Source organism: Vigna radiata, chromosome 7 (assembly GCF_000741045.1).
Source record: "Vigna radiata var. radiata cultivar VC1973A chromosome 7, Vradiata_ver6, whole genome shotgun sequence".
NCBI classification, from domain to species: Eukaryota; Viridiplantae; Streptophyta; class Magnoliopsida; order Fabales; family Fabaceae; genus Vigna; species Vigna radiata.
In genome coordinates this window covers 48,220,550-48,277,076 of record NC_028357.1, presented here as the reverse complement: position 1 = coordinate 48,277,076, position 56,527 = coordinate 48,220,550, and the positions used below count along the sequence as shown (strand labels likewise).

Below are 56,527 nucleotides of genomic sequence, written 5' to 3'. Positions count from 1 at the left end.
CTTGCATATAATATAATATAAGGAAAGATGTGGCTAATGACTCAAGTTCCGATCAAGCATTGGCCAAAAGGTAAGCCTCGATGACCTTGAAAAGAGCATCACTCTTGGCCTTGCCAGCTTTGAGCTCATCTTCGTTGGGCGGTGCATCTCCTTTGCTGTGGTAAGATATGCTCAGCTTTATAAGTGATCCTCCGTTGGGGCCATCACTGATTTTAGTGTCGATTGTGATCTTCTCTGCAGTGTCTGGCAAAGCAGCACCTCCAACAATGCTGTAGCTGTATCCCAAGTTTGCCTCGTCTATTGTTTCTATTTTGTGCAACACAAACTTTGTTTCTCCATCTGTTCACGTGTGAAGATATAGTGTTACAATGCAGACAGAGAAAACATGCAGAAAAAAAAGTGAAGATATATATCTTACCCTCAAGGAAAGAGATTTTCTTGATGGTTCCGGGACCACCGTTTCCCTCAACGATTTCGACACTCTTGAAGGAATCAACCGCCTTTGGTACGATGTTGTCGGCGTCTTTCACAAGAGCTTGGTAAAGGGTAGCAGGAGCTATGGGAGAAGTGGTTTGGTCCTCGAAGGTGAAAACAGCCATGATTAATGGATGGTATAAAAGAGATTGAAGAATATGAAAATAGAAGGAGAAGAAGATGTTTTTGGTTTGTGGGTATTTGGCCGAGACTGACGTCTATTTATAAGCACAAACTATGTGTTTCTTTCTATGAATATCAAAGTGTGAAGCTGACACAAGGTTTTGGGGCATCCTCTGTTCTTCGTTTATTACATTCTTTTTTAAAAAATACAATAATAAGACTGTTTGATATATTTCATTTTTTTATATAATAAAAAAATTATAATATTTAATTCTTTTTTAGTGTTTTTTATTACTATAATTATGAATCAATTTTAATTTCTAACAAATAACAATTATTAAAAATCTAACGTATACTTAATTCAGTTATATTCATTATTAATAAAAATTATAAAATTAAAGTTTTGATTATTACGAATATGATTCTTATTGTCTTAAAAACTAAACATGTTAATAAAAACGAATTATTCATATAAAATATTTAGTATAAATATATGAAAGCGTAAACTCCAGTTTCCTATCTAACATTCTAGAATGGCGGCCTCCCAATTCTTAAAATTCTCGGGGTTGCGATTCTTTAATTACTTGCTTTATCAATGCATAATTTATCAATTAATTTGCTTCATTATATAGTATCGTAATTGTAGGATTTTTATTCTTATGCATTATTCTTGTATTTAAATCCCATTTAATAACTTAAAATAAAGATTAAAATCATATAATTAAGCTTCTTTTTTCCAATTAAAAAACAAAACATAAGCTTTAGCGACATTGATATATAAAAATGCACGTCTATATAATTTCATATGCTAATCTTTTCTTAAATCCCCAATAAAGAGAAAATATAGACAATATTGTTCGTCTTATGGTTATAATTGTTTCATAACATTAACATATAATATTTTAAATGAGATCTAGACATTTCTTGTTTGATTGTTTTTTTATAGAAAGGTAACGGTAAAATGGAGATGAACAAATATATTTAAAATATTCTTACCTACTTCTAATTGTCTTTCATCGGAAATATTTTACACCTATTTTTTAATTATTCACATCAATAAAATAAAATGATCATAGTAAATAAATAAAAAACACAAAAGAAACGTTAAAAATTATTTTAAATCAATTAAATCGTATCAAATATAAAATAAACATAAATTAAATAAAATAAATCATACATATTATTGCAACCGGGATCACGACGGGACGACGAACCGAAAAACAAACGGGTTTTGAAAAATATTTTGGGAGTCGCCACCATAGTTTATTATGGAAAAACTATGGAAAAACCTAAAATAAAAGTATGATCTACGAAAACAGATTTTTAGTTTCGGGAATCGGTTACGCGTAAGGAAAGTATTAGCACCCTAGCACGCCTGCCGAAAGGCAGTACCTCTAATTAAATGTATAAAATTAACGTGGTTTTCCAAAATAATTAATTTTCCCTAAAAAAAATGAAATTAAACTAAAATAAAATTATTAGGAAACAAAAAAATATTTTTTGTTTTATGAACCCGACAAGGATTGACCTTAGTCCTACGTACATCCATTGATGGACAATAGGGATCACATAGTTCTTTATGTAGAAAAAGGTTTGTGAATTTGTTAAAAAAATTTAGTTTAACAAAAATGAACCTTTTTTTGGTTTTAAATAGTTTTGTATTTTTCGTGTTAAAAATATGGTATAAAAAGAAAAAAAAAACTGGTCATAGGTCGACGCGTACTTATATTTAAAAAATCATGATTTTAAGAAAACATTATCTGTCTTTGGAAGAAAACTTTAAAGTATAATAAAAGGAGAAGAATAGGAGTGTAGACATACCTCTTTAGCTTTTAGAATTCACTTAGTGTTTCCTGTGATTGTTGCTCACAAAACCTTTATGTGTGAGAACATATTTTTTTTTCTATACTCTCTCCTTCAATCTCTAATATTTCTGAGTGTTTTCCTCTATTTTTCCCCCTTTTCCTTCCACAGACTGTGTATTTATAGGCACATATTGATATTAATGTGATCTTGCCTTAATGGCGAATTAATTGACAATGGACAAAATAGGGAAAAAATGGTCTTGATTGCAATCAAATAAATGACAAAGATTGTAATTATTGTTAGACAATATAATTCAAATTATTACCATATTAAACTAATATTTCAAAAAACATTCTAAAGTGACGTGTCCTGCATTAAGGAAGATTATTTTATTATTTTCTTTTTCCTTTTTTTTCTTTATCCACCATTAATTATTATTCTCTTATTATTTAATTTTGATTATTTACTTTTCCAGACGAAATTGGGTGTTGACACATATACACATAAACGTTTAAATGTAGTAATTTTTTATTTTGTAATATTAAACTTTTAAAACACAACATTTTTTTAATAAAGAAAATTATTAATTTTTTAAATTCGTTAGCACAGATAAACTTATTGTCTGATTTCATAAATATTTCTATATTTATAAATTTAAATAGATGAATTCAATTTTAAAAAATATATATATAATAGATAAATAGAATCTGTTCAAGCTTAATAATAATTACATAGGATACAGGCTCAAGCTAATCAAAGTCTCTACTAATAAGAAATAATATTACTTTGTCGAATCTGGTTATGAGAACCCAAACTCCAATTGCTTCAACTAAACCTGGAAGGGCGTCTATAAAGAATTCTTTAATTTTTTCAAGGCTGCGAATTATATATATATATATATATATATATATATATATATATATATATATATATATATATATATATATATACTACTTTAATATAAACTATAAAATTATCCACTCCCCAAATACTGCAAACAGTCGTTGAAATTGACATGTACATACCAATATTATCTTTGAATTTGAAAGCTACAGACACATCAAATAATAATATTTAAAATTAAATGAAAAGAAATTAATAGTTGAAAAACAAAAATTAATGATACATGTTATCTTTTAACCAATATAATTTTTTTTATCTTTTTAAACTTTATATAAATATAGAGAAAAACAACATAGAATAATTTGGGTTAATCTTGTAAGTCAAAGATGTAATAAATTGAAGTTAAATTAGGTTAGTAAACTTTCCACCCATCAATTATTTGACTATACTTTTCTTGATTAATTGCATTTCTTGACTAAAGACGTTTCTCTTTGGATTCAATGACACTTATAGTCATTAATGGGGAAAGCTAACTCATAGCCTCAGAAATCAACAACAGTAAACATAAAATTCTTTGGACGGTTAGACAAAGTATATTATGCACAGTTTGACTGAAATCCGAAGACCACCAAGATATATGTATGAAAATATTGTGTTTCAATATCTAAATAAACAAGTAGTAGATATGGTGAGTTTGGTGTAAACAAATGTGTCGAATTCTTTTCTTTTGTGCTAAATACACAAGAATATATACAATGAGATTTAAGTTTTACATCAATTATAAATAAAATTAATTTATAAAATATAATATGTAAATATTTCTTTAAAAAATAGTTTTGTAATATTAAGTTACATTTAAAAGTTCACTTCTTATGATATTATAATTTGTAAATAAATATAAATTTTATTTTAGTATTATAAAATTGAGTTGGAGTTAAAATCCAATTGTAAACATTTGATATATATAAGAATCATAATATTTTGATGCCCAATAAATTCTTACTTCATTTTATTACATTTACTACTTTAGCTTTCAATTTCTCTTTTCCTTTATATATATAAAAATTCTTAACATTTTACATTCATTCTTAACATTCTTGTCATATATAAAGATCATCATACCCAATAAATTTTCTACATGCATTTACATTCCTGTTTTACCTTTCAATTTCTCCTTTTCTTTATAAATACAAAACTTTATTCTTTTAATAATTTATATTACCCCTAAAAAGGAATTGTCAGGTGATTGTGATGTCCTATACTTATTATATATATATATATATATATATATATATATATATATATATATATATATATATATATATATATAAAATACTAAAATAAGAACTGAATACTAATAATTTAATGTAAAATTATTCATTCCGATCAATACAGCAAACAGTCGCCATCGTTGAAATTGACTTTGTACAATTTGTTTTCTTTGAATAAGAATGCTTCCCAACGCAATACTTGACAACGCATAAAGATAATGGTAGAAAACTCAAAAAACATATTACCTTTTTGAAACCATCTCGTTATATTTACATTACAGAGAATAATGTTGGTAAAAAAAACGAACGATGGCCCAAAACCTTCTTTGCACGGGCTTTACTCAGAGACAATCTCATTGCAATACATCCAATAATAGATAGAAGAGATACATAAATTAACAAAATGAACTGTCATGTTAAATAAATGTATTATATAATGTTAAAAATACAGAATTATTTTAAATGAAAATTAAATTGAATTATTTTATAATTTAGTTAAAACTAAACCTTTAATAGTGCAATAAAGTTAATTGAAAAATAACTTAAAACTATTTCGTTGATAAAAAAAATATAGTAGCACATAGGAATAGGAATATAGATACAAAGTTAGAACGAATAAGCGTTGAGATGAATTTGGTCAGACTAAAGGTTGATTTAGGACAGACTGGATCATAATTGAAATTTGATCGCGATTTCAATCGAACTTTAGTTGAATTTGATAGAATCAATCATGATCAAAATTGATTGAATTTACCAAGTAAATTTAATCAAAATTTGATCGATTTTGACCGAGTCGACCCTAATTAAAGTTTGTCTAAATTTGACTCAGTCAACTCTAGTTTAAATTTGACTATTAATTAAAATAATCAATTAATTTGTAAAGTTTATAAAATACTTTGATGTCATTATTTGAGATAATAAATTGATTATAATCTTAAATAATTAATTATGTTTAGAAAGATTAGAAAAAAACATCAATTTTTCATTACAAAGTTGTTTAAAATTATCTTATATATATTGTTCTATAATTTACATTTTCTTTGAGAGAACCATCGACTACAAATACAAGCATCATCAAATTTCATCATGCTTTTATGACAAAATTTAGGGTTAAATAGTTATTTTCGAAGAAAAATATTCATACCAGGAACATTTATTTAAATACATACCCTGAGACTTAGCAGTTCAACCCCATGGACCAAGCTATTGCCTTTAAATAGTAATTAAGATTAATAATGATTAATTTAAGTCAAAATAAGATAATTACTAGTTGGACCATGATTAAGTCGATGTTTATGAAGCTTATTCAGAAGTTTATAAATACTAGTACAAGGTAATGAGGTAGATGGTGGAAATATTCTGCATTTATTGTAATCTTTGGCAACTTTCCAACTAGACCAAATGAAGTGAAGGACAAACAGTGATACAAAACAAGTACTTAAAGCATAAGACTTGAAAGACTTATAATCTCGACCACATAATTGAAGAAATACAAGTAATATTAGATTATTATTATTTTGGGTGTTGAGTAGATGATCATAGTTAACACTCATTCACACTTTTTCCTTAATCTTTTAACATTATCTTAGGTCACCGTTAGGATTATCCTTAGTATTTTCGTCTTTAGTTTCAAAACTAAGGAAGTGAGTATATACTTGGTCCCTCAAATCATTTAAATGTATTCCATCAGTTATCACAATAAAATTTTAAATTTACAATAAATACAATTAGGATTAAAAGTGACCTTTTAATGTTATTAGAAACTTTGACCAGGTAGTCATAAGGCAAAGGACTATATGGTATAGTTATATATGAGGTTTTTTTATTATTTTCAATACAATAATTTGTTATTTTATGAATTTTTTAGTTTTTAAAATTAATATTTAAAATATAATACTTTATTTAATAAACAGTATTGTTAAATTTTTAAATTCGTTGGCGTAGATGAATTGATTATCTTATTTATAAGTGAAAACTAAGAAAATAAGTGAAAAAATTGATGAAAATAATAATATTACTTTCTCGAATCTCGTAATGAAAACCCCCAAACTCCAATTACTTCAAGAACGTCTGGAAGGCCGTCTATAAAGAATTCTCTAAATTTTTCATGGCGGCGAGTTTTAAAAATATACTATTTTAATATAAAATATAAAATATGAAATTATCCATTCCCGCAAACAGAGCAAACAATCGCCATTGTTGAAATTGAGGTGTCTGTACAATTTTCATTCTTTGAATTTGAAAGCTCGCAGATGGGAATACCCGACAAACAAATAAAATAATAGTATTTAAAATTAATTAAAAAGAGAGTGATAATGGAAAAATAAAAAAGAATGATGCATGATCATGTTTTAAGAAGATTGTTTATTTAGATAAAAAGAACTTTCATGTTCTTGGTAAACAGATTATGGCTCCACAACGATCTTGTTTCAGTGTGTCAGCTTTAGATTCACATTAACAAACACGGTAACACCAAAGCTTGTCCTTATAAATAGAGGTCACTCCTCTGCCAAATACCCACAAACCAAAAACATCTTCTTCTCCTTTCTATCCTCATTATTCAATCTCTTTTATACTGTCCATTAATCATGGCTGTTTTCACCTTCGAGGACCAAACCACCTCTCCTGTAGCTCCTGCTACCCTTTACCAAGCTCTTGTGAAAGACGCCGACAACATCGTCCCAAAGGCGGTTGATTCCTTCAAGAGTGTTGAAATCGTCGAGGGCAACGGTGGCCCCGGAACCATCAAGAAAATCAGTTTCCTTGAGGGTAAGATATACATCTTCACTTTTTTTCTGCATGTTTTCTCTGTCTGCATTGTAACACTATCTTGACACATGAACAGATGGGGAGACAAAGTTTGTGTTGCACAAAATAGAAACAATAGATGAGGCAAACTTGGGATACAGCTACAGCATTGTTGGAGGTGTTGCTTTGCCAGACACTGCAGAGAAGATCACAATCGACACTAAACTCAGTGATGGCCCCAACGGAGGATCACTTATAAAGCTGAGCATATCTTACCACAGCAAAGGAGATGCACCACCCAATGAAGATGAGCTCAAAGCTGGCAAGGCCAAGAGTGATGCTCTTTTCAAGGTCATCGAGGCTTACCTTTTGGCCAATGCTTGAATTCAACTAAATTGTTACCAACGACTTTCTTATATTATATACAGAGCTTTCCTATATATGGAGTGTGCTTGAGTTAATTTGGCTTATAGTGTAAGAGTGTTTCCTTATTTCCTTTGGACTCAGACTTGTCAGAGCTGACATTTTGTATCTCATTTCATCCATAATTATAATAAAGTAAAGCATAGCTGATATTTTGTTTCTGTTTTATTCTCTGTCATAGCAAATTTGCATGCAATTTAAAGCATAACGTCAGCATCAATTTGCGGTGGCAACTGATGAGGAACGTGCTCCATCTAATAGGCCAAGCATTTGGTTCCTTTGGTAAATGAAATATAATTTCATCTAAAGTATGAGCAACATAGTTGGAAGTAGGTTTGACATGGGACAACACAATCCGTCCAAACGGGATTTATTTCCTTTTTCTCCCCGACCACTTAGGAAAACAAAATTCCGTAAAATAAAATTTTACTTACCAAGTAAGATATTAATATGTGAAATTAATTAATAATTTAAATTTTTTATTACTGATTAATATTTTTATCAGTAAAATAGTTATCAAAACTTTTGTTTTGTCTTGTATCATGTCGAGGTAAAATCTGATAATGAATATGTTAGAAATATTTTTTTTAAAAAATTATCAATAAATCTTAAGGTAATTGATTCTTTTGAAAATTCATTAATAAATTTGTTGATAATTTAATTTTGAAAATCTACATATAAATTCATCCACAATTATATCTTTTTTAAATGTATATAGATAATTAAGTTGGTAAATTCATTGATTAAATGGAAGCTAATTTTCACAAGATGAGAAGGTGATGACAAAAACAATAGTAATAATGCCAATACTAACTAAGGAGGGTGGAAAGGATGAAAAAGTTGACGAGAAAAAAGAATATGAAAAAAAGAAAGAGAAGGAAGATGAAGAGATGAGGATAAAAGGCCAAAAATGATAAACATGTTAATGACAATGACAACAATAATAAACAGGGGAACATGGTGGAAGAGAAAAGGAGGAAAGACAAAAAGAAGAAGAAGAATAGTAGTGAGAAGGAAGAAGAAGACCAAAATTTATTGACAAATTTTAATAATAAAAAAATATATGTTGATAATTATTTATGGATATTTATTGATGAATAATTAATAGATTTTTTTGTTAGTAATTATTAATGGATAATTACTTGCAAATTTATTGAATACGATTGAAAATTATGCATCTTCTAAAGTTTCAATCATCTATGATAAGTAAAAGAATAGATGATGATGACTATACAGTGGACTCTAGCTTTATGATTTTAGTTACCCTTAATCTAAAGATAATTTAAGCTAGTGTTTGTTGTAGAGTATTATGAGGTGTAAATAAATTCTTGCTTTAGAGAGTTCAAGTGTACTTATGATCAAAGAATTTGAAAGTATTTTTTATGTCTTGTATAAATTTTTACACAATGCTATTCTTTAGTTGTCTTTTGACAATAACTATAGTTTTTTCTACATATTTAGAATTTTGAAGTTAGGATGAATCGATTAAAAAACATACAATTTTTTTCATTCAGTGATATTAGAATTTATAAATTGCAAATATCATCAATAATAATAATAATAATAATAATAATAATAATAAATTTTGTATCTATATATAGAGAGGATAAACCTTTTTATGTTTTTTTTCCTTTTCAATTTTATCCTCTTAATTATTTTTTTAAAATCTAAATAATTATTCATAATAAAAAAATTATTTTCAATTTTATTATTTTAGTATTTACTTTTTTAATTCAAATACTTACTCATTATAAAAAAAATTATTTACATTTTTCAATTTTTAGTCACCACTTTTCAAATTTAAATAATTTCCCGTTATATATATATATATATATATATATATATATATAATTCATATTTCTATTTCATCCTTTATAATATGATTCTTATTAATTTTTTGAGAATCGTTATTTTAAAAATTTTATAATAAAACTGCTAACATGTTTATTTATTATTTTTTTAGTTTCTACTGTAGTATTCATACTACTCCTAATATATATTTTTTTTATTTCATCTAGATATTTTCCACTATTGGAATTTCATTCTTAACATTAGATTATTTTATATTTGACATTATAAAAATGATTTAAAAATTATATTTTAGCTTCTTTAAATTATTGATATATATTGTCATAGTTAATATATTTGACTATCTATTATATTCTGTTAGTAAATTATAAATCTAATTTTTAACAAATTTTTCCATTAATAAATTGAGCGGATAAATTTTTGTTTAGTTTGATGAAATTTTTTATATATTAATAAAACACGAGTGGGAAGAAAAATAATGAGGAGAAGGAGAAGATGAAAGAAGAGGAAAAACAGTCTGTGGTCTTTGATATAATAGTTAAAGTCTTTTAACACTAATTAATATCTGATTATAACTGCTAAAAAATGAAATTTATAATTAAAATAATACTTGATATTTATCTAATTTATATAACATAAAATAAATAAATAAAACATAAATATTATAAAGAGTTTCCTTTTGCAGAGTGATCAACAAACTGAGGTAACAATTGAGACGTTAATTCCTTGTAAATAATAGGGAGAATGATATTTTGACAACACTTTTTGATAATTTTTTTGACAACGGAACACGTGTCATCATTTTATTGATTTATTTGAATTTATGTTTAAAAAATATTTAAAACAGACCAATCACAAGTTATAACGTTGTCAAAAAGTTGTTAAAAAAAGTTTTTTCTATTTTGACACCATTTTGACACTGCACACGTGTCAAAATGTGGTTGGACAATTTCAAATTAAAAAAAAGAAACTTTGATTTTTTTCTTCCAAATATATCATTGTTTCAGCTATTTTTAATTTGAAATCGTCCAACCACATTCTGATACGTATGCAGTGTTAAAATGGTATAAAAAAATCATTTTCCTTCCAAATAATAGTGTCATAAAAATATGCTTTTGAAGGTAATGGTGGTATTGACAACTTGGATGTGGGGTCGCAATGGGAGAATAAACGAATATACTACCAACACATATGTCCAATTTAAACTAAAATTCAACTTTCTATATTTAAAAAATATCTTAATAATTTCTTATTCAAAATCAAAACTATTTTAGTATAAATCAATTTAACTTTCCAAAAATTGGAAAACTGTGACTTCAATATAATTCAATAACCTATAATCAATTCAATCTATTTGAATTTCAACCAATCCCATTAAAAATAAATAAAACATAAAGATATAACATAACATTTTAAATTATACTTAAATTTTATCAACTTCACATAACATTAATATCTTAGTTAAAATTGCATAATTCAACTACAATCAGTAACACAACAAAAGGTTTTCACATGTTATTTTAAAATTTTCATATTTTATTGTAAATTAAACATAATTGTAAAAGACGTAAATTTATGTCAATTACAATATAAAATCTTTATATTTTTTTCTAAATAAAATTTTATACTTTTCTTTTTCTCTTCGTTCTTCTTTATCTCGTAAACCTAAAATTACATAAACATAAAACATATGTATAAACTAACATTTAGGGAAGAATGTATAATGGAATTGCAAAAATCAAGATTTTGGTAACAAAATCGAGAAACACCAATTTTTTTCACCAGTGAGAAATGGAGCGCAGATTTTGAAAAACTCAATATTTACTCTTGTTATTATGTTTGTCTTTTGAGTCAAACATAAATAAATGTGATAAGTCAGTCTTTAATGAAATTAAACGAGCATATACTATGTTATAAAAAAGGTTTACTCAACATTTAATTTGAATGAAAAGTGTATTATAGTTATAATTATTTATCAAATTTAGTAATTTGTTAACTTTTCTTTTTCAAAAAAGTTTATTTCTTTTTAAAAATTGAGTTAATAACTTTTTTTTTCAAAATGTTTATTCTTTAAAAAGAGATTGAGTTAAGAGAATTAAAAAAAATATATATATAAATGATTTAGATGAAGTCATTTTTAATAAAAAAATCTACAATTAATTTTTTTTTCTCTAACAAATTTATTATAATTAAAGTTTTGTTAGATTAGGTAAAATATCTTTTAATTTGTAGCTTGGGAAAGAGAGAGAAAATCATTAAGGAACTCTAAAAGAATATCAAAATCCATACACTTTAAACTCCATTTTTCTAATACTTATGGGTAGTTTATTAATTTGAATTAATCTAAATAAATGTAACTCTTTAATTTCTTCAATGCAACCTTATTTTTACATGCAAGAACTAAAAATCTTTATTTGCATTAAAAAAAATTTTTGTATGAATTTTGTTTTTTCTGAACCAATAAAGGACTGATATGCTCAATCCCAAACGCCAAAACCTAACGAAGTGACCAATCAATTTGCAATCATATAGATACAAAATCTGGAGGGATTGGAAAGAATGAATTTGGTATCTATATCTAACCCAACCAATTTATCTTTCGGAATATAAATAAAAACAAACTTCCAAAACAATCATATCAAATTTAACATCAAATATAAAATTATTAATCAAAGTATTTCAAGTCCTAATTCATTACCTAATTAAATATGAATAATTAGTTTTTCTCTATATTTTTTTCTTTAGAAGAATTAAGGCTTAAATTATCATAAAAGAATATCATCAGATGGAAAAAAGCATCTTGCGTTCAAAAGATATTATCACTCACACACGTCATGACAAGTGTGGAACAGGTAACTATCAACTTACACAGTCGTCAGCAAGCAAGCCAGAATTAACCAAATTATAAATTTCAGATAATTTAATAACTTTTTTGTTATAACAAATTATTAATATTAGTAAATAATTAGAAGAAAAGTCAATGACCCTATATATTTTTTAAGAAAATAATAAGGATTATATATAAATAGTAGAAGATGATTTTAACATGTCATGTTATTAAAAAGGTTTAAATAATGTGTAGTTTGTATATAAAGTGAAGAATTTCCATCATACATTTTATAAATATTATAAATCAATTAGTTGTTTTTTTTATGAATGTGCAGATTAATTAAAAATAGATAAATAAATAGAAAGATACCTAATAATAACATCTTAAAATTTTAAAATGATATAATTTTCTTTTTAAGTTTTGAAAATAAAATAAAAAAACTAAAGAGTATTAGTCTCTAATTTTATTTTCTTTTCAATATTCAATTTTGGTAATACTCAATGTATTAATATTTAGTTATCATAAAAAAAAAAACAAATACGTGACACACCAGATTACCAAATAAATGAAAGATACAAATAAATACTATTTCCATCTCACGTTACATGAAGTTAATATGATTCTTTGTATTAAAATAATTAATGACTGAGTTAAAGTGGATGGTAAATGTAGCATTAATAGACATAATGATACTATTTTGAGAGAAATATTTCAATAATACATATACTTATGATTATTCTTAATATATAAAGAAGATAGTGTTTTCATAATTATTTATTGTCATTTGTAATGAGAACATTCTATTTTTTATTCAAAAAGTAATTATTTAATTATTTAATAAAAAATATAAATGTGTAATTTATTTTACTAAAAATAATTGTATAATCTTAAGAATAAAAATAATGATATAATTGATTTTTGTTTCTATAAATTATATTTTTATATAAAAAAATGTACACATGCGATCAGAAAAAGAAAACATGCATGTTCTTTAATTGATAGAGAAAAAATAAAATGGAAAATGGAAAATTGATATATAATAAAGAAGAAAATAATAGTGAAAAAGAAGAATGTTGTTGGGAAGACTTGAGAGTTAAATGATGTTAGAAAGGTTGAGGGTGAAGTGTGCAATCACTTGGAGACACTAAATAATAAAACCCTTTGTTTGCAGTTCACATTCGCACTCTCTTCCCTTCCTCACTTTCAAACTTAACCTAAACCCAAACTTGTCGTTTCTTCTTCAAATCACCATCGTTCCGCCTACCACTGCGTCAATGTCGGCCACTGGTGGCGCCGCCATCGCCGGTGGAAACCGAAACCGCAATCGCCATCTCGGTGAGAACCGTTTCTATAGTCCGCCGCCCTTGCGAAAACACAGAGAGAAGCAGGAACAGCAAAGGTCTTCGTTGTCCAGAACTTCCTCGGAGAACAGGCCCGGTTCCTCTTCCGATTGTTCGATTTCTTCTCGTGCCACATCGGATATGTCCAATTTGGATCGATTGTTGGAGCATATCACGCCCTTTGTTCCCGCCCAATATTTTCCCAAGGTAAAATCAGCGTATATTTCTCCTTTCTAGTTACTCCTTATTAAGGTGGAGGTGTTAAATTTACTTAATTTGAAGTGAAGTAGCAGCATTTGACCGTTTTATTTATTTAGTAAGTGAATGAATGAATAGGTAGGATGTTTGGTTAGTCAATGTAGACATATCATGAATGCCATATAAGTTTTGTAGTTTAGGTTTTGTAATTTATGGCTTGCGCTGAGGTGACCCTAGATTGATTGTTGCAAAACAAATTACTACAGTATGAAATGTTGTTTAGTTTGTTTCCAATGACGCACTGCTTATCTGGGTCTATTTGTTTGTTTGGGAATTAACAGACCAACTCCAGGAAATGGAAAACTAGGGAGGCTGAATTGCATCCTTATTTTGTGCTTGGAGACTTGTGGGAGTCTTTTAAGGAATGGAGTGCATATGGGGCTGGTGTTCCTATAGTGTTGAATGGGAGTGAATCTGTTACACAGTATTATAATGTCTCCTTATCTGCCATTCAGCTGTATATCGATCCTTCAAAACCCTCCACACGACTGAGGTATGTCCGTATAAAACATTTTGACACTAAATTGGATCTTAAATTTTTTACTGGATTCCTTTTTGTTTATAGATGTACCTTTCCATGGTTGGTGATTAATTAACTTCTATTATTAACTTTTGAATGTTCTTAAATCAGTAATTCTTTTAATTGTTGTCTTGTACAATTTACATTTGGTATGACTTGGTGAATTGAAACTGTTCATTTTAGATGCCAATGGAAGATTTTGTAATGCATTTCTATTATGAATGATGAGGAAATGGAGTTCCAATTACCCATTAAAACCTTGACGATATCAATTGGAGTCCTTTGATGCATGGATAAATATTAAAAGAAGGATTGATAGTCTTATTAAGAATCACATTGATATTCTTTCAAGTTTCTAACAACTTGAGGCAGAATTGAATGAGACTGAAGTAAAGTTTCACTTTTGTCTACAAATTGATGAATTAGTTCATGAATTAATGCCCATGTTTGCCCTGCATGAATTTTCTTATTTTAGTGTTTGATTTGTTAGTGCTGTATTTGCTTGTGTCGGGGTGGCTATAGTGAATAAAAATATGAATTCTGGATACATTATGTGACAAGGATATTATACAAATATGTGACAAGTATATTATACAAACAGATATAAGAATGCAGGATATTCTTCAAAATTAGAAGATATAACCTAGATAAACGAACTTGAGCTAAAAAAATACTTCACATAAATGCAAAATATATGTGAAGAGAGGTTGAGCATTTCCAATTAATACATAACTATATTGGAAGATGGTGATCATACTTTCTGACAATAATGCTTATGATTGTAGAAAAATTTACAAAGTCACAGTTGCCTATCTTTCCATTGAACATGTTACAAGATTACTTATTTTCCCCAAACTCAAGTTAGGATGTCAAAAAAGTCATTAGTCCTACTCACTAGAAGTTTGCGACATATTTTACCTACTGTTTACTGTATGAAGTCAAGTTCAGTCCTATTCTAAGAATTGGATTCATATCTCAAGAATATTAGTCGGTAGTTTTTCTTTCTTGAAAACAAAAGATACTTCTTGGATTCATATCTAGGAGGATCATGTCTGTATTCATATTGGACATGATATGGGTAAGACACCTAAGCTTTTCCATTGTTTAGGAGTATCTAGGCTTTGCATATAAGTATATATCAATAGTTTTGGCTTGGCTTCTGATTATTGTGCTATGGAGATGCCTTTGGCTAGGTAGAGAGAATATTCTCTCATTACTGGGTGTTGAAGGAAATATGAGGTGCTATGGAGATGCCATACATGCATAGTGCATGATTGAGTTGTCTAGGCCAAGTTATCAATGTCTGGTGGTTACATCAACTTGTCTACAATTTTATAATGGTTGAGTAAGCTGGTAACATATTTGCCAATCAGGAATGTGTGATCTATCTCTCTAAGAGACCTAAGAATTGAGCATATTACTCTATTGCCCATCACCTTCTGCAGCTCTATAAAACGTACTATTAGTAGTATTTTTACGTGTTATAACTTTGATGCTATTTTCTCCGGCTACTCATAGTAGCCTTCTGGGTGTCTACTACTAGTTGCTTATTTTAATTAATTACATTTAGCAAGTTGTAGACAATATTCAATATGATACGAATTTATCTTACAGTTTTATGCTCATAAACACAATCATTTAAATGGTAGGAATTCAGGTCAAGGAACCAAATCATTTTCCCTTTTTGCATGTGTCAATGATCTACCCTTTCCAGGACCAGTTTATCATTTTAGCTGAATTTAAAGACTTGGCACAGTATGATATGTATCATTGTCATTCTAATTTTCATCATTTTCCAGGAAACCCAGTCAAGAAAGTGATTCTGAATCAGCTAGAGAGACAAGTAGTGACAGCAGCAGTGGCTATTGTCATGAAAGAGGATCTAAGAGTGTTCATGGCAGTAGGAATCATCTTAATGTTTTGGATGCAAGCAATCATGCTTTGGAAAGGGTCTCACAAGGTAAACCTTTCATGGGTTCATCAAGTGATGAGACTGAGAGCTGCAACCCTCCTGGTCAGCTTATATTTGAATTCTTTGAGCATGAGTCACCTTATAATCGTGAGCCATTAGCAACCAAGGCAAGATGTTATCATTTGTTGGACTTACAGATTAGATTGTGTGTTTGTTTGGATAAATTTTTTCGTAGCACTTTTATCTAAATAAAATAAAAGGAAAGATGAAACTAACTTTTCGTGAGCTAAATTAGCTTGTGAATGATTTTGTTTCATTTTTTTCTTATTTTCTTCTGTAAGTGCTTATGGGAAAAAAATTTAACCAAATAGATCATACGTTTTTTTTATCCTAACAAGTATTCATATTGCTTGACTCAGATTTCTGATCTTGAACGACAATTTCCAGAGTTGAAAACATACTGGAGCTGTGATCTTTCCCCTGCAAGTTGGGTTTCATTTGCTTGGTATGTTTTTCTCATCCTCTTGGTCTTCTAATTATTGTGGTTGGACAATGCCTGTTGAAATTACTAATTTAAAATCATTTGTTGCTGTGTATTTTTAAAGGTACCCAATATACAGAATACCTACTGGTCCAACATTACAGAGCCTGAGTGCTTGCTTCCTGACATACCATTCCCTGTCAACAGCTCTGCAAAGTATGTCTTGTTGTCTGTATAATTTCTGTGTATGCTAAATGTTTGTAAATAGGCATCAACTATAACACGTGTAATCTCTGAATCAGGTTCAAATACTGATGGGCTACATAATCATTATTCAAGAGGTAGGGACATATCGAAGCTATCATTACCAATCTTCGGGCTTGCCTCACACAAGTTTAAAATTTCTGTCTGGGATCCTGACGGAGTTTCTGAATGTCAGAAAGCGAACTCTCTGTCGCGGGCTGCTGAAAACTGGCTTAGGCTATTGCGAGTCAATCATCCTGATTACAATTACTTCATGACTCATTATACATATTTGAGATGACCGGAGATTCTCTCAACAGAAGCAGCCCAACTTCCTAATACCAGTTTATGTAATCCCTGCCAGTATATTTGTGTTGTCCATTAAATTAACAGTTATTTTTATATGCTCACAAACGCCTGAATCACTTGTGTTTTCCTAAATAGAACACCAGGGTCACTGCTTCAGTAAGGGGAGAATAGGTATTGAAAACTATATACACCTTTCATATTGAAGGGTCTGCTTCTGATTTCATACGGATGCAAAAAAGAACATTATTAACAAAATTTAAGCTTTTTTTTTATGTCTGTTATTCTGATGATGGCTGAAAGACCCAAGTAATATACCACCTTATACATGTCTATTATAAATGATGCCAACATATTTGTCCCATAATAAACCTCTTTATGGTGTGTGGAATCTGTCATTGAAGTAAAAATCATGACAGGTAAAGATATTGGTAACATTATTTATATTCCATGCATGTACGTGTCTTCTCTAGTCTCCACAGCTTTCAAACTTGCCATATGATAACCTTTGCTAATGATTTCGTATGTTCTGACTACTACCAAATCTTGGGTCACTTGCAAGTAAAAGTAGGACTGAAGTTATCTAAACTACCTTTTAGTCCTAAGCAATTATGTTATATTCAAAAGGAGCATAGAATGAAGATCTTTCAAAATATTTAAGGTGTAAATTCTAATCAATTTTTGTCAATAATTGAAAGTGTATCATTTAAAATGATCTCTTATTGAACTAGCACTGTTGATTTTCTTGCTTTGATGTTCATTGGTAATCAAAGGGTTTTTCTTTCACCTCAAGTTGCGCATTCACAATTCAAAATTTTGGCCTTCAATTTTTTGTCTTTGTTTTCCATAATAGTTGGAGTAAACTTTAACTGCAATGCAGAAAGTTTTATAATTTCTATGTCTTCTTGCATGCACATTTTCTTTAGTTAGTTTCGTACACCTTTTTTTTTCCAATTTGTTGTATATCCTAAACATAAATTATAGTTTATCACGTAATTTTTTTTTTTCTTTTTTACATCAACTTATCATGACCCAAATAGAGGTTTTTATTATGCAGACTATAGTAAAAGTATTTTGAATAACAATTTGAAAATTCAAATTACATTTAATATGCGAATTGATGAAACTTCCTCCATCCAGCAGTTACCTCAAAGGTATATAAGTAGGACTTGGGTATTTTGCAAACATCAAGGTTTCAAAAAGTTGTAAGAAACAACAGTAAACATAAGAATCTTATGAAAGATGTCAACCAGATTATTAGTATAAATTTGTACCAATATATTTTGCATCATAAATATTCTAAATCCAAAGTTTAATATTATTACATGAATCATTTAAGAGTAGTTTTGATATACTTCCCACGCTCGAAATTATTATGGTAAACTGTTGCCGTATATACATGACGCTTTAAAAAATTTAATTGAGTTGCCCGTTTTACTAACTCAAAATGTGAGACTATAGAAATATATCTAAATTCAAGCTAAAAAGAAGAATAATATTACTTTAAAAATTGATTTTACAGACTATAGAATTAAATTATGTTCAAACTCAAAATTTTAAGATATATAACGACGAACACAAGATTTCTACAGTCCTATAATCTTCCCTTAAGTTGTGCAAATGACAAGAAAAACAGAGAAGATTTAAAAAAAATAAAATAAACTATCCTTGTGCACATTGTCTATATAGAAAATGTTCTAGAATAACAATATTTTATGCTTGAAGAGTGCAAGGATTATCTACGAATATAGTTACTTCAGATATTTTGTTGTTGTTGTGGCTCTTATGGGGAATTTTTATAGTTCATAAACTGAAGTTAAGAGAACAATTTATGGACACACAGATAGAAGTAGTTTTATATTATTTTATAATCCAATCACAAATTATCATAAATGTTACATTTGTTGATTTTTAAAATAATTATCTTAAATTTTTTTAATTAATCAATGGTATAATAAAGTTGCATATGGATTTTTTTTTATTTTACGGAATCTATTTAAATTTCCAACATAGTATTATCACAATCTACAAGGTACTTTTAGAAAAGAGTTAATGTTATGTTTTATAAATAACTATGTGGATATCAGTCATCAACAAGCTCTCGTAGCTCAGTTGGTTAGAGCACCCGTTTAGTAAGCGGGAGGTCTTGAGTTCGACTCTCAACGAGAGCAAATAAGCTTCCTGTCTCGAATATTTTTAAAATATGGCTTTTATCCTCTTTTTTTTACGTACACTTTTCTGTTTAATTTTTTTTGGGCTTTGGCCCAATTACGCTACCATTAAATTTAAGATGTAAGATTTGTACAGAATTTATTTATGACTTAACAACGTAAAATCCTCAATATAACAAATAAAATTTGGTTAACTTTACTATGTCCCGTGCTTTATTTTTAAATTTTCACGGGTAAGAAGACTAATATCTTATTTAGATGTTTTGACCAAATTTTTTTCTTTAACGATTTTTACATAAAAATAAAATTATTTTTTCCACAAGTTAAAATCAATCGGTATACGTTATTTTTTGAAAAGAATATGTTCTATATTTTATTAAATTTTTTAACTTATAGAAAAATAAAATTTATGTTTCTATATGTTTCTCGTGTTGAAATCGTTAAAAAAAAACTTGTCCAAAAGAACTCTAAAGCTCTTTTTTTATTATTTTTTTTTTTTGGGTAGAATGACGCATTTATTTAGAGAAAGTATCTGTTTAAGCTTACTTTTTTTTTTTAACTATAAGTATTTTGATGGGAATATGCTTTCGTTTGTGTACTGTGAAACCACGCTTCTTTCATAGTGCAGTTTATTTAGTATATATCGAACAAAAAAGGTTAATTTTCTATATTAGTTATTTTAAAAATATATATTTTAATAGTTATGAAATGAATTAGTATATAAAATGATTTTGTTAATTAAAATTAAAGTAATTATAATACAATTAATACAAAAGTGAAAAGGACCCTAATTAATAAAATGAATTTAATTAGTATTAAAAGGGTATTATTTTGGATATGTTTATTGAATGAGGTGAACTACTAGGAAAAAGGGTATTATTTTTTGGATATGTTTATTTGAATTTTGGCGATGGGTCACTGTCTGCATAATATTTGAGTAATGAAGGGCAGAGTGATGGTAAAGAAAAGGAGATGGAATGGTCTTTGTTAAGGGACCCAAGTGAATGAGATAAAATGTGGTAAGATGAAGAAGTAAAAAAGAGTACTTCATTCATTCATTGCTACATATGTAACAAAAATAAATGTGTAATCATAGTACGTAACCTTCACACATCGTCCAATTATTTTGGCTTTAATTGTAACTTGGTTTTTGACTTTTAGCAATCATATTGTTCCATCACATGATCACCAAACACACACAAATAAACCTATCATGGAGAAAAGGACTCTCTCTATTTTCTTTACCAACATTATATTTTTTTCATTTTTAAGATTCTTTTCTTCTTTTTTTCAAAAGGGCACATAAAAAATTCAATATTTATATGTTGGGTAGAATATATGCAACTACAATATATGATATGTCAGGTGGATTTGCTTGTGCATTGAACATGTTTGAAAGAAAGGCGCAAACAAGATGCTGCGCTGACTCAACCTTGCACAGCTCTGTGGTGTTGCCCACAGTGACAACTTTTCCGCTTCATGGCTTCATCTATACCCCTCATTCCTATGGACAAAAAAAAGAAGCCTTATTTTTGGTTCAGTTTAGATCCAGTGAACAGCAAAATTGCTGATGATGAATAAGAATTTACTTTATATAGCTTCAAGATGATGTTTACTGGCAAACCTACAAAAGTCACCCTGTCTTTCCATCAACATATATGTTTGTCGGTGGATTCTATGCATATTTTAGCTGAGTTAATACAAAGCTCATGTTCAAATAATGCATATTGGAAAGAGTCATGCTTTTTTTTAAGTAGAAGAAACTTTGAGTGTAATTTATGCAGCAAGAATCTTTTTGTTCTGGAATTCTTCTGAAATGAATATGTATTGATTTAAGGTGTTTGTGGCCTACAAGAAGGTAAAAGTTGTACTAGTGTTGTTGAGACCACAGAAATGATGAGGCTATGATAAAAAAAAAACTGTCTTGTGAATGAAACATTTCCTGAATGCAGTGCAATAGTAGGCAATAGTAGGCTAGGTAGGTTGTTGAGTATGCATTCCTAATTGCTTCATGCAGAGGGAGTTAATTATATGAATGTGTACTTGCAGATAATGTCACATGAAAAAGAACCTAAGCAACTTCAAGAATAATGCTCTCTCATGCATTATTATCAAACACATGTGCTCTACTTGTAATTCTAAATTCATCACCAATATGAATATATGCCAAAGCCTCTGTTCCCCCACCTCCTATATACTCATTTTCTTCTTCTTTCTCTCTCTTTTTCTTATATATATATATATATATATATTCCCAATGATCTTCTATCATATCAACATGGCCATTAAAATAAGAGTTTTACTCACCATTTCTCACCCCCTACAATGCTTAATTCTTATTATTTTCACCATATTATATTTTCCAATACTTTTCTTTATATTTTTATTTTAGAGTTAAATATATTTTCAATTTCTTATATCACACTTTTTTATACTATATAATACAAATTACACTTGTATATTATTATTAAAGGAAAGAATAGATAAAAGATAACAATGAAAAACAAATCTTCTTGACATAAATATTGGAATTCAAGTGATATCAAGACCATGGTTTGGAGTATAATTATATAATAGTTTAGAAAATTAAAAATATTTGTAATTTTTTTTTTAATTACAAACAACTTGTTTATGTTTTTTTTTTAAGAATTCAAGTTATTTTTAGGCACAATATCTTTAGGTTTACTTTTAGGGTTATGCGGGTCTCTTAAACATTTATACATGTATACAGGGGCATCAAATACCTATGTAAATACTTTTGAATCATATTATATGCACTTTCATTTTTAGAAAAGATTTTCTTGGTTCTTAGACTAGAACTTTGATTCTTATTAAAGATTAACATCTTTATCACTAAATTGTAGCGTCGTCATCTTTATCTTACTTGTATTCTTTTTTTATTTATTTTTGTGTCTCTTGAAAATTTAAATTTAGAAAAGATCGTATTTTTTCTTGAATGGGATCGTATTTGAATCAATAATCATATCCTTAATAGTAAACACTTCACATATTAGAAACATCAAATTGGTGGTCAACACATTTGTGTGGATGTGTGTAATCAAAATGTATTTCGATTTATATAAAAATGTCAACATGTAACACCATTATTACTACCACACTGTTGGAAGAAATTCATGCATAAGTGATTGTGTTATACTATTGCGACAAAATCCTTTTATACCGATTAAAAAATGTTTTCTATTTCATTTTTATATATAGAAACATAGATATAGGAATTTTTCACTTTTTATACCTGTTACATAATAACCCGTATAAAAACCCATAATTAACATTTAATGTCGAGTAAAATGTCAAAATCTATTTTGGAAAAACAATTTCAGCATGGACAATTTTTTATATAATTTCTTTTTCAATAAAAGAGAACTTTAAATTTTACTATTAATAAGTAGAATTAGACTTGTATTTAAAGGTGATTGATTATTAATTAGTTTAAGAACAGTAGAGTGAGTTTGAAAGAAAGAGAAAAAAACAATATTATAGTCTGTATCTGGATGCCAACCCGCACGTTGTGAAGTTACGAAAGGAACTTGTCGTAGACGTAAACGTTTTGGCATAAGACTGTACACTCATAAAATCAAAGTCTCTCAATTTTTGTGTAGTAACGTACGAATGTGCAATGAAATGCTGTTTTCCTCTTTTGTAAGCTGTAACACACGTCACCAACCTCAACTCGCTTTGTCCTACTTACGTTCTATTTCTTTATTAAGATTTAGGGACACATCCAAAACGTGGTCGTTGCATCTAATAATAACATTAACAATCCTTTCCATCAATATTTTCTTTTCTTTTCCATGATTTTGGTCATGTGCTTTAGGTTGACTTCTTCATTTTCATTTTTTTCCCCTTCTTAATTAACAAATTAGGAATTTTTATGAAAGGAGAAACCACATCACCAAGTTAATGGTAATTAATAGAAATATATTACATTGGATTTTTCTTTAAAAGAAAATACTGGTTCAAGTTCTACAGCGTATTCGTTTTCAACTGTGTGATGCCTGAAATATACATACAATAAGTGTTTTGAACTAGTTTTAATACCTTTAGATGACATATAACAGTATTAACGTATGACCGCTACGATGTTATAATCTTTTAGATTATGTTTTATTATTTTATGTTTGTTCTAGCCAAAAAGAAATTAACCCTAGAACCTTTACTTTAGTAAGAAAGTATTACTTCTTATAACCACAAAGTCACGAGAACCCTACAAGAACAAGAAATCAAAAGTCGTTCCGTTACACTACTGCAAGGCTTGATTCGAAGATCCACTGCAAAACCTCATCTCTATCAACCTCACTCTCGCTGACAACAAACCACCACGAAGATCTGAAAAACAAAGCTAAAATCCACCATCAGACCAGATCTACTCACCAACAACAACCTCATCACTCACAGCTCCACAAGCCTCAAATCGTGAAAACCAAAAATAATTATTATATCAACTCGCATGACAGCGGCCGATCATTGCAACAAGGAAGCGAACCAACGTAAGCATGCGCGCCTCCTACGGTAATGAGCCACAAGGTTCTCCACGCCATCGTGAGAGAAGAAGCAATTCACCTGAGTTGGTTTTCTCCACCATTGCAAAACAAAAACAGAAAAAAAATTGATTTCCAATTTTATGGTTTTTCACATAAATTGGAATTTTCCATTTGTTTGGTCATGTTTGAAACTCACAAGACACACGAGAAGATTCAGCGAGCCAACGATGATTTTGCAAAGATTTAGTGTTGACTCATGAGAAAGATAAAGTATGTTTTTACCAATTTTTATTTAAAAAAACCATATTTCACAACACTAACATGTTCATTGAGCCAAATCATTTAAAAAGTCCAGAACCACGCGTTACATCATTATTTGTTTAATATTGTTTAACCAATTTAACAATAACCGCATTGCATCAATTTTTAAAAATTAAAAATTCAATTAAGACAAATGATATTTGCAATAAATAATATTATTTAGGAAATATATTTTTTTATATTTTCAACTAACTTTCATAATAAAACTATTTTTTTATAAAATATGTATAAAGAAAACTTTGATATAATATTATAAAATAATATACCAATTTTCATTAATATAATATAACTAAACACATCTATCAATAAATCTTTTATTCAAATTCACAACTAAAAATAACAACTACTAAAAAATAATAATGGATAACTAGAATATATAATGTTTACTTATAATTTAACCTAGTCAATTATCTTGTTTATGGAAATATTTTCAATCTACTGCATTCTCATAGATATTTTAAAACATTTTCAAACAAAAATTAAATTTTGAATATTTAAATATATATATATATATGGGAGGTTTATTAATTTACGTAAGGAAGTTTTTCAGTTGGTATATTTTAGCAAAGTATATTAAATTTTAGGTTACAAAAATGTCTAAACCAACTTTAAATTCAATGGTATTTTAATAATTTTAAAATATAATTTAAAATAAAAAAAAAGGTAGTTATTAAAAATCCTGATTGGTTTAAATGTTTTTTAAAATAAAAAATAAAATAAAAGGTATTTGTTTTTTAAAATTAAAAATAAAATAAAAGCTAATAACTTCGACCAATCAGAATTTTTAATAACTACCTTTTATATTTTTTATTTTAAATTAAATTTTAAAATTATTAAAATACCCTGGTTTTCTTTTTTTAACAAGGACATTTTTGTAACCTAAAACTTAGTACACTTTACTAAACTGTACCGACTGAAAAATCCCCTTATGTAAATTAGCAAACTCACACACAGTAATTTTTTATGTCCTAACATGTTTTTTTGTGTGTAAAAGATTATTTTAATTAAAATTTGTTATAATTATATTGATTGAGAGTAATTATAAAAACATATTAAAAATAATATTTAGTTACACTGTTAGTTCATTCATGATACCTCTAAAATTAGTAAATAATTAAAATTTCAAGAATTCGAGTCGAGCATTATATAAAGATAACAAAAGGAGCATGAAAAACAATAATTAAGAGAAAGTCAACAAAAATAACTTCTGCAATTTTATCTATTTTTTTCAACTGAAATGATTTTGATAATGCGATAATATTGTTGATAAAAGATAAAATTTTGGCAAATATTTCTTTAGATAAGTGTGTTGATGTTTTTAAATGATTATTTAATGTATAATATAAATCATTCGTCAAACAACGTAAGGTCAATCGACAAAAATACTTAGTCATACCTAAGATGGTTGATTAATATCTAATTGACAAAATTAATCAACTTAAAAGTAGTTTACCATAATTCAACTAAATAATAACAATTAAGATATTATTAGACTACAATTATATTGGTAATAAGAAAAAGTCTAATATAAATATAGGATTTGAATAAGTATTCTATTATAATATTTAATAATCATTTACTCAAATATCTATTAATTTAAGTATCCAAATGTCTTGTATAAATAATTCTTCAACATTAATGTATTAACACAAAATTATCATTTATATTGGGATATGATATTGATTTGTTAATAAACATTGTAAATTTTAAAGCGATAACATTTTAGTAATTAAAACAATAAATATGACATTGACCGATGTAAATTTTGATGCAAATGATTTATTATTTCGACTAATCATTCAATCGATAGTGTTTCAAATAGATAATATTATCTTAAAAGATTCAGTATCATTTCTTCTATTAAACTAATGGTAATAGAGTGATAAAAATTACATCTAACGTTAAAAAAAATTAAAACTATTAAACATAGGTGGATAAAATAAAAAAGTATTTAAGAAACTTTAAATATCTTATTCCACATACTTCTATTTAATGGAGAAAATAACACTTTATTAAGAAAAACAAAGAAACAGTTATTTTATAGAGAAAAATATTAACATTTTAATTATAAATAAAGAAATATCCAATGATATTTTGTATAAAAATGTTAATATTTTTAAAATCTAAAAAAAATCCGTAAAATTAAGAAATTAATAATTTTATAATTTATTTAGTCGAACTTTAAATAAAGATATTAAGAAAATAAATAGTATGTAAAGAAATTAATATAGTATATTTAAAAAATTGTTTGAAAAAGAGGTATTTTTTTAATTAAAAAATATGATGTGTATGATGTGTCCTGAAACATTAATTAGAGAAGGTAGAAGAAGGTAAAAAATAAGAAAAGGACGTGTAGGAGACGCGCACGTACGTGGGAGTGGGGCCGCTTTCTGTTTTCAGCGATGATGACAGATGAGTTGCCGTGGGTCCCACTCTTCCGCGTTGGTCCACTCACTCTGCAACATCTTGCCCTCTTTTCCATGGCCCCACACCTTCTCAACACGCCACCTCCTTTTATCCTTTTTCTTATTATTTTTCATTTAAATTGTTCGATAAATATTTTCTTCATTATTATTATTTTAAATATGTATAAATAATAATATTGTTTTAATAAATAAATTAAAATAAAAATCTAAAACTTGCTCTTTTGTTTAATTGAACCTACTCTCATTATTTTCTTGTAGTTATCAATATAAATGGAGTAACGGAGTCAATTTTAGCTACTATATAAATTTATATAAATAGCATTAAAAATAATTTATAATATAAATAGAAATAAAGATAACAAGTTAACAATAAATACACAATTAAATAATAGACATTTTTAGGAGTATGTCAAATCAAAAATTGATAACGTACAAATGCTTTTCAGAAAAAAAAAAATACATTAATAACTTATGTCTTTTTGTCGTGTTAAGGATTTTTTTTAAATTCACTGTATGGCTACTGTTGATGTTCATGATACTGAATATATTTTATATGTAGCGTTGATTGAATATGAATTTTATATTTCTAATTATTAATTTAATCAATAAAATTAGTTTGTAATTTGAAAATAATTTTAATCATCTTGCTAAATCATTTAACTATAAATCTGATTGACAGATTCTTCTTTTACTTCAGTTTACAAATAATATGTCTTTTAAAATTAAAATAAAGATTCACGAGTAAATTAAGTAAATACAAAAATGTTCAACTTATATGAATTTACTTTATACATATCTATAGATAGGTTCAACAATCCAGCAATTCCATTAGCTGACTTTCTTTTTTATTTAAAGTTATCAAATGATTTAAATGTAAAAGTTTAGGATTCTGTGAGGGAAGTAATTATTATGATAAGTTACATAATTTAACTTCTATTATAGTATAAATAGTTTAATCATTCCCTTTTATATATTTATTTATATTTTTTTATTACAATAAGTATAATTTATTTATTTTTGTGGAGTGTAATTTGTTATTAAAAATCTGGTATGGTTTTTGTGTTTTGTTTTCATTTTTTTATTTTAATAAAAATTTATGTGATAACTTATTAAAGTATAAAATTAAATATGATAAAGAATAAAAAGATTACTAAAATATTTTTGTATTTTTTCTCTTCTTGCCTCTTAAGTTATTTCTTGTGTTTGTCTCCCATTCTCTCTCATATTCTTTTTGGTATTTGAAATAAATGCAAATTTATTATTATTTTTTATTTATCTAAACTATTTTATTTTTAAAGAAAAAATATATTTCTTTTATTTTACTTGATAATGAAATATTATCTTTTTATCTTTTGACTATTTTGTATAGTAAATTTTTATAAACATAAAAAAAATTAATAAATATATCTATCAATGTTTAACTAAATTCTAATAATTTATTTTTTAGTCTTAAATTTTTTCAAATAAGTATATTGAATAAAATAATATATAATTTTTTAAAAGTGATAGGATAAGTTACATATAAATAATACAAATTAAGCTTCACTTCTTTCTAAAACATCGTATCAATAAAATGGAAGGAGTCTTTTCGTAAGATTCAACTAATGTCAAGTTAGAAAAATCACATTAATATGTAATACATAAAAAAGTTATAGAAAATCTTATTTATAATGGAGTCAACGTTAAAATAGAACTATTATATACTCAATTCTATTTAAAAAATAAAAGATAATCTTTTATATATATATAATTATATTAAATTATATATTCTTTTTGTTAAATTAATAATAATAATTAAATATATAAGTTTTTAGTATATTATTTCGACTTTTCAAAAATTATTATTATTGGTCAAAAATCATCATTAATAATTGATAAACTTTAATGTGTTAGAATAGTTGAAAATATAAGTTCAAAATTATCCTTACATTTATTTTAAAAAGTCTCTCAGCATATCATTAATCCTAATTTTCTTATACATATTTTAAAATTTTAATACAATGCAGGAGTAACTGTGTATTTCTCTAAAGCATGTTTTTCAATCATGAGAATTGGAAACCAACATAATTATTCATTACTTATTTTTAGAAGTCACTATCATTTTTAGATAATTATTACTTTTATTTATTAAATGTTTTTTTTATCATTAAGAATGCATCAAAATATTTAATAACTAAATTACACAATAAAAAAAGTAGCATCTATGCTTCTATAGTCAAAACTTTATCTTTCATTAATGATTTGTTTCTTGATGGAGGTTAGGGTGGTAGAGTAGTACATGTCTCCCACCATGGGATTTTCTTTGAGACCGTTTGATCAATTCAATTTTAAATGAAAGGTTCAGATTTTTTACATGGACTTTTGTCTTCTTCCTCTTACATCACCAGTTCTTGTCCCGTTCGAACATGATTTTTTACACCGTTATTCTATTTTATTTATTATCAACGTTTATTTTTTATTTATTTAGTATTATTATGCTAAAAAGTGATAATTAGAAAATTGAGCTTTCTTATGTAGATTACTTTTTTATTCAGTGCAGATTTGGTGAATTTTATGGGAGTATTAATCAATATCAGGAAGTTAGTCAAATTTTTTTAGAACAAAAAGCCGCAGGTGATGTTTTTTATTTATTATAAGTTAAATTTAAATAAAATTCACTACTTATCATAGGTTAATGAGTTTTTATTTTATCCACGATTTAAAAAGTGTCATTAATTTACTTTGACTGATGCTTCCTTAATATTTAGGCATCTGGCGGACAAATTGTGGGTCATGCATACATGATAAGTACCACCATGCATGAACCAGAGATTTATAAATTTAATTTATAAATTTATTAAAGGGTTAATAATGATAATGTGATCTAATTAAAATTTCACACGTGTTTATTTTTCTAATTTTAACCACATCTCTGTTAACTTTGTTTGACTAAATTAGGATCAAATGAAAAAGAATTGTTATAGAAGATTTGCATAATGTTTTGCTTGATTATTATTTAAGGACATTTTAACGAAGAAGGTTAACTTAGACATATGATTATGTGACGATAATAATCGGTGCCATGTTATTCAAACTAAGTATAGTTTACAACATAATATTACTTGACTTTGACTAATTTACATCGATTTTGCAAGCAACAGAAGTAATTTAAAAAAAATATAATTTTCAGTGATTATGAGTGAAACGAAATAAAAAATAATAATTGTTTTGCAACAGCCATAATGATGGTGAAAAGAATCGATTATTATTGAATATTTGATTTATTTTGAGAAAGTATAATAAATGATAAGAAAATTGCATTCGAAGCTGTAATAGATATGAATGATTAAAGGAAGAGATGGTGGATGGTGGCATTGAAAGAATGGAGATTTTAAGAAAATAAATAAATAAATTATAGGATGAGAATGGGAGTGATGATTGAAATGCAGAGAGGAGAGAAGAGAAAGAAAAAGAAAAAGAAAAACAGAGAGAAAGAGAGAGTGAATTATTAGAATGGTATGTGAAGAAAGACAGAGAAAAGTTAGTCACACTTTTCTCCAACTTCCAGGAATAGCCATGTGGCTTAACTTAACTCAGCATCTCCAGAGGCACACCCAGATATTATGAATTATATATAATAAATATTTAAATTCCGCGCATGAAGTTTCTCTCTCTGAAAGAGTGACGCACACAAATATTCGATTTTCCTTAAAAGCATATATCAGCTGTTTTGGGTATTCTCTAGCCCATAAAAAGCTTAAATGCAAGAAACAAGAAATAAAGAAATAAGCAAAATGATGGAAAGAGGCATTATTAATAGTATTGAATGATGAACTTTAAAGATTTAAATGTGTTGGGAGAAGACAAAGTGAAAGGCAAGAGTTAAACTGGGGAATCAATGTCACAGTTTGAACTTATTGTCTACAGTTTTGTTTTGTAAACTGCTATTATTCTAAATAATTCAACTTTTTCACAGTGAAAAGCTTTTCTTCTCTGCGCGACTTATTTATTCATCGTAAGTAAGAAAAGGTTCCCCAACCGAATATACGTTTTTCAGATGCTGCTGCCTTTTGCACTACTTTTCTTGCAATATAAAAATATAAAAATAAAAAAATAAAAAAAAGTTTTTTTTTTTATTTTAATTTTAGAAACATTCCCTGTGAAAATTGTGGTAGAGGAGATGAATTTGTAGTAGGTAGAGATGGAAAAAGAAAGAGGTTATCCTATGAAAGGGGCTTGGCGAAACACGTGGCGAGAGGGGGGAAATGGTGGAGGAATAATAATATAATATTATCTTTGGATAAAAAAAAGGGCAAGAGTGAGTCAGAGTGCACACTGATAAAACGCAAACGAAAGAGAGAGGAAAAAGGGATAGAGATTGAAGTTGTTGAGTGAATGAATAATGAAAGGATTGAGTTGAAGTGGCTTCAAAAGTAGAGCTTCGGAACCATAAAGTTCTTCAACGGAATACCCACTTTGCACTCCCTTTCTTATGTTACACATTTTCATATTCTTTAAAATCATTAATCAAATTCAAAAACATTTATTTATTAGAAATTTCATTTCGATCAATTTATAATATTTATAATATGTAAACGAGTATAAATTTTACTTGATTTGTTTGTGTAGTATACGTAGAAACTGGATTTAGATGAAAGGAAAGTTGAGAAATTGTTTGGAGTCAAATCAATGAACTGGCTTGCACAAGTTTGGCATTGGTTTACATGTACGTGGACATTGACCCAAACTACCAACATCAAACTTTGTACTATTTTATTTATTTGTTTCCATAAAGCTTAAATGATAACAGACCCACCATCTCCATGGATAATGCTTCCTTTACTAAATTCTATAAAGATTAATTCCATCACAAAATTAATTCTCATTTTCTAATTTTACATATTCCCACCCAATCCATATCAATTACATCTTTCTTACTTAATTCCCTATAAATAATCACTTTCCTTAAATAATTTTTTTTTTACTCATTGCCACCAATTAATATACATAGGAATGTCTATAAAAACATTTCATCATTCTTATTCATTGAAAATTCTCTTATAACCAATTTAAACACCATAATTCCTTTTATTACTAGAAAATAACATGTATTATTTCAAAAATAAAACAATTTAAAATCAGGTTAACTTCAAAATTGTTAAATTTTTTATCCCAATATTATTATTATTATTATTTTTAACAACATTTTAGTTAATAATTGTTTCTGTGAAAGAAAAGAAAAATGTGCCGTAATTATTGTACTGTTATATATGTAACAGAAACATAGTCAATGTTTCATTGGTGTCAGTAAAAAATAAATAATTCACGGATAATTATTTATTACCGTTAATTGATGCTCACACTTTTTCATGGACTAAACTATTTTTTTTTTTAAATTCAAAATTAAAAGTTATTTTTTAATTTATACATTAGTTATTCCATCAGGGGATACTTTCAAATGTATGGATCATTTTGAAGTTCAAAACCTTTTATTTACTATTGTTAAGTAATAAAACATGAATACATTACGTGGTTAAGACCTTAATGAAAAAAAAAAACAATACTATACTATTTAAGTAAAAAAAAAATTACAAATGGTAATTCTTAATTTAGTTTTTGAAGACTTCTTAATGAATACAAAATTAGTAATTGAAAACGAGTTTTTAAGCATTAATTTAGAAATTAATAAGAAAAAAAAATAATCGAACATGATTATTAGATTATTAGATAAGCATACATGGTGGGCACAGTAAAAATGTAAAAGGTTTTGGAAGAGTAGATTTAATAAGAGGGGTTAGTTGCTACCATGAATGAGCTGGATCCACTCTTTCAGGAGCCACTCACACCCAACTTTCACTATATTATAATTATAAAATTATAATTATTATAAATAGGTAACATCACAAATTAAAACTACAACTATTACCGTCATACTATTATTACTAGAAATTTATTAAGTGGCATAATAAATAACATTGATGTCTTGCTTAATACTGAATAAAAAATAACAAATGTCATCAATACCCGAGAATAATTAAAGAATAATTAAATACCCGAGAAATTCAGCGTGTAACAGTGACAAGGCGAGGACATAAGCTTGAGGCGCAGAACGATAGTTATTGTGTTTTGTTTATTTATTTATTTATTATGAAATAAAAATATATTTCTCACCCAAAATTCGTCTTCTCTTTCTTTCTACTCCGATTCCTGCGTTGCGTTTTGGTCCAATTGCGAACTCAGCAGCACCTGCTCCTCAATTAGTTTCGCTTCACTTTCACCTCGAACTCGATTCGAACTATGTGAACGCCACTGTTGTCTCTCGTATGTTGTTGTTGCTGTTATTATTATTATTATTGTTGTGGTGGTGCTACTGTTCTGTTAGGTTCGGTTTGGATCTCCGAAGCATGAATCTGGGCAACGGAAAGGGATCCATGTCAACGGTTACTACAACAGGGGTTATGAAATCTGGAGACGTTGTCTCCGACCAGTTTCCGGCGGGTCTCAGGGTTCTGGTGGTCGACGATGATCCCACATGCCTCATGATTCTCGAGAAGATGCTTCGCACATGTCTCTACGAAGGTACCACTCTATTACTACTCCATCGGGTTGTTACTGTTTTCTGTTTCTCTTCTCTATTTACTATTCGAACGCTTGCTTATTACTTGACCTTCTCAAAAAACAACTAAAGAGAAACAGAACAAAAATTGAAACCCCAACTTAATTAACTACTTGGTGATTAGCTTTTGTTTCTTGATTTGTTGATTCTTCCTTTGAATCAGACTTTTGCTAACAGTTCGATGTCAGATTTGTAATTTTGTTTCTGTTGTGGAATTTTTGTTTGGTTGATATGTATGCGAAATTTTAGGATATTTTTTTGGTTGTGGTTTCAGTTACCAAATGCAACAGAGCAGAGACTGCGCTTTCACTTCTTAGAGAGAACAAAAATGGGTTTGACATTGTTATAAGCGATGTGCATATGCCTGACATGGACGGATTTAAACTTCTGGAGCACATTGGGTTGGAGATGGACCTTCCTGTCATCAGTGAGTGCCTCGTTTGACCTGATTAGATCTGTTTCTGGTGGAGTGCATTGGTGTTTAAATTTACTTGTTTTTGTGTGATGGTTGCAGTGATGTCTGCGGATGATGGTAAAAGTGTTGTTATGAAGGGCGTGACTCATGGTGCTTGTGATTATCTGATTAAGCCTGTTCGCATTGAGGCTTTGAAGAACATATGGCAGCATGTGGTTCGGAAGAAGAAGAATGAGTGGAAAGACGCAGAGCAATCCGGCAGTGCCGAAGAAGGAGATCGCCAACCTAAGGCATCTGATGAAGCAGATTACTCTTCCTCGGCTAACGAAGGCAGTTGGAGAAACTCAAAGAAGAGAAGGGACGAGGAGGAGGAGGCAGAGGATAGAGATGACACATCCACGTTAAAGAAACCGCGAGTTGTTTGGTCTGTGGAGCTTCATCAACAGTTTGTGGCTGCTGTGGATCAGCTCGGAATTGACAGTATGTATCTTTTGCCTGGGTTTTTGAAGTTGCTTTTGCTTTTCTATATTTGTTGCATTTCCACTGAAGACCTATGTAACGGAACTTTTGGTGCATGGTTGTTGGGATTTTTGTTTGTATATTGTCCAAAACAACACTTTTACCACTTTGGTCTCCAGTTTTTCGATCCTCCCATTGCCTGGATCATTGCAAGTAGGTTTTGCATGCTTTTCAAATTATTCGGGTCAGCAATGTTAATAGATACATTATGACTCCATTTTGGCTTTATAATTGCATCTATAGTCAAGTCTTATCCCACAGGTTGGGTTTATAGCCAATGAGGTATATAAATAATCAAATCATTTCTCTAAAACCATTTTTAATAGTCTTTCTTATATTTTTCGGAGTTCCTCTTCTACGTGTTTTACTTGACTATTTTCCACTTTTCTTATTGGAGCCTCTATTAGTTTGCTAATATCATGTATGGTGAGTTTTTCTCTCCTACTTTATCCTGTGTTAATTTGGTCATCTTATCTTTTTATTGTATGTTTAGTCGTCCTTTTGTAAGAATTATGATGTTATTTAATTTTGTATGACTCATCTGGTATTTGTATTCAGAGGCTGTTCCTAAAAAAATTCTGGAATTGATGAATGTTCCTGGGCTCACTAGAGAAAATGTTGCCAGCCACCTGCAGGTATCATACTGTTATACTGTCTGTTATTTGGGAAGGACTTGGGTTAAATTTTATCCTTACTTGATTAAAGATCCCTTCTTTTTTTTTCATCCTGTTTCTGTTGCAGAAATACCGGTTGTATCTTCGAAGATTGAGTGGAGTTTCTCAACACCAGAATAATATGAACAACTCCTTTCTCGGCTCTCAAGAGGCAACGTTTGGGACAATTTCTTCAATTAGCGGGATTGATCTTCAAACTCTTGCAGTTGCTGGCCAGCTTCCTGCTCAAAGTCTGGCTACTCTTCAAGCAGCAGGACTTGGTAGGTCAACTGCCAAAGCTGGTGTACCAATGCCTATCATGGATCAAAGAAACCTTTTTAGTTTTGAAAACCCAAGGGTAAGATTTGGAGAAGGCCAACAGCAACATTTAAGCAGTAGTAAACCAATGAACTTATTGCTTGGAATCCCTACCAACATGGAGCCTAAGCAGCTTGCCAATTTGCACCAGTCTACCCAATCCATTGCCAGCTTGAATATGAGAGTCAATGCTTCTGCCCCACAAGGCAACCCCTTATTGATGCAGATGCCACAATCCCAACCTAGAGGTCAGATGCTAAGTGAAAATACTGGTCCTCGTGTTCCCAGGCTTCCATCATCTCTGGGGCAGCCTAATGTATCAAATGGAATTTCTAATGGCTTTCTGGGAAGAAATGGCATTGCTGGTAATAACAGAGGACCTGCGTATAATCCTGTTCCACCAAACTCTTCGTTGTTGAGTTTTCCAATGAATCAAAGCTCTGAAGTGTCCGTCAACAATAGTTTACCTCTTGGAAGCACTCCAGGTATATCCAGTATCACAACAAAAGGCTCATTTCAGGAGGAAGTTACATCTGGAATTAAGGCATCTGGTGGATTCCCAAGTTATGATATTTTTAATGAACTGCACCATCACAAGTCCCATGATTGGGAGATAACAAACCCAGGCCTGACATACAGTGCCCCCCATCATGCAAATCCTTTACAAGGTAACATTGATGTCTCCCCATCAGTTTTGGTGCATCAAGGGTTTTCTTCTACCCAGCAGACCGGCCAAAGCAGAGATGCTACTTTAATGGGAAAAGCTATGTTCTCCGTGGGAGAAGGCTCGGAACAAGATAACCTCCAAAATGCTGTTCAACACCTCCATCCGCTTCTTGTTGACAATTCAGTAAGGGTTAAGTCTGAAAGAATTCCCGATGCAAGCTCCCAAACTAATCTCTTCCCTGACCATTATGGGCAGGAGGATCTGATGAGTGCGCTTCTAAAGCAGGTTTGCCCTTCATCCCTTTCTTTGGACCTGGAATATTTACACGTACTTGCATGTAACTTTCCGTTATGAGCAAATCGGTTTTCTCATGTGTTTCTAATGTTGGCAGCAAGAAGGCATGGGACCAGCTGAGAGTGAGTTCGAATTTGATGCTTATTCTCTGGACAACATCCCTGTCTAGAATAAACCCTGGCCAGTTCTTTCTGATTGCAGTTGTCAGTGTAAATAGTTTATGTTACACAAGCACGTTATCATCTTGCAGTTAGTAATTTTCGAACTGAGTCTAAATTGTTCGACAAACAGGATTTGGTTGGTGTCAAATATTCAGACTTCTGGGAGTAGTAGTGTATTGTAATGCCTTAGTCTGGATGGTTAAGATGAATCAGCTACAAACGTCAACTGCATATATATATATGCACAAGGCACGTGCAATTTTGACTGCTATTGATAGCAAAGTTGCTAGCAAGCTTCTCTAATTTTAGGGTGTTCTTGAAGGTATGTTGGCGTAGGACAGAATTGCAGAAGCAAGGTTTTGATACATCTGCAAAGTTGTCGTAGGATCTTTTCTAACTTGAAATAACAAATTATGAATTTTTTTTTCTTCTGTTTCTTTTGTAATTTATGTCATTCAAAGTAAGTAACGACTTCAGTAAGCATGTAAATATTGCCTTTGGCTGCTCTAGACGTTTGGTCTGGCCATTCTTTTCTGGCTGCTTCTGTACTGCGATACTTCTGTGCTTTTAATGTTCATTATGTCATGCATTCTTTGTACATGAAACTGGTTAGGTACTTCTGTCATATTGTATGGCTACTGGTCTATAGCTATGCAATATGCATTGCTAAGCATATTTCACTCTTATATAAGAATCTCTATGCTACGTTAGAGAATCTCTCAACGCCATTATGCATGCAAATTTGGTATAGAAAAACTATGCAGTAATAATAGACCACCAATGCAAAACCTCTTTAGCCAAAAACATCAGTATCATCAAACAAAACAAGTCATAAGTTTTTTCCATGCATATGTACATGAATGTTCAAATATAATGTAGGATACTTAGAACCACATTAATCCGAAATTTTTGTCATCAAGAGCACACATAAAAATCACACCCTTCAAAAATTAAAGAAATTGTATTCAGCTACATATAGTTAAAAGAAAGAAAAAATTACATGACTTTAGTCGCTTGATGCAAGTTCAGATTTAGTTGTAAGCAAAAAGCATCCTTTTTTTGACGATTAAACATTCATATCCATAGCAAATAAACCAATGCAAATGTACATAAGTTTTAACTAAAGCATTATAAACTGCTTAGATTTTTTCTCATCTATTCCTACCAAGTTGTCGTTTCCAGTTTTTGTTTCACATGCTTGAGCCGCTGATGCTGCAAAGAACTCTGTAAAGAGCTTTTAAACAGCTGTATTTATTGTTTACGCTTTCTTATCACTTAAGCCACTTTAAACTATAATTACAACATGTCGATCAAGATTATAATGTTCAACTATTTAAATTAAGTTTACAGTATCAAGGGTTATTTTTGAATAATAAATAATTTAAAATTAATTCAGGAACAATTCTCAGAAGAAAATATCCAACTCTTAAAGAAAGAAAGAAACATTTATGCGGTCCTACTTAAAAAAAAAGTGTTTCCTTTCAAATTAGAAAGAAAACCAGAGTTACAATTTTGTGTAGACTTATGAGTTTAAGACAAAATATCTTTAATTATTTCGCATCTATTTTAAATTAAAGTTATATATGTTATTTTGCACTTTTTTTTTGTTTGTTTTTACTTTTTAATCATGTGTGAGAGGGTGGGGATTAGTTAGCAAGAGTCATACGTTATGTTTACAATTTTTATTTTTTTAAGACATTCAACTTCATTAAATATGAAATAATATTTTTTTTGAAAGTTTTTTATTTTCAAATATTTTTTTTTTATAAAATAACGTAAGTTTATTGAATTTTACTTTTTTAATAAAATATTTTATTATCACCAAATGAAAAAAAAAATCATAATAAAAATTCAAAATATTAATATTGAAGATATTTTTTTATCCGATTTTAGTTGATAATTACTTTTCAGTCAACATTTGTCAATATTTTTTTAACTGATATTGACAGTTTTTTTCTCGATTGATATCATTCAAATATTTAAGTTGACATCAACCAAAGTTATTTTTACCAAGTTTGTCTTTGTGTCATCTTTCAATCAATGTCAACTAAGAAAACCTTTTCATTTGACATTAATAAAAAAAAATCTAATTAATGTCAGTTGAAAGTATTTCAGGTCTAAATTAGAAAAAGAAAAGGCTAACATTGACAAAGAATAATGTTAGTGTCAATAAAAAAAAATCATTAAAGACATTGACAAAAAATAATAATATCTATAGATGCCTATAAAAAAACTCTAGTACAAATCCATCAATATTAACCTTTGTTATGAGAACTTGGATTAAAAGAACAAGAGATCTAATTAATGTTGCTTCAATATTTTTTTTTGGTCTAAATTAGAAAAATAATAATATTGGACGATAAAAGCTGACAACCAAGATAGAGGTCCATGGAAAAGTCTAATTTGCTTCCAATTTAAGGCATGTTTGGTTTAATCTCAGAATTATTTCCGCCTCTTATAATTTAGATTAATTTAAACACTTTAACTACTTATGTTGGTCTGCGTAGATTTTTAAATCAGAATGAAACATACCACGACAGGGAAAAATTACTGAGATTGAACGCAAATAAAGAAACAATCAAAGGAGAAAAAAATAAACTTTTAATAGAAAAAGGAATATATTTCTATCATCTAACACAAATCTACAATCCTCTGTACTATAACATGCTCGAAAGAATCACATATGAATTGAACAATGAGTGACAGCATCCAAACCAGACACATGCGTGAATGTTACAACAGCACGACTAAGTCCACTGAGTTTCTGTGGTAAGGTCAATATATATGAATCAAATCCATGTCTCGGGACAGAGCAAGCCAAAGTCTAAATCAAACATAGCCACTATCATCTCGTCAAGAGGAACGACAACAGTGATAGTAGCACTGAAGTTCCCAATGAAAAACCATCCCAAGAACCACCACTAGTTGGAAGCACGGAAGGAAGAGAGCATTCCTCTCCATTGAAAAGAACTTTAGTGGGAAAACCATCTCCACGAACCGTGTTGATTCCAGGAGTAAGTTTCTTTGTGAAAGAGATCACTGACTGTTGTTTACCAGGCACCCTAGGATCTCTCAGAGGGTCAGCGCCGTCAGCTTCTGCTACAAGGTAGTTCAATCCTGGCAAACCTTGCATAATAATTGTGTTGTTTACACCATCTACAAGAGTTGCATTGAAAGAGTACATTTTCTCAAAACCTGCAGCTGCTTTGTCCATTTGAACTGCAGCAAACCAGTCTGCAAAATTGGTCTCACCCCAGTTAAAAAGTGTCACCCTTGCACTCCATCCTTTATTGTAGTCCGTGAGCAAATGCCAGTTGATGCTTACACCACAGTTATCACTACAGGGCATCGGGTTTGGCACTGGAAAATGTTTCAGGCTTGCCCAAGCAATGGCCTTGGCGGTTCTGTTTTCATAAGGAACAAGAAGTGCCTCTGGTGGAAGCAACATAGCTGAGGCAGTAGTACTACATGTTCTCTCTCTATTCTGGGGACATCCACAAGCACATGTTTTGCATGGAATAACTGAATCATTGTAATAGGCCGAAAATGATACACAGCATTTACTTGACGTTCCCTTGGCTGTCGTAATGTTGCACACAACCTGCCAACTGGCCATCACAGTTTTGTTCGACGGTAAGCCGGAGGGATCGGGGTTTTCCGTGGGACTCACTCTTACAGGAGGGCCGCATTTATAGTCAGGGTTTAGGGTACCACTTATCTTCCAGTTCTGCGGCGGTGAAAGTTGGGATCGGTTAAGCGCCGGTGGCATCTTGAAAACCTGCATTTGGAATCTTGAGGCTGACATGCTAGGGTCCATGGTGGGCGGCAAAATAGTACCATTCCGGCAGCAAAAGGGAATCTTCCCAAGGTCAGAATCATTGAACTTGGTGGGAGGGAGATCAATTATGGTTGGCCTTCTCTCACAATTCAAAACAGTGGCAAAGTCAAGATCCCTATAGAATGTACCTTGCTTACCGAACAGACATTCAGAAGCATCAACAACAGAAGGATAAGCCCCTTTCATTGAATATATAAACTCATCATTCATCCAGTCCCAGCTCAACCTCCAGTTGTCAAGCCTACCAAGTGGGTTATGGTTTGCAATAGTAACCTCAGCCCAGTAATTAGAATCGTAAGTTCTTATCACATCATACATAATACTAAGATCACCATTCTGACGTGGCAGAAACTCTTCATCCGTGGTGATGTTAGTTTTGAACTTGGGATCTCTAGTGCAGCACACACTACTAGCATTCTTCCCTGAAAAACCAAAAAGTAACCCCATCCCATTCATTAATCACAGCATTTCACTAAACCCGATCAATCCTTTCACAGATCAAACAAAACTAACCCAATAACCTAACTTCACCGCAATTAAAAATTCAACCTTTTTTCTAAACAACATTTTCACAAGCACCTAAGCTACAGTCATAGATCAAGGAGAATAACGCTACCTTGGGTGGTGGATGCACGACATACGAATCCATCATTGGCGAGGTTGATGGATTTCGGCATCGGAACACTGGGCGGCGCCACCCCGAACACGGTGCCGACGAGGTTGATCTGAACCTGCATCTGGGTCAAGTCGCCGGCGGTGGCGACGGCAGTCTTGAGATCGGTCATGGGGTAGCCAGCGAAAACAGTGCCGTTTCCAACGGCGGCCGGGAGGGTTGTGCCGTCGGCGAGAACCGCATTGGACGCAGAGACCAACAACTCGTCGTGGTCAAAACCCACGAAGACCTTCCACGACTTGAGTTCATCGAGGCCGTTGTTGAGTACTGTCAATGTCGACTCGAACCGGTAGGGCTGCTCCGCAGCGTTGGAGACATTCGGCGGCAACCGCGAGCCGCCGGTATAGGCATAAGAAACGAGGATGCCGTTACAGGATTGGGCGTCGGAAAACGACGTGGTGGAGAGGAAGATTGTTAGCGCGGCGATGGTGCTGAGGTAGCAACACTGGATTGGGAGGAGCATTCTGGTTTTTGGAATTCGAAATTTGAACTAAGAGAGAGAAACGCGACGCATCGATATTAAGTAGCTTTGTTTGGTCTTTTTTTTTCTTTTTTTTTTAATGAGAGAAAGTGATTACCGGAAGAAACGCGCTTAAAGCAGCTGTAATCAGTGTGAATGGCGTTTGAACGTGTTTGGTTTTAATTTTGTTTTTTATGTCTTTGTTTGTGCCGTGTTTGGTTAATTTATTCAAAGGACAAAGCATGTTCCGCTTGAAAACTTGCCATCAATTGCGTTGCGTGTCTTTCCATTCTCACAGCCTTTTACAATTAATAATGTACGTTAAATTTTAGTTCGTAATTTTTAATAATTTTTTAATTTTTTGTATTTAAAAAATAATTAAACTAAAAACATGATTATGTAAATAAGAAAATTACTATTACAAATACAGTTAAGGAGTTTAAAAAATACGAAGAAAATACAGCATACAAACTTGATTTTTAATCTAAAAATCACAAAATATTAAATAATTTATATTATTTTATTTTTTTAAAATTTTAAACCAATGATATTTGTTTTCATTTTTTAAATTAAATAATAAAAAAATTATTCTGTTTAAAAATAATTGAAACTAAATTAAAACTAAAATAACGAATATAGAAATTAAATTAAACTACTTACATGAACATTTTTTTAATTAAATAAAAAAAATAAAAAAATCACTATGTGACATATATTATTTACTTATATCATATATTATTTAAAAGATATTAACAAAAATAACTAAATTAAGGAAAAATTAATAATAATTAAAATCTTACTTAAAAAAATATTAAAACTAAATTCATAAAATTAAATAAATTTAAAATTAATATTTTAACTTAAATCTTATTATTTTATCATACAAACGGATTCTCTCTTTTTTCACATAGAAGAAAAAGTGTCTGTTTCACTTTAGTAGAAAAAAGAAAAAAATAATAATAAAATGTTGAGGCTCAAACGTTCCGTTTAACAGCTCTATTACTTGCTTTAATTTGAATTGGTAAAGAGAGCTTTTAAGTGTTGACTCCAGCGGATTTATGTTGTGTTTGGCCCAAACGGCTTGACTTGCGGTCACGTCTGTCTCACTATCTCATATTTTTCCTATTATTAACTCTATTTTAAATATCTCTACTACTTTTTCTTTTTCTCTTCAAACCACAAACTTTCCAACTAATATTCCCAATAATTATAGGTCTAATAGAAGTGAAAGATAATATAACTATTTCAAATTAAATGGATTACTTAAATAAAGATTATATCATATATATTACTATTACCACTTTTTATTTATTTATTTATTTCTGATAAAAATATTATGTTTTTCTTTTTAAATGTCAATTTACTACTGTAACACTCACACCCCAACTTTTTTGCTTGAAAACAATCTCGAGCGAAGTGATACTTTGGAAGCCCATAATTTTGTTGCTGGGCCTGGGTGAGCCCAAATTGGGCCCAAACTATGAACGGGCTTTTCTTTCTCCAGACTGCACGATTTGAAAATCAATGACTTATAACTTGTACAACCAAAAACAGTTTTTCATAACAAAAAATGTTTATGAATCCAAAAATTAAAAATTGTTATACAATTCTGGAAAAAAAATTCTTTTAAGTACAAAGTAAGAATTTTTCATATTTATGAGGTGTAAAAAGACAATAGGTGGGTGCAAAAAGAAATCTTGTTATGATGAGTTGGGTCCAGGAACATGATTCCCTAATTTGGGCCATTGACCCATTATGCTGTGGTGCATTATAGTTTCTTTGCATGTTAAGATCTATGCTCAAATAAATAAAACCTTACGTAAATTTCAAACAAGAATTTGAATTACCCACATCAACAACGATTGGGTAGAAGACTGTCATTATCAGCTACAAAAAAACATTACATGTGGTAATTTACTCATTCCAAACAAATAATAACAGTTTAGTATATAAAAAAAACACTGCATTTTAGATCAATATTTATTTTATATAACTAAAAATTATAATAATTAACAATTTTTAACATATAAATTGTTATAATCACAATTTATAATAAATAAATACTCTCTAGTGTATAGATTACGTTTACCTCTATGATGAATCATTTATGCTTATATTCCAAAAACTACAATGTTTTCAAGATATACACTCAAAACAACTATTTCAAACATTAAATCTCTTGCTATTACCACTCCATTCATCTACAAAGCTTTTGCATTTAATGCTATTTGAAACAATCATAAAAGTCCAAAGACAAATACTTAATATTAGATAAATTTACATTCATTTTTCAATAAACTTATTGGAAAAGTTTTCATTGTGTCCTGACGACTCTTTTCTCAAATATTTGATGTTATTAATTGCTTGAAAAACATAATATTTTTTTCTGTTTTTAGTTTCAATTTACCCAAAAAAAGAGAGAAAGTGAGAATATGATAGAAGAGAAATGGAGGAAAGCTTGTATTGTATTCTTATTAATGGTGTTAGTTGCTTTGTTGAATAGCTTTTCTTATATATTATTTAATGCCGTTCTGTTAGAAATTTAGCCATGTCATCTGTTTCTCCACCAAACTTTGATACACATATAACAGAAGATTTAAGGAATCAGATTTAAATAATGAAATCTAGTCAAACTTATAAAAAAAGTCTATAATAAAAAAACAAAAAGAGATAAAAAGTGAAATTAGTTAAAAAATCATAAAGATAAAAAAAATAGAAACCAAATTTAATTATAAGGAAATATAAAAAGTAATCATTTTTTTCAAAACAAAATTATAATTTATTAAAAAAATGTTTTATTTTATTATATAAAGTTATAATTAATTTAGTAGAGAAATGTTAATACGATTTAAGCTTTTTCTGTTAACCTAAATTTATAATTAAGTTAATAGAGATATGTCAGTGTTTAAAAAAAAAAATCATTGTTTCACTTTGATCTATTTAGAACACTCAATTTTTTACTGCAAAATTTATTCATTTTAACTAGTAACGTAACTACCTAGATAGTATAAATTATAAATAAAACAATTATTAAAAATATTTAAAATTTATTGTTAAGAAAAAGTATATAAAAGAATTCTTTATACGAATTTTATATCTATTTATGTTTTTGAAATTTGGTTGGGAAAGGGAGTACAGAATAAGAGTATAATGTGATGAGTTCCTAAAGGTGGAAGTTGCGTCTCCTTCTTGAGTTGCCTCATCATCACTTTCAACTGCAAAACAAAATGAATCATCACACAAACTCTCTACCTTTTACTATCAAAATAAAACAAACACATATGCTGTCTTCTGCACTGTGCTAAAACTAGTTATTTTTATTTCAAAGTTATGAAACTAACCTAATTACCTATTTTGGTTATTATCATATAACATAACACAGCTCCAACAGTGATAGTGTTCAATTCAAACAAGTCTGCCCAACGTGTGAAACCAAAACCTCATCTTTTACAATATAACTCATTAAACATTTATTTTTAATCTGGTGTCCGTTAAACCAACCAAAAATTGCATATTATAGTATAAAGTTGGTGGCGTTAATAAAAAGTGTAGGATGGTAGCTTAAAAGATAAGAGTGTAGGAGTTCCTATTTCCTACTCTTTACTCCACACTCCACTCCATTCTTCATCTTCCTTCCTAGGTAGTAGCAGTAGTTTGTAAAGGATGAGGATGTTGTGTTTAACGTTGTTGCTTCTCGCTAGTGTGGCAATGGGAGAACATGCTGATCATAAACACTCCCTTAAAGCCACCTCACATGCGCAGATCCAATGCACCATGTGTTCCTCTTGTCAAAATCCCTGCAGCCAAGTTCCCCCGCCGCCGCCGCCTTCATCGCCACCTCCTTCCACCACAAACTGCCCTCCTCCTCCGTCTCCTCCTTCCTCCGGGGGCGGTGGCGGAGGTTCCTACTATTACTCCCCACCTCCACCCTCTCAGTACACTTACTCCTCACCATCTCCACCAGCATCCACCGGCAGTGGAGGTGGAGGTGGAAGTGGAGGAGGAATCTACTATTACCCTCCTCCCAGCAACGGAAACTACCCCAGACCACCGCCGCCGAACCCGATTGTACCGTATTTTCCGTTCTACTACTACAGCCCACCGGCGCCGGGATCCGCCGGTCCTGCGCCATCGAGGGCCTCCTTTCTTCTTTGTGCAATTACTTTCTCCTCCTTTGCGATGTTCTTGCTTTGATCGTAAATGCAAGAAACAAGAAAAGAAGGGATATAGTGGAAATAACGGCGCAGATTTGCAGATCTAGAGATTCTGAGGGATGCAAGAAAGAGAGATGGAAGCGCTGGTGAATTTCCCGTTCTGCCCTGCACACACCTACAGAAGCCACACATGTGAACTTGCACGCGCACCCTCTTATTATAATATATATAGGCCTTTTCTCTCTGGATTTATCTGCAACTTTTATGTATTAATTATTACTAGTGAAGTGTTATTTGATGAGTATAAAATTGAAATAAATTAGAGATATTGACGTTGTGTATAAGTGGTTACTGTTTGGGGTAATGGCATGTGTAGGTGGTGAAGATGACAGCGATGGAGGTGGAATTTGAAAGTATGGGGTTGATTGAATTCTTTGTGGCCACCAACGTCATTTCAAGCCAACTACATTCCGGAGCGTCTTAATGATGTCTCATAAATTAAACCCTAACTTCACCTTGTCGTGCTTTCAGCTTGAATAAATGCTTCCTACCTAATAATTTGCCAATTTAGAAAACGATTATAATCCCTAAACAAAATTATATACATCTATGCTATGTACTATCCCCCATTTCAAGTTGACTCGCTTTTGGATTCGTTGACCAGAATTTTGTCAGCCTTTAATATTCTTTAGGCCCTGTTCTTCCACGCGGAGACACACCCTGCATTAAAAAAATGTTTTTCTTTCATTAAAAACAAATAAGATTTAAACTAAATAAAATTAATAATTTTGTTAAACACTCTTCTGTCATAGGAAATTTCTGATGAGAGTTTGATATTGTTGTTTGCATTATTAGAGTGTGACGAAGAGAGACAGGGTGCATGTTTTGTGCATTAATTTTTAGGGAAATGTTATGATCAGAAAATACAGTAAGGTTATATTTTGATTTTGTTTTATGAAAAAAACAAAGTTAAGGACAAAATTGTGTTGGCGGGAATTAGCTGTAAGGCACAATGTGGTGAGAATGGGCCCTCGCCCTTTTTATTTTTATTTTTATTTTTTTTATTTCTTCCTTTTCTTTCTAATAATGCAAACTGTTATTTTCAACCACTGTTGGTACCGAGTCTATCCATATTTCAGTCTAATGACGATAATGTCAGCCTCCGATTAACGTGTAAAACATATGATTATTGCAACTCTTTAAAAAATGTACATTTTTCTTATATGTAAATTAATTTATAAAATAATATCGTTGCTATAGAAAACAGTGGACATTTTAAAAAAAAACATAATTTACCAAATGAGTGGATATGTGATTCTAATAATTGATTCTGATTTTACTGAAGAACTTCGAGGGGAGATCTATTGACTTTGGTAATATTATCTTCATTAATTTGAGATTAAACTATTAATATTATTTATGAAGATGAAAAATAAAATTTTCTTGACTATTAATTGAAATGAAAAAAATTTCATTTTTTTTAGACTTCAATTTAATTGAAAATTTTGTTCTGATATGTCTATTATTCTCATAATTTAAGATTCGAAAATAAAGGCTTAAAACAAATATTACTTATCAAATATTTTATAAATTTAATCTTAGATAAAAATTACTTATAAATATTAAATTTTTATTTCTAAGGTTAAGAACTAAAATTTTCAACTGACCTAATAACTTTAACTTATTATAATTAGTTTTGACTCTTCATGTTTTTCCTTGGAGAATAAAGAAATACATAATACGATGTAGTGTTGAAATGGAAAGAATTCAAGACTTCACTTCTTTATATAAATTGGTAAGAGTAGCTGAAGTAATTAGAAAACAAATTCTGAAAATTTTAAAGATCTTTTTACAAAATGAAGAGATTAAACAAAAAGTCAGTGAATTTTTTTTTTTTTACTCACTTTATAGTGCTTTCATCTTAAATAAATTAGTAGGAGACAAATATATCAAATTAATTATGTTATATTTCAAATGTAATTGTCATTTTAAAATATAATAAATTAGCACAATTTAAAACAACTGTAATTTTTTTTCACTCTAATTAATTAATTATGTCATCTATGTCTTTCAATTTTTATCATTATATAATGATAATGTCTATTAATAGATTTTGAAATACAACAAGCATATATGACAATGTTTTTTATTTAACCAGTCAAATGTAATATAAACACCATTTAAATTTAAAACTCCAATAAATACTATTACTATTTTACTTTTGTTCTATTGCCATTCTAATATTTCCATTTCCAATGTAAAAATTAGATGGGTTTAAAACACGCCTATAACATTTATGAATAATAAAATTAAAAGTATTTATTATAAGTGATTAAATACTTAGATTCTTTAATCAATGTTTGCCATTTGATTTCGCATATAACATAGAGTTTTTCATTATTAAGAAAAAGGACGAGCTACTTTATTATTAACAAAAGATGGTGACTAAACGTTTTATACATTAATGTTAGGGACTATAGATAATCATTTTATATCAATTAGCAGAACCATATGTGTGTACCTACGTGTATTTACTTATTTTATCCTTTAAAAAAATAAAAAATAATCATATAATTTTCATATTAGAAATAATTAATTGAGTTTTAAAAATATTTATAAAGTTTAACATATAAAATATCTTAATAAAACATAGAATTGGTAAAGAATTGTCTATATTAAAACAACAGTCACAAAATAGTTATAAAAATAAATTATTATTTTTTACAAAATTTAAAAATAAAACAAAAAATATTAATAAAGGGTAATATGGACATGGAATTGTATACAAAAAATAGAGATTAAAAAAGTTAATCCTTATATAGTTTTAGATGAAATAATTATATGATTTAATATTTAAAAGAAATTATCTTAAAATTTACAAATAAAGAATTAGAGAGGACATTTACAAATTTTAAAATAAACTCATTAAATAAGAGAAAGTTAGCCCAAAATAAAGTAGATAGCCTTTTATAGTAATTCACCTCAAATGAAATAAAATCAATGTAGAGTAGAAAATATATCTTGATAGTATAAGTAATATATACTTGCAAAATATATTTTTGTCTTAAAATCTATTCTTCTACTGATACCGCAATTGTATAATTTTACTTTTTTTTATTAGTTATTTTATTAAACTTTAAGTGATTTGGTTAATTAACATGGTGCATCATCCACATGATTTATTTGTCTCTTTGTTGTTTATTTTGTTTCATGTGAATGTTACTTGAATCCACTTACTAAAAAAATATAAAATTGTACTTGGTTAATATAAAATAATATTTATTAATATAGAATCAAGTTGTAGATAATGACATAAAAGTTATAAAAAATAATTTTGTTATCTAATATGTTTTTAAAGAGAGCGATAAAAATCACTCGATTTTATATTAACGAAAATAAAAATTATAAAAACTAAATTGAAAAATGTAAAAATTCAAATATTGTATATGATAAAAAGGTTTAATATTGAAAACATTCAAAAATTTATAAAATACCAAATCAACACAACTAACTCTAACCAAAATCATGCAATTAAAAATAATAACTAATAACCTAATTGACTCAATGTAAAGTTGAAACACCAAAATCAAACAATAGGTAAAGGTGGTGATATTTGTTAATTTTACTATATTAATGTGTTTCAATTCAACGTTAAAGTAGATATAGGGGAAAATCAGTATGTGCTAAACAAATTGATCTAATTATACAATTAAACTTTGTGTTTGACTCCAATAATGAGTATGAGTTGGATCTTCCTCCAATCACCAATCATTATTATCTTTTACTACTTCTACTACACTGCCAATATCATTCAAATATTTCAGAAACCAAGACATAGTCCTACGTACACCTCTTTGAGATGCAAAAGGTAGACATATTACCAAGCTGCATCTTCACAATTATTGTGTTCAATTCAATGAAATCATTGTGTTGGAATTAAAGGAAGATGCCATGTTACGTGTACATAGACTCACATTCAGAAAACTTGAGGACTGCCTCATAAATCTTCCAACAATGATGGACTCGTAAGACAGCACCACGTTAATTAGGTACCATGTTTCTCATTCATGTCATTGCAATGGTCAAATAACTGCAACTTGCACAAGTAACTCTGTCTGTACTTATGTTTTATACAATAAGTTCTGTAAGATATACCAAGTGTAGAAACCGAATTATATGATAAAATGTGTAATGTAACAGAAAAGATATGTTGATTTCTTTTGCATATTTTTATTTATTTATATTATTATTATTTTCATTTTTTACCGTGTTTCGTTTTTTTTACCGATAAGCAAGAGGTTGTCTGGTCATAATAAGATCGATAAACGATCTCAAGTTCTTTATAACTCTAAGTACAATCTCTAATTAAGTTTATTGATAAATCTTACTTACTAAATATTTAGTTGTGATTATGACTCTGTTAACCATAAACTCAGATTGAAACTTATAAATACAAGTATGAAATAAAGAGATAGATGTTACATTTATTGCAAACTTAAAATTTTAATGTGACTTTTGATAAATTAGATTTCTGATTTCAGTGTTAGAATGTCTTTGACAAATATTTGTTTTTGAAGTACAAATCAAGAACATAGAAGAATCAAACTAAATATACTCAATATAGCATAAACTGGCTAAAAAAATCTAAAGAAATATTTGACAATAATTCTCGACTCCACACTCAAAAAAATGTTATTTTATCGAAATTAAGTCATGATAACAAATATAATGTGTTTAGATAACGAAAGACTAATTCTATTTTAGAAAATTAGGATAATAGATTGAAAAAGAATATAAACGAAGATTTGTTGTTTTACTTTGATTATTATAACAGACAATGATATTTTAACAATTTTTTTTTAACAACTTTTTGACAACAGGACACGTGTCACTATTTTATTGGTCTGTTTGAATTTATTCTAAAAAAATATTTGAAACAAACCAATCACAAACTGCCACATATACGTTGTCAAAAGTTGTCAAAAATAATTGTTAAAGAGACTTTTTCCTGTTATAACCACAAAACTGATACAAAACACAACAATGATTTTTTTTTCAAAAACACACTTAGAAAAGTAATGTTATATTATATATTTTGTCCTTTTCTTCCAATTAATAAAAGGACAAAACTTTAAGAAATATTCTAATTGTCAATTAAGTATAAATTGTCATATCAAATCCATTTATTCGTATTTAACTTTAATTAACTATTGTCGAACTTTCGTGATTCAAACCTCACCATTATAGTCAAAGTAGGAAAGCAAATTGAAAAATGAGTAAAATTTCTTGAATTTCAATACTAACAACATAAAATAAAAAATAGTACTTAGTTTATAATGCATTGGTGGTCATGTTTATCATGATATTTCAGGTTTATTTGGTAATAATATTTGATTGTTAATATTTTCTAATATCTTAATTAGTTTTATTTTTTTTAGATTGATTATCTTAATTGCTCCGGGATGATTTATCTCCATCTTAATTAGTTTACACGTAATCAATGGTGAAATCATTGTGGCAATGTTTTTTAGGAGGTGAAAAGCTAAAAGGAAAATCAAACATAGAAAAAAGACCAAAAATAAGATTACAATGTAAGAGCCGCAAAATTAAGTCAAAGAAACTGATGGCAAAGTAAACAAAGATTGAGATTTGAGATACATTGTCATTTATATTAATAAATGAAACTGAAACCTCACTCAATATTTGCAGTTCTTTTCCCACCTTTATTTAACTTCTGTCTCCGTATGCTCAACATTGAAAAAGACGCATTTAGTTCACATTAAAACAAATGGTCAATCCTACACACTCAATTTTTTTTTTTTTTAAATTACACTAAAACTTTAATTTTTTAAAAAGAATTGTATTACCTTTTTTCTTTTATAACATGCATGCATCTACCAATGTAATTAATTTAGTCTAAAACTTCAAATGTGATCATATACTTGTAAAAAAATTAAATAAAAAGGTCCTCTTTATGTTTTTATACCGAGTACAGTTAATACAAAATGAGAAAACTTTTTGTACTCCAAAAATGTGATGAAACTAGATATTAATGTTAACTTCACTTAAACGAGGATGCAGCTGATAAAAAAATTAAACAGAGGCAAATTTAATTTTGCAAATTTAAATTTTATTTAGAAATGTAGTGATTTGGATTGAGTTTTATAACAGAGAATACTCATTGAAAGGCGGTTACACTATAATGAGGTAATTATCAGGTTTATAATAATAATAATAATAATAATAATAATAATAATAATAATAATAATAATAATAATAATAATAATCAATTGGTAAATTGATTAAAAGGTACTTCTCTGTCCAAAAAAAGATATTATTTGGCGCTTCAACTTTGTAACATCATATTACATTACTGTCTGAAATCTCTATCCCTTTTTCTATACTCAAACTAGCGGGAACTATGAATTTCACCTTCCCTCCTCTTTCAAATTCTTTCCTTTTTCCCCCAAATTTGCAACCCCTGCAACTTTTTTCCATAAACAACAAACCGAATTTAACAACTTACCTAATATTATTCCTTCAATCACAATTTGAATGATCGGCTTTCAAATTTGGGCATATAGAATTTCACTTCACCAATTCATAGATCACAACTTAAGCATTTGATCGTTAATTGTTTGTTTAAAACATTCGAATTTAGTGAATCGGGGAGTTAAATTGTCGGTGGAATTTTCCTTCGACGGCACCGACATGTTCTCTGATATATGGTATATAGCAAGGTGAAAGAAAACAAAAGTTGAAAGAAGGCAGAAGAAGTTTGAGAAATAGAGGACTAACTATATTACCAAAATTGGACTTGAATGATTTCATTTCTTACAACTGTTGACAACCAACCCACACACTCAATCACTCAATAGAGAAGAAAACTAAAACATATACAATTCGGAAAAGGTTAGGGGACATCCTAAAACAAAATCTAGATTTCTCCTTAATAATTCTTCTTCTGCATCTTCTACATCAATAAAATCATTAAATTTGGTTCAGGCATAAACGGATCCATAAGAGAGCGACATCAAAAGCACCGCAGCTTTTTCTTCCTCCCCGAGCTTCTTCCAATGTGATCGGTGCAACAATACCTCCCTACCCAACGCGCCGCCACCGATAGCAGCAGCCCCGGCGCCGCCACTCTTCTTCCCCTTTCTTCCATCCTCGTTGTTCCCCTTGCTTATCCCCAGAATCGCTCTCTTCTTCTTCCTGCTTCTGATCCCGCAGGCGTTGCACAGAGACTGAAAAAATAAACGATAAGAGAGTGAGATCAAGGGTTGATGTTAGTCCAGGTGGCGCGATCTGGGAAATGGAGAGAGTACTGACCTTAGGTCCCGCCGGACCTCCCCTCCAGAGTGGAGTCTTGGTGGTTCCGCAATCGGCGCAGGTTTTCTTCTGCTCATTGTTGCTGCTGGGACTGTTCCCCGAGGAAGGCGCGTTAGGGTTTGAGTCCTCACCCTCCGATCCCTGCACAACAACCTCCATTAATCAAACAAACCCTAATCAGAAACCCCGAAACCACTATACAATAGTTAACACTCACTTTTCCAGTTGGATCCACCATTCTGATCACCGAGATCTGAGATTCGATTGATTTCCGAGACCACCACTCTTTTCGGCGGAATCAGAACGAGAGAAGAAGCATGCAGAGCCAGCAGAGGAAGCAGAGTGAGTGTTGGAGAGTAAGTGTGCTGAGAGAGAGAGAGAAAGAGAGAGGGAAAAAGAGAGGGAATCGAATTGAAACGACGACGCTCGCAACGCAGACACACGCGCACCAGCCGCAGCAGATCTAATCTTAAAACAGCAGAGCTTTATAAATGGGATGTCAAAACCCTAACCGATCCCATACAAAATGTCCAGAATGCCCCTTCCCTCCTCTTCTTTTCTTTTCTCTTCACCCGCCAAAACTCACAAAAATCATCAAAAACGCGCCATGCCTTTCCCTCTAACCTTTTATTAATTCCTATTTTTTAATCAAATTCTTCTCTTTCACTTTTCTTCCATTCTTAAAACATCATTAATAATTCACACTGTCAGTATAGTCGTAGAATTCGAAACCCCAATGTAACTTAGTAATCTGATCAATCCATCTAAAAAAACTGTTCGACCAAAGAACATTTCAAAAAATGAAACCACAACTGTTTAGAAAAGTTGGCACACCGATACGAGGAAAAACAACACTAAACAGAAACAAAGCTTTGTTTCTTTTATAATATTGAAAACAAACCATGGATATATGTATATGTATTGATTCTCTCATACTTTGTATTTATGAAAACAATAAATTTCTCAAGGTAATTTCTTTAGGGTAAACATGTCTGTCTCTTTAAATTTTCCATTTGATTAACTCATAAAGGTGCTTACTTTACGTGTCATAGGGTAAACATGATTAAGAACTTGTTTACGTGTGTACAGTGTGTTGTTTTCGTATATTTATTTATTTGTTGTTTAGTAATTGTTTTAATTTCTATCTTATTCTGCTTTTAATTTCCTTTTTACTTTTAATCAATTTTATTCCAATAAAATTAAAAAAATTAGGTACGCTACTGGAAGAATCTTTTCCTTTGTCTTGACACCCATGATTCAACCCAAAACAACTTATGGTCTTGTTTGACTATTTTTATTGTAACTGAAACATGGTCAAACATGTAATAATACATTACATAAAACTCACAAGTTTATTCCATTTTAATGAACTTGGTTGTTTATTGTGTTGGAGTTTCATGGATCACTTTTTCTTGCCATAAAGTTGGAAATAAAAAAAAATAATAATTAGAATAACATACAGCCTATTTAAGTACCTAGTCATTATCTTGGGTTACACTCTTCCAATGTCCAAACAAACAAACATGACATAATTATTTTAGTACGTCATATTACTATTTTCGAAGATGGAAAAAAAAGTATATGAGTGAGTGGTAGTGTTTTATTTCAACTGATTTGAAATTCCAAAAGATATGGAAAGGAGGAGATAGAAAAATTCATGCAAAACTAAAACCAGTCAGAAAAAAGAAAGTGGAGAAAGTGGAAAGTCACGTGGCTTCTAAGATTAAGAGAAAAAAAAAAAAGACATCTTGGTAATAGATTATGAATATTATGAATTATTCATAATCGTGCGAGTTTTTTTTATTTGTTTTATATTGCAATAATAATAAATAAATAAAAATAATAGTAAATAAAATTATTGATATTAAATTAAATAAAATTAACTAATTTAAATATTCATGTTTTATTGAATAATTTAGTTTAATATGTTATTATTTTAAAATATAAATTTTTATTTATAAAAAATAATAACAATCTTTATTTTAGTTTAAAATTTGTTTTAATTATAATTCTTATTTTAAAAAGATTTTTTTTACATCAAATTAATTTTAGAAATTTGTTTTACATGTTAAATTTAAAAAAAAATATTTTATCATATTCTATTATATTATTTTCATCAATGTAAACAATCTTACTTTTTCATCCTTTTTTTTTAGCCTTCCTTTAATTCAAATAAAACATAAGGGTTATTCACCTTTGGAATATTTTGGTGTGGAATAAAACATTTTTTGATCTTAAGAAACTAGAAAATGAGTAATTGGTAATAGTGAAAAGAGTTTTAAAATATATTTTTGTGGGAACCATTTTCCCAGTCATTCAAATAAGCAAGACAATCAATGCATATGGTGAAAAAAATAAACTTGATATTTTGTGAAAGAGTGAAGAGAATGAGAAAAGAGTGAAATGATACAGTTGAGATACATGACATAAAATAGTGAGGACATTATGTGATGCACATTGCAGAAAGTAAAGTTGGTACATAAGAAGTGAACAAAAGTAAAGTTTCTTATGGAACAACATTAACTTTATTTCGTTAGTACTGAGGTTGACTTCTTTGATACTATAAAACGTGATTAAAAATCAAACACAACAGTAACCATCACAATTTTTTTTCTTAAAAGACAAGACCAGACAAATTGGAGAGTAAATAAGCAAATGGTGGCAATAACTTTTTTGTTTCTATTTGGTCCTGTAGCCTCTTTTGGGACCACCTATATGAACCTTTTTTTTTTCTTTCATTATATACTTTTGAATAATGGAACGTTTTTTCTCTTTTATTTTTTTATATAAATTTATGGTCAGGAATCTATTTAATGGGTTTTGACAAAAATATACTAAAAGTAAAATTGAATATTAAGTTACTTAATCTTTATTTTAATTATTATTTCATTCAAAACGTGAGAATTTATAAAAGTGTATTTTTAGGAAGAAAAGTGTTTTAAAATAATGAAATTTTTTATTTTAATAATAAAATGTTTTTATATAAATAGAAACTTATTAAATAATGATTAATTTTAGTGACAAAAAATAATTAGTTTAAATCCAAAATCTGATTTAATATGATAAAAAAATACAAATTTAATCAGCTTTTTATATGTTTGTTCTTTATTTTATTCAATTTTGATAATTTAAATAATGATCGATTTCAATGAGTCAAAATATGTTTAGAGATTAATTTTTTAATTATATATTAATTTAGATGAATTCATTTAGTAACAAAAACATTGATCATTAATGTCAATGACTAATTTATAATAAAAACTACTTTAATTAAAAAAATTTAAAATTATTTTATTTACTAATAATTTTTAGTTTATAAATTAATAGTAAATAATAACTTAACTCAATTTGAATACATAACATTATTTTAGAACTCATCTATATTAGTATTAATAGGGGTGGACAAATCGAAGTGAACTGTAATGTACTGCTAAAAGCTGAACTAAACTGTAAAACAGTTCAGATAAACTGAACCGAATTATAAAATAGTTCAGTTTACTAAATTGTACTAAATTACAGTATGAACTGAACTGAACTATTAACTGAATTGTAAACTACACTAATTGAACTATTAACTGAATTGTAAACTGCACTAACTGAACTAAACTATTAACTGAATTGTAAATTGCACTAACTGAACT

At 29.2% G+C, this 56,527-nt stretch overlaps 7 protein-coding genes and 1 non-coding gene across 10 annotated transcripts in view; 5 read left to right on the top strand and 3 right to left on the bottom strand.

The window, feature by feature from the left end:
• The window catches only part of LOC106768464 (pathogenesis-related protein 2-like), an 11,497-nt gene extending 10,821 nt beyond the window's left edge, over positions 1-676 (bottom strand). Inside the window, exons 1-2 of the mRNA XM_014653639.2 lie at positions 419-676; positions 28-339 (exon numbers count right to left, since the gene is read on the bottom strand). Coding sequence (XP_014509125.1) covers positions 53-339; positions 419-599 — 468 coding nt within the window. The 5' untranslated portion in view covers positions 600-676 and the 3' untranslated portion in view covers positions 28-52. The remainder of the gene's footprint in view (positions 1-27; positions 340-418) is intronic.
• A 6,338-nt stretch (positions 677-7,014) lies between these two features.
• On the top strand, positions 7,015-7,856 carry LOC106768207 (pathogenesis-related protein 2-like). Its single transcript, XM_014653205.2, has 2 exons — positions 7,015-7,286; positions 7,363-7,856. Exons 1-2 carry the CDS (start codon positions 7,106-7,108, stop codon positions 7,647-7,649), a joined length of 468 nt encoding a protein of 155 aa, XP_014508691.1. The 5' UTR covers positions 7,015-7,105; the 3' UTR covers positions 7,650-7,856.
• A 5,575-nt stretch (positions 7,857-13,431) lies between these two features.
• On the top strand, positions 13,432-17,671 carry LOC106768206. The gene is made up of 6 exons (XM_014653204.2): positions 13,432-13,874; positions 14,207-14,418; positions 16,245-16,524; positions 16,777-16,862; positions 16,963-17,054; positions 17,141-17,671. Exons 1-6 carry the CDS (start codon positions 13,602-13,604, stop codon positions 17,380-17,382), a joined length of 1,185 nt encoding a protein of 394 aa, XP_014508690.1. The 5' UTR covers positions 13,432-13,601; the 3' UTR covers positions 17,383-17,671.
• Positions 17,672-19,484: 1,813 nt separating this feature from the next.
• On the top strand, positions 19,485-19,558 carry TRNAT-AGU. Its single transcript has one exon. It is a non-coding gene; the product is annotated as a tRNA-Thr (tRNA).
• A 13,366-nt stretch (positions 19,559-32,924) lies between these two features.
• Positions 32,925-37,027, top strand: LOC106768205 (two-component response regulator ARR2). Of its 3 annotated transcripts, none has more exons than XM_014653202.2 (7): positions 32,925-33,365; positions 33,677-33,829; positions 33,917-34,297; positions 34,895-34,971; positions 35,078-36,259; positions 36,366-36,471; positions 36,560-37,027. In XM_014653202.2, the coding sequence occupies exons 1-6, from the start codon at positions 33,110-33,112 to the stop codon at positions 36,435-36,437; spliced, it is 2,121 nt and encodes a 706-aa protein (XP_014508688.1). In that variant the 5' UTR covers positions 32,925-33,109; the 3' UTR covers positions 36,438-36,471; positions 36,560-37,027. The 3 variants fall into 3 exon arrangements, with proteins under 3 accessions (XP_014508688.1, XP_014508687.1, XP_014508686.1); XM_014653201.2 differs by having other exon boundaries at positions 36,366-36,477; XM_014653200.2 differs by having other exon boundaries at positions 36,366-37,027.
• Positions 37,028-39,009: 1,982 nt separating this feature from the next.
• LOC106769012 (COBRA-like protein 7) lies at positions 39,010-41,592 on the bottom strand. Its single transcript, XM_014654449.2, has 2 exons — positions 40,884-41,592; positions 39,010-40,689 (listed from the first exon to the last, which is right to left on the bottom strand). The coding sequence occupies exons 1-2, from the start codon at positions 41,401-41,403 to the stop codon at positions 39,275-39,277; spliced, it is 1,935 nt and encodes a 644-aa protein (XP_014509935.1). The 5' UTR covers positions 41,404-41,592; the 3' UTR covers positions 39,010-39,274.
• A 3,268-nt stretch (positions 41,593-44,860) lies between these two features.
• On the top strand, positions 44,861-45,898 carry LOC106767230 (leucine-rich repeat extensin-like protein 6). The gene has a single exon (XM_014652074.2). The coding sequence runs from the start codon at positions 45,064-45,066 to the stop codon at positions 45,592-45,594; it is 531 nt and encodes a 176-aa protein (XP_014507560.1). The 5' UTR covers positions 44,861-45,063; the 3' UTR covers positions 45,595-45,898.
• A 6,433-nt stretch (positions 45,899-52,331) lies between these two features.
• LOC106767507 (GATA transcription factor 16) lies at positions 52,332-53,361 on the bottom strand. The gene is made up of 3 exons (XM_014652414.2): positions 53,104-53,361; positions 52,887-53,027; positions 52,332-52,801 (listed from the first exon to the last, which is right to left on the bottom strand). Exons 1-3 carry the CDS (start codon positions 53,122-53,124, stop codon positions 52,556-52,558), a joined length of 408 nt encoding a protein of 135 aa, XP_014507900.1. The 5' UTR covers positions 53,125-53,361; the 3' UTR covers positions 52,332-52,555.
• Between the last annotated feature and the right edge of the window lie 3,166 nt (positions 53,362-56,527).

Coding starts and splice junctions, on each gene's coding strand:
- LOC106769012 (XM_014654449.2), bottom strand. CDS start 41,403: ATGCTCCTCCCAATCCAGTGTTGCTACCTCAGCACCATCGCCGCGCTA. Junction 40,690..40,883: donor TCGTGCATCCACCACCCAAG/GTAGCGTTATTC, acceptor TTGGTTTTTCAG/GGAAGAATGCTAGTAGTGTG.
- LOC106768205 (XM_014653202.2), top strand. CDS start 33,110: ATGTTGTTGTTGCTGTTATTATTATTATTATTGTTGTGGTGGTGCTAC. Junction 34,298..34,894: donor GGATCAGCTCGGAATTGACA/GTATGTATCTTT, acceptor ATTTGTATTCAG/AGGCTGTTCCTAAAAAAATT. Junction 36,260..36,365: donor TGAGTGCGCTTCTAAAGCAG/GTTTGCCCTTCA, acceptor TAATGTTGGCAG/CAAGAAGGCATGGGACCAGC.
- LOC106768206 (XM_014653204.2), top strand. CDS start 13,602: ATGTCGGCCACTGGTGGCGCCGCCATCGCCGGTGGAAACCGAAACCGC. Junction 14,419..16,244: donor AAACCCTCCACACGACTGAG/GTATGTCCGTAT, acceptor ATCATTTTCCAG/GAAACCCAGTCAAGAAAGTG. Junction 16,863..16,962: donor AGTTGGGTTTCATTTGCTTG/GTATGTTTTTCT, acceptor GTATTTTTAAAG/GTACCCAATATACAGAATAC.
- LOC106767507 (XM_014652414.2), bottom strand. CDS start 53,124: ATGGTGGATCCAACTGGAAAA. Junction 53,028..53,103: donor TGGTGGATCCAACTGGAAAA/GTGAGTGTTAAC, acceptor GTTGTTGTGCAG/GGATCGGAGGGTGAGGACTC. Junction 52,802..52,886: donor GAGGTCCGGCGGGACCTAAG/GTCAGTACTCTC, acceptor TTATTTTTTCAG/TCTCTGTGCAACGCCTGCGG.
- LOC106767230 (XM_014652074.2), top strand. CDS start 45,064: ATGAGGATGTTGTGTTTAACGTTGTTGCTTCTCGCTAGTGTGGCAATG.
- LOC106768207 (XM_014653205.2), top strand. CDS start 7,106: ATGGCTGTTTTCACCTTCGAGGACCAAACCACCTCTCCTGTAGCTCCT. Junction 7,287..7,362: donor GAAAATCAGTTTCCTTGAGG/GTAAGATATACA, acceptor ACACATGAACAG/ATGGGGAGACAAAGTTTGTG.